This window comes from Abramis brama (assembly GCF_963993115.1).
Source record: "Abramis brama genome assembly, contig: SCAFFOLD_104, whole genome shotgun sequence".
NCBI classification, from domain to species: domain Eukaryota; kingdom Metazoa; phylum Chordata; class Actinopteri; order Cypriniformes; family Leuciscidae; genus Abramis; species Abramis brama.
This window is the reverse complement of record NW_028156072.1, coordinates 1-72,089: the sequence shown is the minus strand read 5'-3', so window position 1 is coordinate 72,089 and position 72,089 is coordinate 1. Positions and strand designations below refer to the sequence as shown.

Sequence of the window (72,089 nt, the reverse complement as noted above, 5' to 3'; positions counted from 1 at the left end):
GACAAACAAACTCAAGAATTAACATCATAAAACAAATCAAAGATCACAAACTTACATTTTCAGGAACACATCAACTCTACAAAAGCTCTCATGGTGAGAGAAAGAAAGGACAGTCTGCTTCCATTGAATGTTGCACACACCAAACTCTAGTAATCAATCATTAAGTGCACCTGAGGAGAATTAGCTCCTCCCATGACCGGCTACGTCATGTGATCCCTAGAATTCTCAACAGCCGCCCCCAAATGTGTAAACATTTGACCCTAGAGAATTCTGTACAATTATTAATTAAAGTCATCTGCAAACTTAGTAAGGACCACCAGACGGCTGACTGGACGTATATAGCGTTTCCCTTCAATGAGAACCTCCACAACCCTTATCCTGCCGTCAGGACTTGGTAAGATTTTCGTAACAGTTCCTATAGGCCAGAGTCCCCGTGGAAGCTGCGGGTCAACGACCATAACTACAGCACCACAGGAAATTGAATTTCCCTCCTGTCTCCACTTCTGACGACTTTGAAGAGAAGGAAGATAATCTCTGATAAAACTTGACCAAAATCTATCAGACAGAACTTGACTATGCCTCCACTTCCTACGTGAAAGTATTTCAGAATCAGCATACATTACTTGAGGCAGGGAAGCATCTTGCCGCCCCATCAGCAATATATTAGGAGTTATGGGATCAGGATCCGATAGATTAGATGTCACATATCCAAGGGGTTTGGAGTTCAACATCTCTTCCACTTCGACCAGCACTGTATACAAGACTTCTGCTGAAAGCACCTGTGTACCCAATGTCACCCGTAAAGCTTCCTTAATGGATCTGACCTCTCTCTCCCAACATCCTCCAAAATGTGGAGAATATGGTGGGTTAAAGTTGAATTTAATCTGTTGCCGAAAAGCAGCTCTTGAAGGGCAGGGCTGAGTTGATTGAATGCTTCTCTGAGCTCTCGTTCTCCTCCCCGGAAATTAGTTCCTTGGTCTGATATAAGTTCATAAGGCCGACCTCTGCGAGCTATGAAACGCCGGAGGGCCAATAGAAAGCAATCGGTATCCAAACCCGACAACAGCTCAAGATGAACACATCGTGTTGTCTGACATTTGAAAAGAAGACCCCATCGTTTCTCATGTCTACGGCCTACACTGACATTAAAGGGACCAAAGCAGTCCATTCCAGTCGACCAAAATGGGGGCTTGTAAAGGCGGAGTCTAGAGGGAGGAAGATCAGCCATCCTGGGAACTGACGGAGACCCCTTCCATCTTTTACATTCACGACATAATCGTTGGACTGATTTTACAGCTTGTCGTCCCCGTAGAACCCAAAACTTTCTTCGAAGTTGGGCAAAAACTCTTTGTGGTCCTGGGTGACACAAAGTTGAATCAAGATCTGCAATCAGAAGTTTAGTTATAGGATTCTTAGGGTCCAACACGATGGGATGAATAGCCTCTAACTCTAAGTCCTCGCTCTGCCGAAGGCGACCTCCCACTCTTATTAGACGGGTCACGGGGTCCCACTCCGGTGCCAATTCAACAAGTCTACTGTGTGCAGAAACACCTTGTTCTAATTGGAGTAACTTGCTTTCCTCAGGAAAATCCTCTTCCTGTGCCTGACGAAGAAGTAACAACTCTGCTTGATTCTGACTGAGCTTATTCTCTGGCAGCTGATCAGGAGAAAAGTTTTCAATGGTATCTGCAATCAGCTCTGACCACGTTTTAAATTGGAGAGGGTCCACTTTGGGAAGACTTGGTAAAACTTGTGTCTGGCCACAAAACAAAGGTTTTCTCAATTCTAGTGATACTTCATTAGCAGAAGTGATTGGAAACTTTGGCCATTGATGAGATGGTAAAGCAAGGAAAGACGGTCCTCGAAACCATTGACTATTAGGAGATAGCTCTGTCAACTTCTTTCCTCTAGTAATTTCATCTGCTGGATTGTTCCCAGTGTCTACATATCTCCATTGTTCTGGTGTAGTGTAATCTAAGATCTCAGTTATCCGATTAGCTACAAATATCTTATACCGACAGGATTCAGAGCAGATCCATGTCAAAACTGTGGTTGAATCAGTCCAGAGTGTCACTTTATGGAGGGGCACGGAAAGTTCCTTTACTAAGAGATTCGCTAGTTGAGATCCGGCTAGAGCCGCACATAGTTCCAGGCGGGGAATGGAAGTGGTCTTCTTTGGGGCTACTCTAGATCGAGCCATAACAAATGAGGTGACAACTTCATTCCCATTTGAAAGATGAAGATAGGCTACGGCTCCATAAGCCTGCTCAGATGCGTCACAAAATACATGCAATTCTCTCCTCTCATCACCTGATCCTACTGATCCATACCACCGAGGAACTTGGATCTTACTCAAGCCAGAAAGCTCCTCTTCCCAAGCCATCCAACTTCTCTTAATACCTTCAGGAAGGTCTGGATCATCCCATCCACGCCCAGGTTTGATCCACAACTGCTGGAGCATGATCTTAGCACGCGTAGTGAAGGGAATAATGAACCCCAACGGGTCATATTGCCGAGCAAGGATGCGATACAGAATTCGCAAAGTCAGGGTCTGATATTCCACGGGTCGATGCTTGAACCCCAAAGTATCCTGTAAACAGTGCCAGCTCATCCCGAGTGTGCACTCACATGGATCGTTACAATCATGGCTCAGCCATAAGTCAGTCTGCTGGGAACGTGCTTCTTCTGGTAAGTGGTCAATCACGGAGGCATAATTACTACTCCATTGTCTGATCTCAAAGCCTCCCTCACTTAGTGCAGAACGTAGTTGCATGATCATTTCCTTAGCATCGTCAACAGTAGGCAAACTTTGCAAGCAATTATCGACATAGAATGAATGAAGGACTGAATCTTGAACTTCTGGATAAGTAGATGATATTCTTTTTGCATGTCTTTGAAGAGCATAAATGGCACAACAGGGACTTGATGTAGTACCAAATGGCAAAACTTGCCATTCATACACTTCAACTGGGGCATCTCTGGTCATATTTCTCCAAAGAAAACGTAACAATGGCCTATCTGAAGATAGTAAGCGAACTTGATGGAACATGGCCCGGATGTCGCCACTGATTGCAACTTGATGTTCTCTGAAACGGAGAAGAACTCCGAGAAGGGAAGAACCCAGGGTAGGGCCAGATAACAAATAGGAATTCAGGCTTTCACCGTTAAATTGATAGGAACAATTAAATACTAAACGGTGTTTCCCATTATGTTCAACTAGATGATGGGGTACATACCAAGATTCATCAGTGAAAGTCATTGCCTTTGGGTTCAGTTTCTTTACATAGCCAGATTCCACTAGCTTTTGAATCTCCTCCTCATATATTGCTGCCCGCACTGGATTCTTTGCCATCTGGCGTTCTGTGCGACGCAATGCTGGCATGACTGATTGCTGCAGAGCATTCAATTTGGGTGCATTTTTAGCTCGAAGTAAAGGAGTAGCGTATCTTACAACACCATTCATTTCTAGGCATTCTGTTCTCTGCTCCAGACACTCAAGAGCATATTGGTCTTGCTTTGACCGACACTCTGCCTTTGATGTCTGAGAATAGGGAAGGACATCGACTTGCCACAATCTTTCTACATCCCTCTGTAACTGATCTTTGATGGAAGTAGCCAAGAAGTGGCACTGAGAGATAGGATCAGTTGTGGGTATCAAGGAAGTGGGACCCTGCAAAACCCATCCTAGACGAGTATGCAGTGCAACAGGACTTCCAGGGGGACCAAATATTACTCGTTCCATAGAACATAGCAAATGAGGATGATCTGCTCCCACTAACAACAAAGGCTTAACCTGATGGAACTCTTCAAGAGGAATATTTCTAAGATGCTGATAGCATCTTCGAAGAGTACGGACAGGGTAAGTCTGTTCAGGTAAGTCCAACATCTTAGATGTGAATGCTGCACTGATCTCATATTTCCTTTGGCTGAACGATGCTGGAGAGATGGAAAATGTAACATTAGTGCCATTAATCTCCTCAGAACCCTGTCGGATAGTTCTCAACCTTAGCGACTCAGCCGCCCCAGTTAGGCCCAGCATCTCTGCAGCTGAAGAAAGGAGCATAGTTCTTTCTGAACCATCATCAAGAATGGCATAGGTCTCCACAGTCCTTCCTTCATAACTCAGAATAACCTTTACCACTTTCAACAGCACAGAATTTAGGCCACTTGGTCTACTCAAGTAGAATGTACCAGAGTCAGGTTTACGAATATTGACTTCATGCAAAACTCCCAAATGGCGCTCTTTGCAATATGGACAAGGCTTCTTCAAGTCACAATTAGCTGAACGATGTGTTCGACCACATCTCCAACAACGACCATTTTCCAAGATCCATTTTCTTTTAGCCTCCACATCAAACTGTTGGAAATGTATACACTGGCTCAAATGATGGGCTTGATAACCACAAAAGGCACAGAAAGGTCCTGGATCTGATTGGTTGCTATTATCATGCTGAGACATTCTACCTTTTGGGTTACAATGTTCCTCTTGATTTGCACCCTGCAAAAAGGTGGCCGTAGAATGCAGAGATTTAGGAGGTCTCTCTTCTCTCACTTGATACTTTGTTGCCCCCTTTGATTGTTCGGATACTTGGACTACTAGACTTTGACATTCTGCTTCCTCCTCCAGCCACTTTGCAAAATCCACCAAATTATATGGAATATTTGGATTGACAGTTCGAATATGTCTAGCAAAACTGGAGACATGATGGGCTGAAAGCTTACTTAGAAGCTGGTGAACATGAGAAGAACAAGCCAACTCCTTTGCCCCTTGATCTTGACCCCACGATTGAAGCATGCCTACGAGAGCCTGGACTCGTAGTGCAAACTGACTAAACCCAAGGGAATCCCCAGAGCGTAAGGCTGGAAGGTTCTGAATGGAAGCCAACTCCCGCAACACTAAGTGATGAGGTTGGCCATATTTCCGTTGGAGGGCATGTAATGCTGTAGTATAAGGCTGGGGGTCATGAGCATATGCCAGGGCCAAATGCCGTGCATCATCAAGCTTCAGATGATCCAAAAGGATATGATATTTGTATTGTTCTGTTTCCTCTGAAGGTAATAGATTTTTTAGTGCCATATTCAGCATTGCAAATTCTTGAGGATCGTTTCTTTTGAAACATGGAAAGGAAGGCCTCTCAATTGCAGCTAGTCTTGAATTCCCAGTTACTGAGGAAGGCTGAACATAGGCTGCCATTACTGGTTGACTCACCATTGAATCTCCAGACTGGATCATACCCGGAGGTCCAAACGATGTCTGAGGTCTAAACACAGGAACACTACTAGTAGCAGTCACGCCTGGAGGGCCCCTGGATTGTCCTAATGGTCCAAACTGTGCTATAGGTATTGAAGGAACCCGACCACTTGACGATGGTATGGCCGTCGGAAAGACATGACCCGGATAAACAAAAGGACCATAAGGAGGACACAGTAGAGGAGGAGGAAATGGCACTGGATAACCTGGAAACATCCATGGGGAAAATCCATTCCCTTGACCAGGAACAGGCCCACCGCCTATCGCCACCTGTGGATCATTGGCTGGACAAACTGGATACAATGGCTGTTGAATTAAGGACCAAGGCGGAACATTACCAAACTGAGTTGGATTCATACTCATTCCTGGAGGATTCTCGGAGGACTGGGACTGAGAGTAAACGTGCTGTGTAGCAACAGGTTCAGTTAACAATTGGGCTTGAGACAACTGTAGAGAACAGGGCACTAATGATCCTCCCCCTTCTTGTGGCAAGGGCGTAGGGAGCATAGATCTTGGTGGAGGAGGAAGAGTACTTTGTCTACTGAGTTGAGGAGGTGATGTAGGTGGATCAATATCATGTCGGCTTGCTTCATGTTGTCTTAGGCATTCACCCAATTCATGAACAAGAGATGTTCCAGCATTGTCATCCTCTTGATCCCGTCTCACCTCAGGAGATGTTGTCTTAGAACTTTGTTTGGAACTGATTGTGAAGGAAGAGTTTCGACTCATCTGGATGGTTCTCATACTCTGGCTCAGTTCTGACACCATTTCTTTTATTTGCTGTACCTCGCTAGCGAGATTCCTCACTTCAGCCCGAGTTTCAGATATATCAGCTCCCTGTGATACTTCCTGAAACACATGATCAGAAACATTTTGTCCTTGTGTGCAGGCTGGTTTTCTTGACTGAGTCAGTAAGTAATCCTGATGCCATCTGGGGGGGTTTGATATCCGTTTAGGTCTTTTAGAATCATCTTGATCCATCCTAGCAGCCTCTCCGGCTCGAAGGACCATGTAAAGTTTTGAATGTTCGGTTCAGGAAATGTGCTACCAGGATGGTGTGTCCATTAAAACACAGGGATCCAGTACTCAGTCCATACTCATTTTATTGCAACAGATCATAGAGTTGTATGGTTTCTATAAACAAATAAACAACAAGCAGAATCTTAAATACAATAGAACTTCAACTAATAAATCAGACATCACAATCCAATCATAAACAATTCAAATTCAGAATAGTAAGAACACTGAAATATAAGAATCATAATCACATACAACATTTCAAAACTAGACAAACAAACTCAAGAATTAACATCATAAAACAAATCAAAGATCACAAACTTACATTTTCAGGAACACATCAACTCTACAAAAGCTCTCATGGTGAGAGAAAGAAAGGACAGTCTGCTTCCATTGAATGTTGCACACACCAAACTCTAGTAATCAATCATTAAGTGCACCTGAGGAGAATTAGCTCCTCCCATGACCGGCTACGTCATGTGATCCCTAGAATTCTCAACAGTCTTGTTACTAACAAGTTGTTAGAGATTATCCGCGTAGCACATTGCTAACGTTATTGACACCTAATGTTAGAATAAAGCGAAGAAACATGCTTGAATGAGAAAAGACAGGGACGTGCCCGATGTTTAAAATGTTAACCTCAGTAAGTCGTGAAAAAAGACTCAAATGTGGTGCTTGCCCTGATTAAAAAGCTGTTTCTCTCGGACAAAATGTGAGAATTCAGTTATCTTTCACGGCTTATTGCTAATTAATAGTGAAATACACACACAATTATATCAAAAACCCCACCGTGTGTAACGTTAACGTTAGTATTCATGTAAACGCAGTCGGTTAATGTTGTGAAATCCACGTTTCAGTATTAGATCTGTAACGTTACAATAGCTCTTAAAGTGACAGTAGTCTATTTATATTCAATTTCAAGTTTATTTGTCATATAAATGTCAGTGACAGTGTGTAGCCTACATGCATACGTTGAGGCTCAGGCATTCAACAGTAGTGCAAAATAATTAAATATAATATAATTTAGAGGAAATATATATAGGCCTATATGCAACACAAATGTTGTTAAAAATGTATGTTTGCTTTGTATATTAAATAATAGTGTGTGTGTGTGTGTATGAAATATGTTCACTGCTCTATAATAACTTAACTATACTTAACTATAATTAAAACAGTGAAAAATATGAATTGATTCTCTTTCACATTTGATTTTTCCATTTCTGTAGTGTTTTTACTAAATGTAAATTAATGTACTGTAGATTTTTTTTATATGTATCTTTGTTCTGTTGTATTTGTCCCGTTTAGACTAAAGAACATCAGTAAAGCGAAAACAACCTCTGATGTGCTAAACAGTGGCCTTTTTTTTGAAAGATCAGGTGAGTTTATAATTTTCTAGTTAGTAGAACTGAAGTAACGTGTAGCCTATGCCTATACTTAATTCTTACTGTTTTAACAATGTTTTTTTTTCCAGGGTGGGTGCTGAGTATTACAAGATCACACAAACTAATCCAAAAAGCACCTTTTTCTCTTTGTTAGATGAATACACATCTAATTGTACAAAGCAAGTGGTGGAGCGTATGAGATGAGATAAAGATCCTCCTTGACCAACTTAATCATCAGGTAATTATTTAGCATGTGATAGTATGCTAAATAATTAGCATACTAGTTAAAGGCTCAATTTTGCCATCTCTTTTTCAAGATAATTCCCAATGCTTCTCTTTGGATATAATATGCATATAACTTGATCCATATTTGTTTTCTGTCTTTCAGACACAGAAACTCCAATGGGCTTGCTCAAAAAAAGGCTAAAACACTCAGAGCTCTGAGGAAAAGTCTGGAAACAGCCTGAAGACTTGCCTGGTAAGAAGATTTGTGTCATCAGTATATACACTAGGGCTGCATCTAACGATTATTTTTGTTGTCGATTAATCTATCGATTATTTCTTCGATTGGTCGACTAATCTAACGATTATTTTTACGATTAATCTAATGGTTATTTTTGGGATTAGCCGATTTATCCATTGGCAAACTTTCCAATAAATAATAATAACAACAATATATCAGCTGTAGTGCATCTGTATATTATTTTAACATGAAATCTATGGATGACAAAAAAATTGTATTTCAGAAAGGGTAATTGTCATTTTATTATGAAATATGCGAACAGGAAGCATTTCGTCACCTTCCTAAAATAATTGCCTAAGTCATTTTTTCAGGTTTCTCAGAAAAAACAAAAACGGAACGAATAATTGAATATCATCACCTTCCTAAAATAATTGCCTAAGTCATTTTTCAGGTTTCTCAGAAAACACAAAAAAAAATGCAAAATAACTTCAGAGGTTCGTTCTTCTTGATGCAGCTCCCATCTTGAAAAGCTTGTAAAATTGCCTTTTAAAATTGCTTGTAAAATCTTTTGACTTAGGCCAAATAAAACGGCCTAAGTCACACTCTTGACATAGGCCATTATACTACAGGGGTAGAAATGCATGATCTGTTCAACTGAGGATGTGGGGATTTTACCAGAGGTGGCCAGCATCATGAGGAGATGACTTATGCCAAAAAATCATTTTTGTCAAATGACTTAGGCAATTATTTTAGGAAGGTGACGATTTTAAACTTTATTTTTAACTAATGGTACTATTTCATAAAATGTAAGATGTATATAGTCACAGGCCTACAGTATTTAGGAAATGTGTTTACTAGAGTCTGTTATTAATTACCATAGTGGGAATATGATTTACTCAATTAACTTGTCCATTAACTTGTCCGAAAATGCACTTGTTTATTTGCTAAAAGGGTCACATGCACTATATTGCAGCCTAGGCTACCGGTAATGTAAATATAAAGTTAGGGGCCGATCACACCTGACGCGTTTTTGAGTGAGAGGCGCCTATTTTCAATTGGTTTCCTATGGCAGCGAGCATTCTGCGCGCTGTTTATGCGCCTGCTGCGCCTCGCGTTTTTGAAGTTAAAAAAAAACCTCCGAGCGGAAAGAGCGCCTGACGTCATCGCGTTTTTTTCCACTGTCCAATCGAATGAATGGAGAATAAATTCTGTTTTAGTGATGAAAGCTAGTTAAGCTACAGTTGCTTGAACGCCCAGAGAGTGCGATGATGGAGGATAAACTTGTGGTGCTCTCGCGGGTTGCAGGAGCTTAACGACTTCACGAACCGTAACTACCACAATGTTAACAAAGTAAATATAGTTAATAAAAGGCTGATTTGATGTTTACTTGACTGACAGGACAGCTGTTTCAGTGGTGCCTAGCAACATAAAAAATGCAGCGCACTGCTCGTTCTGTGTGATGGTTCAGTGCTGTGCACCTCGCGTTTTCGAACCTGAAAAACGCGTTAGGTGTGCTTTAGTCGTTTGTTTTTAAAGTCTACATTAGAGACCTGCGCCGCGCGGGACGGATTTCTCCCTTAATAATTCCTAAAATGCTGACATCTCAGTTCATCGTGATCTCACAAATCTCTGTTATTATCAGTGAAACTGGCTGCACAATGAATCTTTCATAATATCTAGTGATGCACCGAAATGAAAATTCTGGGCCGAAACCGAAACCGAAAATTTAGGATGCTCTTGGCCGAAAACCGAAACTGAAGCCGAAAATGGCTTCTTTTAAAAACGTATATATACTGCTTGAATTTAATGGATCTGAAATGAAAAATCACAATATAATAATCAAATTTTATTAACAGTTACATAACAAAACATAAAATATTTTTAACAATAAATATAAATAATAATACCAAATAATATTATTCTTCAAGTTTTATGTTCCATCAAATAAAATAGTTTTTTAAAAGTTGTGCAAAAAAAATCCACAATTTTGGAGATTTTTGCAGAACAAATGTTACATATTGCAACTTTGGTGTCCTCTCGTATAGGGCTGTCACTTTTGTGAAAAATAAATCCTGTTCGATTTTTGAGACATAGGCTAAGTGTTCATTGAATCGTTAGTAAATTGCCTATATTTGGCGTTGATCCGTTTTCAACGCCAAATATAGGCAAATCCACGGACAACTAAACAGGCATTAGGACGACCGTAAAGAGGGCGCACAAGTCAGCAATGTGGACTGCCATAACATCAATGAAAAGCATTACTGAAGGCTACATATTATGCACTATATTATGCAGAAATAGGCTATGTGTGTGTGTGTGTGTGTGTGTGTGTGTGTGTGTGTGTGTGTGTGTCAGAACCTGCAGTTGCTGTGTGACGCGCGTTCGCTGCGAGCGTATACTGTAGTGACGAGCTGGACGCGCTCCGAGAGAAGGCCGTTAAAATCGATTCCCTATTTTCGTTTTCGAAACTTGTGTTGGTTGGTCCAATCGATTGTGCAATAAGTGACAGCCCTTTGACATGCTTAATCTTTGATAGGCAGACGCGTGATAACAGCTCGACCGTGAGTGAAACCTAAGCGCTTGCGCACAGATGGGAGGGGCGGGTGACATTCATTTTCGGTTAAACGTTTTCGGCTGTTTTTTTTAATTAAACCGATAATGCCATTTCAGTCGAAAATTTTCGGCGGCCGAAATTTCGGTGCACCCCTAATAATATCTACACTTTGTTTGTTATAATCAGATGATTTGCCAGTATGCAGAATTCAGCACTGAACAAAAAGATTCTATTTTAAATGCATCTGATTGGCCATTGTGTTCAAGAAATCAACACATATGTCTGTGATTGGCTACATTGTTCAACGCTGCAAACATGTTATAAATAGAGACTCTGGCCTGTAAATCGTTTCTATTTTGTTTTAGTTGTTCTTGTTGCTTTTGTGCAACAGATAAATGAAAATTTATTTGTTTTTAGATGTTCAATTTGTAGATATTTCTATTTTGTGGGAGTCCCGCGAATCGTTTTATTCTCCCTCAACCAGCACACACACGAGTGCATTACCGCCCGTGTCCGCACTTGGCCATCAGAACTAACTGTATATTCCCGCGCCGCACTCTGTTGCGTTGGGTCCCGCGGGAGTGCAGGTCTCTAGTCTACATGTGCATACACACCTTTTAAAAAAATAGCACATGCACTGAAAGCTTCGCGGGAGCGGGAGCAGAAGCCGCCATTACTCGACATTTAAACGTAAATAATTAATGTGACGCGTCGACGCATTTCATGCGTATCGACGTATTTTCATAGTCGACGTAATCAATGACGTCGACGCGTCGTTGCGGCCCTAATATACACTCATCAGCATATACACTCACATTTGATATTATTTCACCTGTTCACCAGATCCTGTAGGAGATCCAGGAAATCCATATGACTAGTGATTTAAAGGATTAGTTCACCTCAAAATGAAAATTTACTAATAATTTACTCACCCCAATGCCATCCAAGATATCCATGTCTTTCTTTCCTCAGTGGAAGAGAAATTAAGGTTTTTGATGAAAACATTTCATGATTTTTCTTCAAATAATGGACTTCAATTGTAACCAATGTTTTGAAGTCCAAATCAATGCCGTTTCAAAGGTCTTTGAAGTGCTTCAACGCGCTGAGTATGATCACAGCTGAGGATTAGGGTCTTATCTAGAGAAACGATCGGTCATAAAAAAAAATGTATATACTTTTTAACCACATTTGTTCGGATCGAGCTGTTCAGATTGAGCTGGGAACTACGTCATCACGTTGAAAGGAAACGCTCGACGGCGCCGGCGGAAATACGGGAAATACCCATAGATGGAAGTACCGTTTGTAAACAGTGGGGCGGTACTTCTGCCAGCGCCTGCGCCGTCGAGCGTTTCCTTTCAACGTGATGACGTAGTTCCCAGCTCAATCCGAACAGCTCGATCTGAACAAATGTGGTTAAAAAGTATATAAATTATTATTTATTTTTTTAAATAACAGATCGTTTCACTAAATAAGACCCTAATCCTCAGCTGTGATCGTGCTCAGCCCGTTGAAGAACTTCAAAGACCTTTGAAACGGCATTGATTTCCATTCATGATTTCCATGAAGTCCATTATTCGAAGAAACATCCAGAAATGTTTTCCTCAAAAACCTTAATTTATCTTCCACTGAGGAAAGAAAGACATGGATATCTTGGATGGCATTGGGGTGAGTAAATTATAAGGAAATTTTCATTTTGAGGTTTACTAATCCTTTAAAACAATCCTCACTGATGCAATAAGATCAGTTTGGGTGATGCACAGAATGTGAGCCTTTATACACTTTGCATGTGTGATTTTGGGTAACCTATGTCTCTTAAAATAAAATAAAAACATTAAATCAGAATGTCCGTGGACGGCGTTGTGCCACACATAACCACGTTAAAGTAATAGTTCACCCCAATATGAAAATTAGCCAATGATTTACTCACCCTGAAGTCATGCTATGTGTATATTAAATTCTTCTTTCAGACGAATACATTAGGAGTTAAATATATATATAAAAAAACTCTTCCAAACTTTATAATGGCAGTGATATAGTGGCAGACTTGAGGGTGAGTAAATCATCATGGGCTAATTTTCATCTTTGGGTAAACTTTCCCATAATACTGATATCATGGCATCTAACAGCACATGTGCAGGAAATTGGGAGATGTATTCCGTTAATCAGTTTTAGTTCTATGGCTGAATTTGAACAAGCTTAAAAACACTTTTCAAGTGAAGTACATGAGCACATGTTTATGGTCACTCTGTGGTCTAACTTAATAAAAAATAATAATAATTTGACCCTAATTTTATGCTGATTTATTTTCTACTGCAGGGCACAGAGTCAGAAGACATTCACAAGGGGAGAAGAGAGGATCTTAACTATTGTTGAAGATGGTGTTGTCACTGTCCACTCAAACCCAAATATAAGGTGCCTCTTTGTAGTACTATATGATCAGATTAGGCTGGATAATGTGCAAGAACTTTGCCACAGGTTACTCTCCTATTTGGCTTGATTTATGCCCTCAATGTGAACTATCCTAAATTATTAAAATACACTTTTGACTAAATTAATAATTGTTTATTGGTCTTGACCCTAAAGTGCTCAGCAATATTCCCGTCTATCAAAAAAATATTGTTCAAGTAGCTGCAATCCATAATTGTAAGATTGAGCATTTATTTATTCCAGTTTGTACTCTAATTTAGTGCATAGTCTTTTTGTGACTTCCATTCTTCTCTAGAACAAAGAATTTGTAGTTTATTGTTTACTGTTTCTCCCAAAACTGTTTTACTTCTTAAAATACAAATTAAAGCTGCATGTGTCTTGCACATTAGAAATTAAGTCCTATAAGTTTGAGACTGAAAAAAAGTAAATAAATGTGATTTTAGGGTAAAATATTCCTTTGAAAAAAATATTATTGCCATGATGACAGCTGATTTAAATGACATTTGTATTTGTCTTCAACATGCTTATGAATAAATGTTTTGTTAACATTGACTCAGTTTTCAGTTTCTGACTTCAGCAAAATTATTGTAGTTTCCAGTGGTAACATATTATTACTTGGTACCAATTTCCAATAGGATTTTTTTGTTTACTCAACTCCGGACATTGAGTTCTACAGACAAAATTTTTTGAATTGGCACAACTTAAAAAGGTTTGTTAAATAGTTCCACCTCTCCAGAAAACTAACAATCTTAAGTTAACCCAATTAAATATTTTTTGTATGACTTACAACTTAATTTCAGTTAGTACAACTGTTATTTACAAAAGTTGAGTAAACAAGATTTACCCAACAATATTTAACCACCACACGTTGCCAGTTGATGGAAAACACAGCAAATTGCACCTTGACGTCAATTTGACATCAACAAATAGTCAAGATTTTGACCTCCATGTATGACATGCATGAATATGCATATTTTCATTATATTTTGTAATTATTTCCTTGTGGTTGTAAAGAGGCCCAACAAAGGTATCAATCTGACATGTTTTTTCTGGTCCTTACATCTCAGGTCAATATCATTGACATTAAATCGATGTTGATTTGATGTCAGGAAATAAGACGTCAAATTGATGTGAAATTTATGTCAAAACAATGTCTGAAATGTCTGAGAAAGTATATTTATTACTCATTGTAAATCAATGCGTCTCATTTTCAACATCTAAAAGACCTAGCCTAAATGATCTTGAAAGTTGTAGGCCTAGGTCTATGTATTTTGCATGTGTGTTTTTATTTATTTAAATCCTAGCATGTTTACATTTAGTTCACGTTAAATGACAGCAGACACTATAATTGCATATACTATAAAAGGTCAATTTAATCTGATATTGAAGCTGATTTTTAAAATAATCATCATGGACTACAAATTGACTACAGAAAGATGTCACATCCTGGCCATATCGTGCGGAAAAGTAGCAGATCTGCATAACCGCTCTAACACTCACACTCAACTGCCAGAGATCTTCACTCAAAATCCTTCATTTCCAAATCCTGGTAAGTAACCAGCATGCTGTAGCCATGGAAGCTAGCGAACAAACTGGGTCAGAAATCGCAGATTCTACCCGACCTAAAAAGCTTCAGCACCCATCTAAAAATCTCTATGAATGGGAGCACATTAAAACCCGAAATCAACTCATCATAAATCAGCTCATCAACTTACAGTGTATATATCTCCTCGCCTTCCATTGTCAATTGCGCTCGTTCCTGTTGCATGTCCTCAATCTGGCAACCTGCGTGAGTGTGAGTCAAGTCAAGTCATCTTCGTTTATATAGCGCTTTTAACAATGTAGATTGTTCCAAACCAGCTTTACATTGATAATAGGAAATTAAAGTGTTTTGGCTTTATAGCAGCTCTAGAATAAAGTTTTTGTCCAGCTAAAGTTAGTTTGATTGATTCACTTCCGTCGCAACGATCATTAGTTATTAACTTAGGGGCCGCTAACACGACACCGTTTTAACAGAAAACTCTTAAGTTCTTTCTGCGCAAACTTCAAAAACGCGAACCAGTGAGAACGCCAATGGCGTGCACATGCGTATTACGAGTTCAGTCTATAGGTATGTGCGTTTGAATATATGTGCGCAGGCGTGTAGTCCTTCCCTACAAATCAACCCTCAACATACTACTTATCTGGCCATAAAATTAATAATACAGAATTGTATCGCTTCCACATAGCCACGCGAACCGGAATTATCAAGACAACGCTTTATCTGTAGAGAGGTAAAGGGAGGGGAGGGAGGCCCTCACAGGGAAGAGCCTAGTTGACATTTCAGGACTGCGCTGTGGTCGCGTCCAAGCGCAGGTCCTTCATCAGATCTGGATACAGCCTGGATCCGGCGGACTGCGGTAAACCTCGGGATAAACAGAGAGACTAATATTAGCGTAGACGCCATTCTTCTTATGATGTAACGAGTACATCAGGATTTATGGGAAGTGTTCCCGGTTCCGGCTGACCTAATCTATGCAGCCTAACATTTAATTATAAAAGTCTATAATGTATTATGTGAATGCTAGGTCAAAGAGATGTGTCTTTAATCTAGCTTTGAACTGACAGAGTGTGTCTGCTTCCCGGACAATGTTAGGAAGACTGTTCCAAAGTTTTGGTGCTAAATATGAAAAGGATCTACCGCCAGCATTTGACTTTGATATTCTAGGTATTATCTACTGGCCGGAATTTTGAGACCGCAATAGACGTGAAGGACTATAATGCGTTAAGAGCTCGCTCAAGTATTGCGGAGCTAAACCATTTAGTGCTTTGTAAGTAATCAGCAATATTTTAAAATTTATACAATGTTTAATAGGGAGCCAATGCAGTGTTGACAGAACAGGGCTAATATGGTCATACTTCCTGGTTCTGGTAAGAACTCTAGCTTCTGCGTTTTGGACCAGCTGTAATTTGTTTATTAAGCGTGCAGGGCAACCACCCATAATAGCATTACAATAAACTAGCCTTGATGTCATGAACGCAAGGACTAATTATTCTGCATTTGTCATTGAGAGCATATGACAATTTAGATCTATTTTTAAGATGGAAAAATGCGGTTTTACAGGTACTAGACACGTGACTTTCAAATGAAAGATTGGTATCGTCAAAGAGCACACCCAGGTTCCTAACTGAAGACGAAGACCTGACAGAGCAGCCATCAAGTGTTAGACAGTATTCTAGATTATTACGTGAGGAAGTTTTTTGTCCAATAATTAGAATCTTTGTTTTTTTTCAGAATTAAGTAGTAGGAAATTACTAGTCATCCAATTTTTTATATCACCTATGCATTCCGTTAAGTTTCGTCAGGGCATGAAGAAATATAAAGCTGAGTATCATCAGCATAACAGTGAAAACTAATTCCATGCTTCCTAATGATATCTCCCAATAGCATGTACAGAGTGAAAAGCAACGGTCCTAGTACTGAGCCTTGTGGTACGCCATACTGAACTTGTGATCGATGAGACATCTCTTCATTTACTGCTACAAACTGATAACGGTCAGATAAGTATGATTTAAACCATGCTAATGGAGTCTAAGCAGGAGGAGGCGGGGGAAACAACTCTCTCCAATATTTTGAATTTGGACTGCAGTACCCATTTCAGTGCTAGCTGTCAATCTCACACACTGCACCTTTAATGGTATTCAGAACAGAACAAGAATGAAAAATCGAGTAGCTATAAATTATATTTTAAATAATAAAAAGGTTATAGTGGCATTCATTAAATAATATACAAACATCAATTCAAAATAAATTTATTTAAAGCAAAACTGAAACGGCATTGGGCTTAACTCTCTAATTCGGCAAGAATCCAAATATGTTTCCATATTTTCCATGTAACATTTGGTTGCTAAACACTTATTATGCAAACAAGGCTTTGTACTTCACTCATGTTCCAATGTCTACATAAAACAGCATAATTCACATGCGCAAGTCAAGCCACCTTTATTTATATAGTGCTTTTTACAATACAGATTGTTTCAAAGCAGCTTTACAGTGTAAGAAAAAATTATGTGGACGTCCAAGATCTTAAAAATGAAGTTTATTACAGCATATAGCAGTGGCAAGGTACACAAAGCACCTTGGGTTCACCGGCGTCAGAATGAACCCAGAATATCCAAATTTCAAAACTTTTGTCCTGTTACAGTTTTACCACTCTTGATGTAAATGAAGTTGCTCTCGTTGCAACAGCTGTGGTCTTTATGTTAATGAAGTTGTGACACCCCATTGTCTGAGAAGGTTCTCTGTGTCCTACACCCATTCCCATTCTACAATTGATGATGACCATTTGCTCTCGTTGCAACAGCTGTGGTCTTTATGTTAATGAAGTTGTGACACCCCATTGTCTGAGAAGGTTCTCTGTGTCCTACACCCATTCCCATTCTACAATTGATGATGACCATTTGCTCAGGATGTGATCAGCCCAAATGGTGAAGAAACAATATAACTTGACTTCTTTCATCTCTATGATAATTAAGCCATTTTGGGGATGAGCTCATTCTAAAATATATTTTGGAGTGGAATCTGGGTCGAGGCAGACTACAATTTCTTACAACAGTGATAACAGGAAAATAACAAAGTCTATAATAACAATGTGAAAAAGTAACTAGCGTTACTTGTTTGAAAAAGTAACTTCGATATTTTGTTGTAAACTGAAAAAGTAATGTGTTACCTTACTAGTTACTTGAAAAAGTACTCTGATTACATAACTCACTCGTTACTTGTAATGAGTTACCCCCACTGCTGCTGACTGTGACTAATATTACCGTAGATGCCATTCTGATGTAACGGGTACAGTTGCAATAAAAATGATTTAACCATTTAATAAAACAATTCAACAAAGGCATCTGTAAACTATTATACTAGTGATTTTACTTTCGTCCAACCAAGGACGCTAAGTATTGTAGTGATTAATACTCATGTCATCACTGACGTTGTGAATTTTGGATCAATCGTCACTTAAGGTGTGGTTATGAGTACATCAGATGACCACCTTCTTCCTCTCTTAGTTCAGGGCACCAGCACCAGTCTTTTACCTTGGAAGTATGAGAACACTCCCAACAGGGGGCAGTTCTATCATTTAGAACTAGATAGTAAAGTTTGTAGACAAACTTTAAGTTGGCTTGAAAAAGCCTAGCCAGAAAGTTTTAAAAAGTTTTAAAAGCTCGGAAGTTTGAAGGTTTCCAGTTTGAAGTAGTTTGAAATTTAAAATAGTTTTAAAGATTAAAGTTTTAATGTTTTGAAGATAGTTTGGAATCTAGCATATTGCTAACATGATTTGTGCATGTTGACAGAATTATTCATCATGTTAACATGTTGCTAACATGATTAGCTTGTTGCTAGCATGATTTAGCATGTTAACATATAGAAGCTAACATGCTGTTAACATGATTAGCACATTAATAGCATGCTGTTAACATAATTAGCACATGGTTACCATGTTGCTAGCATGATTTACCAAGATTTAGTACCATTTTTACCACATTCTAGCATGATTTACCATATTTACCGCGTTCTAGCATGATTTACCATGTTTCTAGTAAGATTTACCATGATTTACCACAATTTACCACATTCTAGCATGTTGCTAGCATGATTTACCACATTTTCAAGCTAGTTAACAATAGCACAAGCAAACCTGCATGTAGGCCTACTGTATTTAGCAGACTCAGAGAGATTATCACTGTGCTGTGCACAGCCATTACTTCTAAAATATAGTATAGGGGAGAGCCGGGACAGTTGAAACACTTTTCAGATAAATGCCGTTTTCTAAGATAAGGTTACAGATAGAATTTTTTTTGTGTGTGTGATCAACAACTCACATATCTGTTCACTATCTCCAGTTCCGGGGGCGCGGTTACGCTGCTGACCCTGTGTCTCAACGCTACTATTTTTAACGTTATTAGGTTTAAACGTTTTTAGCGTTTTAGTGTGTTTTTAGTTGTTATTGTTGTGTTGTTTAAGCGTTTTTGCACTTTACCGCCATGAATCTCTCCGCTGTCTGTGCCGTTCTGGCAGTTTTGTCAGTAATACCTGGAAGTAACGCCGTCAACTCGGATAATACTGAAGTTTGGATTATACCCACTATCGTCTATTCTCTGGAGTTTTTGCTCTCTCTAAGGAATAATGCAAACAGCTTGGAGATCGGGACCATCTTCAATAGTTGCCCATTGAAGGAGGGAAGAGGAAAAAAAGGACAATTTTTAAAAAGCGAGGCTCCAGAGGAGGAATTAGAAACCGGTTAAGGAGACGGAGAAGTCGTCACCCTCTTCCAGTAATCACTCTATCAAACGTGAGATCACTTAACAACAAGCTGGATGAGGTAATACTTCGTGTTAAACATGAGGAGGACTTCAGACGCAGTAATCTCATCTGTTTCACCGAGACATGGTTACAGGGCCGGCCCGCGGAATAGGCAAAATGCTTTTTTACTTTTTTTTTTTTTTATAATACTATTTTAAAACCATTAATTCGAAATACTACCAAATAAAGCAAAAAAAGTCCGTCTCATCAATCTTCCCCTGCCCATGCTTGAAGTGCGTCAGAAGTGCTTCACTGTTGTGTAGCGTGCGCGACGCCGCATCCAATGCAGACAACACTGCTTTTGTTAACACGCAGCTAGTAGAAACGGGCCTGGCAGCTCGCGCCAGTTCTAGACACGGTTAAAGTTTCCTGATTGTGACGGATGGCCGAATTTACATGACACATTATAAATGAGCATAGTCTGCGATAGATACAGTGCCAAAAAGAAGAGAAGAGGATAAAAGGGGATAAAGACAGAGGTAAAGTGATGTAGTGAATGAACAATTTATTGCATAGGAGTAAGATGCTATAATTTCATGGCAGTTATTTTTACCTTAAACTTAATGTTAGCAGTTGTTCTGGGGTCTCCAGAGTCCGCAGACTGCAGGCCCGGGGTGGGTAATCGGGAGAATCGGGAGAATTCCCGGTGGGCCGCTTCACTTATGGGCCGGTCGAGGATTTTTTCTTTTTCTCCCCCACATTTGTCACGTTAGTTACATTTATGGAGCTCATAATATGACAAAACGATTTGAATTTGAATTGTGTTTCATGAAATAAGATTTTGGTCATCCCAACCTGTTCAGAACTGTTAAAGGTTAGCAAATGTTAACATGATTGATAATAATGTCAATGGCATGTAATTATTATTATTTTATTTTATAAAGGGGAAGGAATGGTCAAAAAGAAGAATTTTTTTAAATGAATTTATAAAACAATGAATATTAAGTTCTGTCATATTTTTCAATTACTTTTACTGTTTTAGTTTTTTTTTTCCCTATGGTATCGATTCAGTATCCGTATCGAGGTATTTTAGTCTGGTATCGTATCGAAGTCACAATTTTGGTACCGTGACAACACTACATCACCTTTCCATTAATAACATTGAAGTGCTGTGTGTGTGTGTGTGTGTGTGTGTGTGTGTGTGTGTGTGTGTAGATGGTCTAGCACTAGCACTATTTGTTTTTATGGCAAAGTTGCACATCAGCCTCTTCATTGGACCCTGGTGCATCATCCTATAAATTGCAACCAAGTGGCAAGCCTTTGTGTTTCGATTTTTCCCCCCTCCAAACCAAGATGGCCAAGGGTCAGTCAGACATGCCAAGTTGCTCCGGAATATCCACCCATTCCTTCAATCCTAGGAGACTCTAGTAGGTAAAAAAAATATTGCAGCATCAAGCAATATCTAATGAGTCATATCACAGTAAAATTTTCCAAGTTTTGATTTTAGATTGAGAGAAAACTGATTAATCACATGTCCACTGTAGTGGACGTCATGCATCAATTGCTATATTTCAGCTACAATTCATAATTATAATGTGAATATTGTTTTTGAAACTTAAAACTTAAACTTAATCTGCAGTGACTTTTTTACTGTAAATAAATGTATTTGTATTATTAGAATGTAATTTTCATTGACATCGAAAAAAGTCATGTGATTACATAATGTATGACACTTTTAATGCATTACTTTACTTGTTAGATCAAAAAGTAATCTGATTTTGTAATGCACGTTATTGTAATGCGTTTTTTTACTCATAACATCAAAAAGTAATCTGATTACGTAATGCATGTTACTTGTAATGCGTTTCCTTACTCATAACATCAAAAAGTAATCTGATTATGTAATGTGCGTTATTGTAATGCGTTTCTTTACTCGTTACATCAAAAAGTAATCTGATTACGTAATGCATGTTACTTGTAATGCATTTCCTTACTCATAACATCAAAAAGTAATCTGATTATGTAATGTGCGTTATTGTAATGCGTTTCTTTACTCGTTACATCAAAAAGTAATCTGATTAGGTAATGCACATTACTTGTAGTTAATTACTTGTTAGATCAAAAAAGTAATCTGATTAGATCAAAAAGTAATCTGATTAGGTAATGCATGTTACTTGTAACATCAAAAAAGTAATCTGAATGCGTTATGCATGTTACTTGCGTTACCCCCAACACTGATCATTTCAGATGAGATTGAAAAAACGTATCGCTAGGTTTTCTCAGAGGAGGGCTATGATAGAAATGTGCATGTCCTCATGTTCTGATATCAAAGATACGCGAAGTGCAACTTGTATGAAGCCTTTGCAATATTTCGCATTTATATTTTTTGTATATATTTTATAGTTTTCACATGATTTGATATAATTGTATTGATTAGTTTGTTAAATTCACACACTTTATATATTTGATTATTGTCTTATACAGTATATTTTCAGTTTAAACCATAACCGCATGCTGTCCATGCTTTGAAAAATTTGTAAAAAAATTAAATAAAAATCAATTCTTGTTTTTCATGCCCTAAGAGCAATAAAAACACATAGGAAAAAAATCCTGACTGAGGTTATCATAATTCACGCATGAAAATTGAAACGGTTAACTCAACTTTTCAGTTGAGTACGTTGGCTGTATGAGGGACACGAACTAGCTAACGATAGCTGTAGCAAAGCCCGTCTATGGAAAGCCTGTTCACTCCAACGCCCTATTAAGTCCTATTGGTTGTAGTTCCACCAGAGTTCCACTGGGGGCGCTCACCATGAGTGCAAAATGAATGGGAGTCAATGGGGCTAGACGGCTAAATTTGTCTCTTACACCCGATTACCGTTGAGAAATCTCAGATTTGATTGTAGGTTTTGCAAGTTCAACATGGGTTATAGGTCTAAAGTTGAATGAACGAGTACTTATGTCCTTTTGGTTTCGTACAGGTTGAGTTGTTGTTGCCCATAACACGCTAGCATTCTGCTAATGAACGCTGTTTGGTCAGTGAAGGTCTGATTACGACCAGAGATACCGCTTGATGGCATCGTGGCATCCGAAGCGGGACCAGAAACAAACAAAACAAAAACTCATCTAGCATGTGTATTTACCTGTGTCAGCTGTGTTATCGATGCCTTGAGAGAAAAGAAAGTGCAGAGCGCGAAAGGACCAAAGTGACTGAAGGATTGCCGTGAAGCAGTATCTCTGGTCGTACGATGTGTATGACGTCATTGACATTTTGAAAGACTTTTTAATAAGTGACTCTAAAATATCTAACACCAAGCAATGTGTAATTTCTTTGCATCCCCTTTCAAAAACAACATTCAAATTACTAGACAAAAAATTATATCCTGAGAAAAGTGGATTTTGAGGAGTATAGCTCCATAGACCTAGCCTGACTACGTCAGACTTCGTACTTCCGCATAATTTCATTGCGCTTCTGTACTCAGTCTGAGACAGCGTAATAGCTTTCCGTTTTCCTCCGGCCTGAAAACAGCCGGCCAATCAATGGACAGAGGGCGGGCTGAGAGCCGTGACGTAGACGCTGATTGTACCGTGGATGCGTAGATTTACTTCACATAATCTGCAAAAATACCACATGTTCACTCCGGTATTTCGCTCGATGGTTTTGTTTTCGCATCATACATGTGTTTACAGTGGAAGTTAGATGCGGCTGAACATGCGCATAACACACGCCATAACCAAACGTTATGTGATTGGCTTACGGGTAACCAATGATTTTAAACTTCAGACAAGCGCCCCCCGCGAGAAAGAAAACGCTTTTCAATTATGCCATGCCAGACTCTGTCTACGAAGCAAAGCGAAGTAGCAGAGTTTGGTATTACCAGGCTACCATATAGACCTCCATTCATATTACACTCGTCATGTGAGCCCCCTCATATGGAACAAGAGTGGAACTGCAACTGGAAGTTTATTGAGTGGCACTTCTCCCCTCATTAGACTTTCTCTGGCTGTAGCCAACTCTAAGCTAGCTAGATAGCCAGCTGAATTGACTGGCAAACGTTAGCTAAGGTCAGCTAACGTTATGCTTTCTTCTTTACAACTAGCTACATGTAACGAACGTTAGTGGTAATTTACAAATAAGTCCCGATATAATATTAGCTTGATCTAACTGTAGCTAACGTTACGTTAGCAAATGCTGATTAGCCAACTTTAATCAGCGGGGCCGCAAGTGTCACTTTCAAATGTACGTTAGCTAACGACAGTATTACTCACCTCTGAATTTCTGCGCTTCTCCTTCTGTCATAGTTAAGCCACCTTCTATCAATGTTTGGATCAGCTCATCTGAGGATAAAGTTGGCAGGGCCATTGTTGAGCTGTCAAGCGTCCTGCAGGCTCCAGCGTCATATTAGACAGACCAACAACAGGACAATTTTAACAATTTTCGCCATCTTATTCATCACTAAATTCACTTATGACAACATTTTAGGCGAGAAATGAACTGTTTAGATTTCGAATATATAGGTAGTCTTGTGAAAACTGATGCCGAATTGACAATTTGCTTCAAAGTTTTCGGAGTTGAGAAGCTCCATGAAGTGAGGCGCTGTAAGGGTAAAATCTTTCCGTGGCAGGGGCAGCTGCCACTGGCGGCTGTCACTCGACCTGCCGCTCGTCGCTCGGCCAGTCCTGCTCAGAGACCCCGCTGTGAGCTGGAGGTCTCTCAGACTGGTTTCGTAAATAAGAGGCTTTTATTTCGCCGTTGACGGTTCGTTTGTTTACATGCTGTTCATGTAAACACTCAAATTCCATTCATGCCATTGATGTACATCCAAGTTCAACTACATACTCATGACGTCACATACATACATACTCACTATCAGTGAAACAGCACGAAATAAACTCATAACACAGAATTAATGAATAAAGGAAAACATAAAACATGCAGAATAACACTATGCATAGATGCCACCTACGTCACTACAAATAGAACGCCGCCATATTTGCGACCGACTCGCCCGGTATGGCCGCCCAAACTGCCCATTTGAATGAGAGAGAGAGACAGAGATACCTGGAGAAAATTTCTATTTTAGGCTCCGATCCTTATGTTACCCCCAGTTTTCTTTAGTCCATTATTATCTGCCCCAGGCTTGCCCCAATTGGCCTTTCATGATATAGAAATACTTAAGTCATAGAGCTTCATGGCGCGCGTTCATGAGAGTCGAGGCGATGTCATGAATGAATCTATGAATCTGCAGCTGTTCGGCTGGCATGAATGAATCTATCTAAACCGTCCATCAGCACAGCCAGAGACATCAGCCGAATATCATAAAAGACTGCTATATCTGTCCGAAAGAACAGATGTTCAATTACAGAGAAGAAGGTTTAATACACACAAATATCGAAATTAAAGAATCTTTCGAGTCGAATCTTTTTGAATGATTCGGCTGCGATTAAAAGCTATCAAGAGTAGCTCAGTGATTATAATATAACGACTTAAATTGCAGTTTGTTCGTCACATAAAGCTATCATATGAATAAATAACAATATTAATATAACGGACGAGTCGTATTAGATATCACTTTTATGATACTTTTGTGATGTTTTTTTGTCTTTTATTATTATCATTTTTTGCGTGACAGCCCCCAGTAGGCTAACGTTACTCATTCACTTTCATTACATTGACAAGAAGAGTCTCCATTAGGCTACATATTCAAAAATGTCCCTTTGTCTTCCACGGAAAGTAAACTTAAGGATTTGCACATGAAGTTGAGTAAATGACGACAGAATGATCATTTTTGGAAGAACTAGTCCTTTAATATGCATTTCAAGGCTGAAATTATGCATCGTCTGCAGAGCTAACGTTACTTACACAACATAACATCTAACGTTAAAGCGCATGTGACGAAGACAATATCTTTATGAACTTCAGAAAAATATTTATTAGATTTAGGTAGGTATTAACTAACAGACAGACAGACAGACAGTTATATTCAAAACAACCCCAAATCTTACTAACTTACCATGATAAAGTGCATTTAAACAGATCCAACATTAAAATGAAGACAAAACATTATCTGTCGATATCTGTCTGTATAATGTTGGCCACTGAGAGTATAATGGAAACATAATTAACCACAAACCAACATGAGACTTCAAGTTTTTTAAATAAATGATTCTCTCTTCTTTTGGTATAGAATAAAATACAGTTCGGGGTTCCTCTTTCAGCTGTTGTTGCAGCCAACTGCACAACATATTGCAGGCATTACTGAGACCGTCGGTCGCAAAGATGGCGGCGCAAAGCTACAGTGACGTCATGTGAATCGAATGAATACTCGGTACTTTAACTCGCGGCGCGCGCACGCTAATCACACCACGTTTGCTAACAATGTAACACTATAAACAGTTTATAAACAGTCTATATACATAGGAAACAATACAGTTAACAGTCCTTCTTATGAAGATCTAAAACAATGATGGTGTGCATTTTATACATTCGTTACCTGTAAAGGATGATATTAATGAACAAGTTCAAGCGATGCGATCATCAGCGTTGCTTTATCTTGAATGAAACATATCGCGAGAACTCCTTCTCTAAATGCACGCAATGACGCGCCCACGCCCGCACAACCAAGCACACACATCCATCTTAAATAATAATATATTGAATTAATTCGAACCAATAGTGCTTATTATAGAACCCAAAATATATGCAACAAGTATTTAAATGAAAACAATAATGATAATAATTATAAAATTCGAGTATAAATCTGTAAATAATCCCTTAGCAGAAACAAATGAAAATACATACGAAAACTGATAGTGATAATAATTATGCACTTATCACAGAGGATTATTCAGCATACCACATTTACAAATTATGACAAAGGCTCTATCAGTCTTAGAAAAGGCACGCATAAGTAGCTGCTACCCCAGAGGATTGTGTACCCTGTAACTTGAAAAGTAGGCTACTTCTTAGTACCCCATGGGAACACGATAGGACCTTTAATGGTACATTTGTGAATGTTGTACCTTAACTATTAATTTATATGACAATGTACCTTTTCAAAGGGTACCTATATGTACCTTTCACCATGCATATTCATTGTGTACCCCTTTTCTTTGGAAAGGTACTTTTTGGTACTCAGCTGGATACATGTTTGTACCTTTGCTGGCACATTTGTGAAATTTGTACCTTATTTGTACCTAATTGTACCCTCACTGTAGCCTACCTTTATTTATGAGAGTGTACGGCCCCTTATTTGGACTTGTCTCTCATTCGTCTGGTTAGAGACAAATTAATATTATAAAGCTCGTTTTGATGAGAATTGGGTTGTAGCTCGTTGTCTAGGTTACTGTGACTGTAAATAGGTGTAGTTTGTGTTTTAACAACGTTTAGCTCAAGAATAGGGAAGTTCGAATTGCCTGTGAATATTGCCAACTTCACTGAACTCCTTGAGTTAAGCACTGACCGCATTTCTTTATATTTGAGTCCAAGTTCAAACACTATGAAACGCTCCATTAACGTACGGAGCTCTGAAACACTGCCAGCGGGACATTACAACAGGAAGTGTCTGTCCGAGCTCAAAACAGGTTTTGCGTGGGAACGCAAATATATTTTGCGAGGGAATGCAAAAGTTTTGCGTGGGAACGCAAATAACTTTGCGTGGGAACGCAAATAACTTTGCGAGGGAACGCAACCGTTTTGCGTGGGAAAGCAAATGTTTTGCGAGGGAATGCAAAGATTCTTGGAGGAACGCAAAAGTTTTGCGAGGGAACGCAAAAGATTTGAAAAGAAAAAATTCTCCCAACCTAATTTTTTTCCACCACCAGTCCCTTTAGGGGCTCCGTACTGATGTCATGCTGAAGTATGTCAAAAATCTCTCGCGAGCGCAAGGCGGACGTGTCGGATTCTGCAGTCGGGCGCAGCTGCTCTCCTGACTGCGCTGATCAAAAGCACGATGGGAAACGACTTGCTTGACGACACAGCTTAATGCTCATTAGTTTAAACAACCGTGATTTATTGTTCTTTTTTAAAATGTTTGATTTTAAAACTCTGATATCATGTTTTATGTGTATACGTTATGTGTGAATATTCCCAAACTATCTGACAGTCCGATCTCTATGGGTTATGCAATGTAATTTTTATAAAAAACAAAACAAAAAAAAACACGTCTGTATTAAAGAAACAATTATTGATAAACGTATTTGGAATGTAATTAAATAAGTACTTTGGGTGTCTTGTTCATTATAGGCTATTTATTTTCATATAAAAGCAACAGAACTTAAATTACATCCAGTTTATTAGCAACACTGTGCACGAGCGTGAATCCCGCGATATCCATCTTTGATCTTGCAGGTAAGAGAGAACTGTCCGGCTTGTCTGCACTTTTTTCACTCCTATCACTGCAGCCGCCTACTCTCGCATACATTTCAGGCGAGGCGAGGCAAGGCGCATCTCAAACAAGCCTAAAGATGTGTTCTGGTGACTGGCGTGTTTATTGAACCAATCAGATAAGAGTAAATTGAGAGTCAGCTCATTCGATTGGCTACATGAAGAAGGTGAACCCGCCCTCCTCTTCGCGCTTGAAACTCATGAAGGCTTATCAGAAATTGACCAAACAGAACTTGCTGAGCTCCAATCTAAATTAGACAGTATTTATAAATACAAAGCTGAAGGCTCCTATGTTCGTTAGAGAAGGAAATGGCTAGAACAAGGAGAACAGAGCTCTGCTTATTTCTTTAGAATGGAAAAACACAACTCTAGAAATCTTACTATTAGTTTGCTGCAAATTAACAGTATTTTGACAAATAATTCCAAGCAAATTTTTTATTCAAAACTTTATAAATATAATTACTGTTAGGATTCATCCTTCCTTTTCTTTCAGTCATTAAAGGAGGTTAAATCAATATCTAAAGATGAGCAGCTCGCCTGTGACAAAACGATGACTATCACTGAAGTAATTGAGAGGATTGAGGGCCTTAAAAATAACAATTCTCCAGGAACCGATGACGGTTGACGGTACAAAAGCTTTGCTGAAGAATAGAGATGCTATAGGAATAGAGTTCCTGCTAGAGATGTTTTTGGAGAGTATTCAGTCAGAAACTTTGCCTTCTAGTTTAACACAAGGACTCCTAACTCTTATACCCAAGCCTAAAAAAGATACTACTTTGATAGATAGTTGGCTGCCTATATGTCTTCTCAATAATGATTATAAAATATTAGGGTTTTGGCCAAGACTTAAGTGTGTTCTGAGTTTGGTTATTGATGAGACTCAATTTTGGGTTTATGCCAAAAAGACATATAGCAAACAATATCAGACTTGTTCTAGATTTATTAGATTAAAGTGAATTGTTGATGAAAGTCTTATTCTTTTTGTAGATTTTTACAAAGCTTTTGACTCTCTCGAACACAAGTTTATTTTTCTGACACTCCAAAAGCTTGGGTTTGGTGATCCATTATGCAAATTTATAAGAACTCTTTATAATAATGCCAATTGTTCTATTAATCTTAAATCAGGTACCTCGTCTAGACTTCAAGTGTCAAGAGGAGTTGGTCATGGTTGCCCTGTATCCCCTTATTTATTTCTTGTGGCTGCACAACTTCTTTCCTCCTTTCTTTCTTTTCTTTCTTTCCGGTTTAAATCTAAATCTCAATAAATGTGAGCTGTTAGCTGTCAAAACCTGTCCTTCTCTCTCTTTATGGTATTCCACTTCAGTGACTGACAGGTGACCTATCTGGGTGTATCCATATGTAAGGATGATAAAGTCAGATGCAGACTGAACTTTGACCCAGTTGTTGGGAAAGCTAAAATGAAATTCAATTCATGGTTACAGAGAGATTTATCTCTGAGAGGACCAACCCTTATTGCTAAAGCTGAGGGTAGCTCAAGATTGACTTACCCCACTCTCTCCTTATGTGGATAAATCTGCATGTGCAGATATTGACAGAATGCTATTTGACTTTCTGTGGAAGCATGAGAGGCATTACATTAACAGATATGACTCTGGTGGGCTAAACTTTCTAGATTTTACTTCCTTAAATAATACTTTCAAAATAAATTGGTTAAAACAGTTCTTAACAAACCCCGCTTCATTTTGGAATATTCTTCCTAATCTTGTTTTCTCTAACATGGGAGCTCTCCCTTTCCTATTGTTATGTAATTATAACATCACTAAGTTACCCCTTAAATTATCAAATTTTCATAAACAAGTGCTTTTGGCCTGGCACCTAATTTATAAACATAATTTTAGTCCTCACCGGTACTTTATTTCGAACAATTGTGATATTGTTTATAAAAAAAAGTCTTTCTTTTTTCCAAATTGGGTTAATAATATTAGTATTTTGGTCTCTCATTTAATCAATGCTGATGGACACTTGTATTCCTATTCAGAGTTCTTAAGTGTAATATACCTGCCACTCCACAAGAGTTGCAATTCCTAATGGAGCAATAACTCTTCCCAGAGACTTAGCTAGATCTCTGATTTCCTTGTCAGTAGCTCATCCTTTTGATACCATGATTGGGAATATTTGTTTTTTATAACTCTTCTGGTGAGAACTGGAGAATTGTGTCCTATTGGAATGGCCAGCTTGTCCATATTCCATGGAAGAAAATGTGGACTTTGTCATCTAAATATTTAATAACCAATAAGGTCAAAGAGGTGTCTTACAAATTACTTCATTGTTTCTATCCTGTTAAGTTTTTTAAAAAGATGTTTCCTGATATTGACTCTTTATGTTCCTTTTGTGGTACTGAAGACGAATCTATCTTTCATCTCTTCTGGGAATGTACATATACAAGTCTGTTTTGAAAGGATTTCTGTATCTTTGCACGCACATTTTCATCACAGAGTTTTTCTTTGTTATACAAGATGTTTTATTTGGTCAATACAACTTTGATAAAGTAAATGCTAATTTTGCATATTTTTCAACTCTAAAGCTCTAAAAACTGTCTCACTGTGTCATTTGTATGATATTTTCCTGATTTCGTAACCTGTAATTGTACTCTAAATTGTATTTACCCCTAGCATTGATTTATGTATGTTCTTAGCAATAAAATAACATAAAATAACTTACTGAGCCCTTTCAACACAGGTTTGGAAAAACTTAAAACTTTTAAAACTTAAACTTATAAAAAAAATATATATATATTTTAATGCAGTATAAAAACATTTTAACAACTAATCTCTGTTTTAGTTACTTAGTGAGTTGAAGTTTCTTTTCATAGAATGAATATGCTGCAACACCTGTTGAGCATTCTAACGTTTTTGGAATTGTACTCCACTTGTAATGCAACCATTATTGAGGAGTTGGACTCTTGCCATTCCACTAGGGACAACTGGTTTCAGGGGAGGTCAAAAGACATACTTCTCTAAAGAAAGGACCACCTGTGTTTTTTTGGCACCTGAAGGAAATAAGAAAATGCAATTATGCACTTGCTTTCATTAGGCTATCTAATTCAGAAATAACAACATATCTTACTTCAGGCAGCTAAATATTAAAATATAATATATTCTGTGAATTAATGCAAATACATTGTAGTAATTATTTTACCTTCTTTGCATGTTCACATGTGAGGCCTCACCGCTGAAGTTCAGTGAGAATTTAAATGCTGGAATTGCTGGTCTGGTTTGTGTCAAAATTTGACGGTTAAAAAGTCGTCTACTCTCATTTTGTGCACTTGAATTAATTTCAATGTCCCCTAGAGCCTCGTCGATTCTATTCAAAATGTCAGGACTACTTAATAGTTTCTAGATGCGCTTAGCCATTTGACCTCACTGATTTCTGTTAAAAATAGCAGAGGTTTATGGGTAAAATTTAAACGAATGGTACCAAATGCGCTGTTTTAATTGGTTCATTGAGCCGCACAGATTATATGTTGTAACGAATACGACTCTGGGTAAATATGAATTAGCTCAAGAATATGGGGAATCTTGGGAATATTAATATTTATGACTCATGGTCATAATTCATAAGTCGCATGTACATTTATTTTATCAATTATCGAGAATACCTTGTCCTGTAACTGGTTTGACCAACCTTTAACTCGGCCAGCGAGTAGATGCAAGGTCAGTACAGTTAAGAAGGGGTATTCACAAACTCCACTAAAGTTTAGGTTCTGGCCACGAACATTAAACTTTATTGAGTTTATTAATTAAAACTACTGAATGTAGTCTAATATCGAGCTTGTAGCTTAAGATCTTTTGTTTCATTGACTTTAGAATGGTGGGCTTTCAAATACAGAGACAGTGAAAAGTATTTATGAATTTTAATAAATGCAAAACTAGAGATTATATGAGCTACGAATATAAACGTACGTAAAAATGCAAACAATAAACCAACAAACATATAACCAAACAATAACATAAGTGATCAGAATGAAATTAAATGAAAGAAAGAAATAAAAGAGAATAAAGAGAAGAGAAAAGCTAGTAATTATTACATACAGAAACCTAAGTTCGCGAGACAACCTGGAAAGCAGTTTTATCAGATAAGGTTACCGTCACTTGCACGTTTGTTCTCTGTTCGGCGCGATGCTGAAACTGGCAGGACAGCGCGGATGGTGTCCTGTTTCTGTTGCGTCTTCAGGTGCCGCGAAGTTTAAAGGCTCACTGGATGTAACATTACCGAGAAAGTTCGTCTTCCGTGCGGAAGAGGCCAGAAATCTTGTTTCTAAGGCAGCAGGCTTTTACATGGCGCGGGGGTTTGTGTCCCAGAGGCCACGGCGAGGCCTGTTCAGCTGGTTGCCATGGAGCTGCGCTACACGTGGATGAGGAGGAGGAGGAGGTCAAGCGGGATCGATGAGAGAAGAGATCCGGGAAGAACGAGAGAGAGGAGTGGGGGTCTCTTCCTTTTAACAGACAATCTGTTTACGCCTTGTTTTGTGACAGAGCGAATCAAAACTTCTGATCTGTAGCGGGAAGACGTCTTCTTTGTGTGAAGAACAACACGCCCCCTTTTACCATATGTCTTATGAGGGAAAGGATTCATACTTAGAAATATGATATTTCCTGGAACAAGTGCATATTATTGTACTTTGCAGTCAAGATTCGTCTCCGTGAGATAGAGAGGATTACAGAGACATCAATTATGACAGGTAAAGATTGGGGAAACATAACGTTACATTTATATGCATAATTACACACAAATAAAGTTTGATTAAACACACAATGAAATGGTCAGTATTTCCGTTATGGCATGTGAAGACACTTGAGAAACATAGGAATACATATCAACATTTTGGTAATGTCCTATGTGGGTAAGTCAATGGAAAATCTGTGTGTGTGTGTGTGGTGCGTTTGGGACGTGACTCGCTGGAATGTTAGTTTTCTTGGGTTGTAAAGTTTTATGGTCTGAGGTAGGGTTACCACAAGACACTATTGAGGAACTTCTTTCATGAACCTTCAGAATTAAAGATTTTACTCTAGCAAGTCACACCTCTATTATAAATTTGTAATGAATGGTAAAATGAAATTTTACTATGTGGAAGTCCATATATGGAAATGTGCTTCAGTTGCATCTCGTGGTGGGTTTCTGGTTGAAAGTCCACGAGTGTGTGTGTGTGTGTGGAATGTCACGAGGCTGTAAGGTCACAGGAAGTCCATGCTGAACTAGGGGGGTTTTACAAAAGGGGTTCTTAAAAACAGGGTCCTCTTTATGGCTCAAATGTCCCTCTGGGGAAATGATTAACCAGATTGCAATTTTGACATGTCCAAGTAGACTTAGCGACGCCGTGGACAGACCCGTTGTCTAAAAAGACAACGAAGGACGTGTTTGGAGACAAGGAATTACTAATTGGAACAGCATGTGACCGCATGTCAGGCATTGTCGCTACAATGTCATTGCAGCGCAAGCTCTGTAACACCGTGCCGTTTGGCTTCTCATACAGACTGGAGGCTCAGAACGTGGTCGTATCTGTTGCTGCCTCACAAGCTGGTGGGAGACTCAGAACTTGTATCTGTTGCTGTCTTTAATGGGCCGGTTACAGTCTTATCCTTGCAGGATAGACTCAGAATCTGTTAATGTCTCTTCCCTTACAGGACTGAGACCCAGAACGGTATATCTGTTATGCCTCAGCTTCACAGGCCAGGATTTAGAACAAGGAGTGTCTGTTGAAAGGATCCCTTTATCCCTCTCCAATGAGGAGGAGAATGCAATTTGGCGCTTCTCCATTTCATTGTTGTGACTGGCTGCTGGCATCAGAGGGGGCACACACACAGTGTGGCCCACCCTTCTTTAATCTGTGGAACTCATTTGCAAAAAGCACACAGTTAGAAGTCTTTAAAGCTTTACCGATGCATTTCTCACTTTCCAAACCACCACCAGAATACCTTTGGCAATATTCAAAACAAATTTAATCCAAACAAGATGGGAAAATATTGAACTGTCATGCATTAATTAATTTGTACATTAACAGTTGGAATTTTGTAAGATTAGGGTTGCTTTGGCAAGTAGAATAGAATTGCGTAGAAGCCTACCAACAAAATATCACTTTAAGATTACCTAGCTACACATTAGCTTGTTAAGCAACACATTATGTTGTTTCTTTTAGAACAATGTAGTCTTTTTCAAGTAGGAAGGGATCAAAGCCTTTTGCCAACTGATCAAATGCAGGGAAATGCATTCTGTATGCCCGGTCTTCCATGGATGCCTCCAAGTTGGCCAACCTTCTTTCCAAATGGAGGATTGTTAAGGCCTCCGTACCTACCTGATTTTCCTTATCCAGTATTATATACATCTCATAGCCAAAATGCTCCGCTTAATTGTGTTCCTTCAAGAGTTATCAGCCTCCTAGAGATTTATCAGCTGGATTTCCTTATGCTTTTAAACTTCTAGAAGTTCTAAACTTCCTTAGAACAGCAGACAACTAGAACAGCTGTGCAGCAGCAAGATTATCCTTCCATTATGTCTCATCAGAATCCTTTGACACCCAGAGTTATTACCACTGCATCAGCACCTCAGGGGCAGCAAAGAGATGTGAATCAAATAACTGCACTTTCCCCAATTGAAATGCAAAGGATGGTACCTGATCAGCATATGTCTAATCATTCAGCAGTGAATGTGCCCCACAAAAGTATGCCAGCTCTACATCCTTCCAGGTCAGCCGTATTGAAAGACTTTCATTTCCATATTTGAAGAGTGATGACCCCCAAGAGTTTGCCTGAATATGGCTTTAAAGAATTTGTTACCCTCAGAGGAAACTGAGCAATACAAGTACCATATTCTTCTGGATCATTTGAAGTTGGACGCAGCTCGACTTCTGGCCTCGGCTTATGCCCATCATTCCCAGCCTTATACTACTGCCTTAAAAGCTCTTCAGAAGAGATATGCTCAAGATTGCTACAATTAAGAACTTACCCGCTGTACGTTCAGGAGATTCTGTTGGATTCGGCGAATTTGCTGTACGAGTTCAAAATCCTACAGCGACGCTACCAACATCTAAGAGGCCTCCCTCTGGAGGAGTTTCAGAAAGTTAAACCTTTGTTATTAGTGGGAGCTGATCATCCTCACCTTCTTAGCTCCAAAGAGCGAGTACGTTTTGGTCCTCCTGGAAGTCATATTCGACTGGGGTGGGCATTACAGGGACCCACTTCTTTGGATGAGGGGACTAATTTCACACATAAAGATGTGGAGAAGTTATGGCAAGTTGACATACTTCCTTTCTCTCAGACTCCAAAGCATGCTCTGCGCTCTAAGCAAGATAAGGATGCTTTCAAGTGTCTTGTGGAACATAATGGCAAGCATCGTGTGGTATTTAATTGTTCCTATAAGTATCAAGGTGAGAGTTTGAATGCCTATTTGTTACCTGGACCAGTCCTAGGCCCTTCCTTGATTGGAGTTTTACTTTGGTTGAGAGAACATCAAGTTGCTAAAAGTGGAGACATTAGATCCATGTTCCATTAAATCCGCCTCTTGTCTTCTGATTCTCCTTTGCTACGCTTCTTGTGGCGAAATATGAGAAGAAATAATTCAGCCGATGTCTATGAATGGCAGGTTTTGCCTTTTGGTGCTACATGTAGTCCTTGTTGTGCTACATATGCTCTCCATAAATGTGTTCAGAGCCTTCCTGTTGAGTTTCAAGATGTGCAATCTTCTGTCTTGCATTCCTTTTATGTGGATAATTGCCTACAAAGTTTTCCATCTACTAAAGAGGCCAAAGAGATGCTTATGAAATTGCGTTCTTCCTTGGCTGAAGGAGGCCCATTCGACAGTGGGCCAGTAACCATGTCTCTGTGATTGACCACTTACCAGCAGAAGCTCGTTCAGTAGACACTGACCTGCACAGATCCATGCGAGGGAACTCTTGGACTCAGTTGGCATTGCTTGCAGGATACTTTGAGCTACAAGCATCGTCTAGTGGAGTATACTATCCTAACATTGCGGGTTGTATATCGGGTACTTGCTCCAAGTACCTCGATGGTATGGTCCAAGAAAGAACTGGGAAGATACAGTCATCAGAGAGCTTCACATATTCTGCGACGCATCCGAAAAGGCCCATGATTCAGTTGCCTACTTGCGTCTGATAAATGGAAATGGTGAGATTTCTATATCTCTGGTCATGGCTCGTTCAAGGGTAGCACTGAAGAAGATAATTCTATTCCTCGTTTGGAACTGTGTGCTGCTCTGACTGGGGCTCAGCTAGCGAACCTGTTGCAAAAGGAACTCACCTTGGCTGTTAAAAAAGTGATACTTTGGTCTGATTCTACAACTGTGTTGACCTGGATCCAGTCCGAAATCCAGACGGTACAAGATTTTCGTGGCAAACCGCATTACGGAGATTCTTGAGTATACTAGACCGGATCAGTGGAGATATGTTGACACTGTAAGTAATCCAGCAGATGACATCACTCGAAGCAAGAGACTTGCTGAATTGTCTGCAACTAGTTCTTGGTTTCAGGGACCTACCTTTCTATATTTGCCTCATCAGCAATGGCCAAAATCTCCAGCCTTAAGGACCGAGGAGATTGGGACAGAGCTGAGAAAACCTTTGTTTTGTGGGCTTAATCAAGCACCAGTAAACTCTCCAAAGTCTGGTGTGTCTCAATTCAATACCTGGTCAGATTTGATTGCAGCATGTTGAAAACCTCTCTTTGGACTTAGGAGCTGAGACCAAACCTTCTCAAACGCAAGCAGAATTATATCTTCTGCGTTAAGTCCAGATGGAAGATTTCCCTGAGGAATATAAACTGCTTAAAGATGGTCATGGAGATCCCTCACACAGCCGTTTAGTTGGTTTGGTGCCAGAGTATGATCCCGTTACAGAGCTGATAAGAGTGGGTGGACAACTCCGTCAAAGCGAGGATTTGGATCTTGAAGCTATTTACCCAATTGTCTTAGACCCTAAGAATCATGTTACCAAACCTTTGGTTGCTGACAATGATTCAATTCTGTGCCATCCAGGACCACAAAGAGTGTTCGCTCAGCTTCGTCGGAAATAATGGGTTCTGAGAGGGCGACAGTTAATAAAGAAAATCCAGAGATCATGTCTTGAGTGTAGGAAGTGGAAAGGTGTGCCTTCAGTTCCCAGAATGGCTGTTCTACCAGTTTCCAGACTTCACCTGTATAAGCCTCCCTTTTGGTCGACGGGTATGGATTGTTTTGGGCCTTTAACCATTAAAGTAGGTCGCCGACATAAGAAGAGGTGGGGCATTATATTTAAATGCCAGACGGCATGGTATCTTCATTTAGAACTACTTTCTGGTATGGATACTGACAGTTTCCTCTTGGCCCTTCGAAGAGTTGTAGCCCGTAGAGGTAGGCCCCATGAAATATTATCTGATCAAGGGACTAATTTCAAGGGAGGAGAAAGAGAACTCTGGGAGTCATTTTTGCAGCTTAGTCCCTCCTTTCAGGAGATGTTTGCCCAACAGCAAATTAAATTCTCATTCAATCCGCCATATTCCCCCCATTTTGGAAGTACTTGGGAGAGAGAGGTACGGTCTGTTAAGACAGCATTACGAGTAGTTCTGGGAATACAAGTAGTCTCAGAGGAAGTTCTGCATACAGTACTCGTTGAAATTGTTAAACTCAAAACCTCTCGGCTATATGTCTTCAAATCTTTCAGACCCTGATCCAATCACGCCAAATATCCTACTGATGGGGCGGTGAGATGCATCTCTTCCACAAGTGATGTATGCAGATTCAGAACTACTTACCCGTAGAAAGTGGAGATACAGTAAAGTTCTTGCGGATCGATTCTGGGTCAGTTTTGTTAGAGATTACCTTCCAAGTCTTCAGACTCGTCAAAAGTGGGAACTTGATGGTAATCCCATTGCTCCTTCTGCCATCGTCATGATTGTGGAACCTCAGCTTCCTCGTGGACACTGGCCTATAGGGACTGTCAGCAAGATTTTGCCAAGTCCTGATGGAAGAGTGAGTTGCTGAGATTTTCAGCAAAGGGAAATATTTAATTCGTCCAGTCAGCCGTCTAATTGTTCTTCCTGAATTGATGCTGATAATTAAATCGGATGATTTTTCTGTAAATGCAAATATGTTAACATATTTGGGGGCGGCTGTAGAAAATCCTGCTGTGATCTGATTGGCTGACTGAGTCCTGATAAGATCACCTGTGGCCTCTTACTAATTATGCTTCAGTCTCAACTTGTTTGTATGCAAGAAGCCCATTCAGATATCACTCCATTCAGATATGGGCTGTGTGGAATTGTTGCGTTGTTAACTATGTAAGTTCCTTTTTGTTTGTTTGTGTTTGATATGATATATTGAATTCTAGATATGTTTATTTTCTCTTTGATGTTACATTCATTTGATTGTTAAAGCTGATTTCAGATGTATGATTTAAGATTTGCAAATGTGTTTGTATTCTGTTAATTATTTCTATTTTGTTTATGGGTTTTAGAAACCAACAGTTACCATCTGACAAATGTCTACTCCTATATGTCTAGTCAAATAAACTGGGAAAAGTAACTGATGACTGAATGAGTTTTAATGGACCTACCATTCCAGTAGCAATAGCCAAATCAGCCTAAAATTCCTGCTAATTTTCTAAAGATAGAGTGTCATGATATCAGCATCTGCAGTTCTTTGTCATAAATGCTGTTTACATGAGTATGTAAGTAACAGTGAGCTATCACTGTTATGCGGATGACACCCAGATTTATATTAGCTCTCAGCCTGATCTCAATTCTTCCTCTTCAACTCACTCTGTCTGTTTATTGGAAATCAAGGCGTGGATGAAACACAACTTTCTTAAACTAAATTGTTACAAAACTGAAATTTTATTAATTGGCACTCCATCTGATGTCAGTATGTAATGATTTTAAACTTTCAGTGGACAATACCCTAATATCCCCTTCTGGCCAGGTGCATAGTTTGGGTGTGATCATTGATGCTCAGCTGACTTTTAATTCTTATTTTAAAAACAGGCTACCGGGGGTTGCTTTTTTTCCCCTCTGCGGAACATTGCACGCATTAGACCGTTTCTCTCTAGGCCTGATGCAGAGAGGCTTATCAATGCCTTCATCACATCGAGGCTTGTTTATTGTAATTCTCTCTTTGCGGCTTTACCAGCAAGGTCTATTAAGAGGTTGCAAATTGCAATAGGCCTATTACTCAGCCGCTCGTTTTTTGACTTATATGTCTTCACGCCATCACATTATCCCCGCGTGCTCCAGCATCAGCATTGGCTTCCAGTTCAATCACGTATTGATTTTTAAAATTCTGATTTTAACCTATAAAGCAGTTCATGGGTTGGCTCCATTATGCATATGTGATTTGGTTATTCCATCCATACCCGCTCGCTCTGCTGGCTCTCTCTCTCTCAGCCTAGTTGTAAATTAAAAACCATGGGGGAAGGGTCTTTTACTATAATGCACCTAAGTTATGGAACTCATTATCTGCATCTATTAGGAATGCTGCTTCTGTGGATTGTTTTAAGAAACTTCTTAAGACACACCTTTTTAGTCAAGCTTTTAATTTATAATTTATTACAGTGTATTTTTGATATTTGTATTTTTTTTCTCCTTGTTTGATTTATTTTGTTCTCTACATGCTGTAGTGCTTTGAGTTTGAGAAAGGTGCATTACAAATAAAATTTATTATTATTATTATAATGTGATGCAGGAGCGATACGAGACAGTTTCCCATCCACTGTAAAGTTTTTGCAGCATTCACCCCTCATCACACTATTGTTTTCCTCAGTGAAAACAGAACATGAAGACACTTTCCTCTCACTGACACTGCTTTACTTTGGTTTGGAACAAAAGAGTGAAGAAAATGAGGTTCCACTTTATTTCGATAGTCCACTTTAGACATTCTATGACTTTGCAACTACATGTCAACTAACTCTCATTAGAGTATTAGTAGTAAGTATTAGTAACTAGTAGACTGTTAGGTTATGGTTAGGTGTTAGGTTCGGGTTAGGAGAATAAGTTGACTTGTAGTTGCCAAGTTACTTATAGTCAGTGGAATATCTGTTGGGGGACCATCAAAATAAAATGTTATCAGATATTAAGCAGACAGTCAATTACTCTAATGACAGTTAGTTGACATGTAGTTGCAAGTTACTTAGTAGAATGTCTAAAATGGACTCGAAATAAAGTGTTACCAATAATTGCAGAATTTTTTTAATGTGAACTTTGATCTCTTTAATGGATCACAGTGACATTCCTTCCACATACATCAGAGACCGAACACATATGACCATTCTGACATAATAGTGTAAGGGGATTTACAGTCAAAGGCCGAGTACCAGATATGATGAATGAAGACCCAGGGTCAAAATTTTAATAAATTGAAGATAGTTTGCAGTTTCATCAGGCAGAAGTCAACTTCAAGACTCACACAGAGTTCGTAGGCCGGCCGGCCTAAGGCCGCCCCGCTTACAGTTACAAAGATCACAGCAATACCCTTCACCAAGGTCTAAACTATGTCCTTGCTTCAGGTTGAATGATTCTCATTGGCTAAGAAATGGATAAACATAGTAATTTTTGCAGTAAATTATGCAGCTGACACTCGGACCCTGAAGTTAGGTATGTTGTGACCTTCCAGGTCGCAGATTTGGGTTGCTGGGCACCAGCCTGTCCAGAACAACAACTCGGTCAATCTTCAATAATGCCAGTGGTTCCTTAACCTGTAACCAAAAAGACTAACACACACACAGCTTTTTCAAAGTTCTATTTGACCAGGCTCTAACTATAAACAGGAGAGTATTCTCAAAACATCAAGATAAAACATTCTTTCTCTCAAGGAGAGGACACTTTAGTCTAACTGGAAAATAAGGCTTTAACAAAGTAAAATCTCACAAGCCTAGAGAAGTCATTCAACTCATGTGCTATTTAGAAGGAAAAATATTGATTAATACCTTCATTATAATCACTCATTAGATATAGATTGAATCAGCAGTGGATTCCAAAATCCACCCCCTTCAGTAGTCTATGACAAAACCCAAACCCAGAGTGGTAAAAATAAATATGAAGTAATCTTATGACAAAACCCAAACCCAGAGTGGTAAAAATAAATATGAAGTAATCTCCTGCAAAGTACAAATATGTGTAATTTGTTATTCACAATAAAAAATGCCATTACTCCCAATGTTAGATAAGGTTTTAGCTTTTTTATATATATATAAATAGAAAACCATGCTAATCATCTGTTTTTTTTAGAAGCAAAGTGCCTTTCTTTGCCTCCCCCTTCACCTATGCAAGTGCTGATAACTGAGTTTTAACCAGCATTTGAGATTAGTAAAATGCTTTTTATGGCACTTAAGTGAAAGACAAAAATAAGTTTGATAATATATATTTCAATCTCAAATGTTGTGTAGCTAATGGGAAAATATTTGTCAGGTTTTGTTTTTTTGCATGTTTCAGTTAACAGCTGCTATGGGTTTGGTCGAACAGCTGCGTAGTTCTTAATAACTTGAGAAAAGCGAATGATTTTGACCTCGTTTGTATGAGCTTTAAAGTCCTGCCACAGATATTCGGGTGAGAGCACCTTGCTGGGTTTGTTATAAAGGAAGTACTTGTTCAAATGAGACTCCTCCTGCCATGCTGCCTCGATGGATTTAGATGCATCAATGTCCAGCTGCTCCCGGCAGGTTTTAGCAATCTCATGTACGTCTTTCACTAAGCCACCGATCACAGCCCCACCATAATAATAATCACCCTCAGCAGAAGGAATAAAAGCTTGAGACTCTGGTCTGCGCTCATATGGGTATTGTTCACGAGGTGTTTGATAATAACCAGGATGTATCACACCTACCAGACGACCCAAAGTCTCCACCCCCCAGCGACCATAGAACTTTGTATCCACATCAAGGCTGAAAACATAGTCGGCTTCATTGACCAATCGACTCTCAATCAGTTTCTCCAGTCTTGCCATCCTGCTCAAAGTGATCTCCTGCCATCTATTAGAACTAGGGACTGTCAACACCGTCAGATGATGTTCTTCACTCAGTTTCACTACAGGAACCTGTTCTGGTTGATCAGTGAACACATAATAATGCACACGAAGTCCAACAAAGTAATTCTGCTCTGCAGACTCGAGAAAATCTTTAAGAAACTGTGTATACCTGAAAAACAGAGAGGGAGAGTGACAAAAATGTAAAGTAATAAACTGGCAAAAAATGCATCTGTCACACCACGGTCTGTCCAGCAGAGGGAGACTGAGAGCACAAGACCTTCCACATCTTCCTCCTTATTCACTGTTCATTATTGGTTCAATGAAATCACTGGTGCATAGCTTGTTAGAGTGTTGACATGTATATTTAAAGACTTGCATTTGCTTGTACCCTAGCTCAATCTTGAAGGTCTCTTGCCTAGCCTATGCTTTTGTGTTTACCCGTTTGGTCTACCCCGAAAGACTTTTTGACTAGCTTCTCTGGTAAATGTTGTTTTATGTTATTGGACTCTTTTGCCTGCATCATCCAGTGTGGATTTGTACCTTGCTCAACCCAGCACTGATGCTGGATCCTTTGTGTTTGCTCAAGAAGAATACTAAGTAAAGACTATCTGTTTTTTCCTTCTAAACCTGCCTCTTGTGATTATCTGCCAATTGGGTCCACACTGCCCCATAGCAGTGGTTAGAACCTTGGGACAATATTGTTACTATAGTTGTGGTATAGACTTACCTATTCTCATATAATAAGAATAATTATTAAAACTTAATTATCATTGTTGTTATATAAATATTTTTTTTTTAAATTGTTTTTTTCACAATTTAGCACATATTACACACACAACCCAAAAACAACACACCAAACAGTAAAGACAATACCGCTAAATATATCGACAAGACATTAAAGAGAGAAAGAAAAAACTAAAAAAACTAATTAATTAATTAATTAATACATAAATAAAATCTACACTACCACAGTCTGTGGGTTAACCCTTATTCAATGTGGGTTTATCAATTTTATAGTCTCTGTATAATTCAATACTAAGGACCATGTGGATTGGAAATCTTGCAGTCTTAAATGCCGTTTACTTGTTAATTCTTCAATGGGTAACAAGTCTATTATCTGCTCCAGCTATTGGAGCAGATAATCAAAGTGGGTCCTGACTGGGAAATCCATGTAATGAGTATACATTTTTTAGCGAAATAAGAAAACATTGTAAGCACACATCTTTTTGTACAGGGAAACTTATTTTCCACATCATAATTCAACAGATATAACATAGGGCATAGCTCAAAAGTACAGTTACAAATATCTTGAATTACTTTATGAATCTTCTCCCAAAAAGAGTAAATATACCAAAATAAATGCATAAATGTTCCTAATTCAGTTCCACATTTTCTACACATAGGAGAATATGTATCATCAAATTTATTAAGCTTCACTGGAGTTATATAATATTTATACAGAAATTTATAATTAGTTTCTTTAACGTTAATATTTGTAGTCAAAGGTGAGGTCAATTCAGTGCACAAAATTAACCATTCTTTTTCACTGAACTTCCTTTTAAGCTCTAATTCCCAGTTTGTTTTCAAAGAAGAAAAAGAATTCTGGGAGCTTTCAGACAAAATTTTATACAAGTGAGATATCTTCCCCTTAACTGAAGTAGCAGAGATAATAAATTGTTCCAACTCAGTGGGATAGAATCTAAATGGTCCCTTTTTATATAAAGATACAATGATGTGATGAACCTGCAAGTATTTAAAAAAATCTGTTCTAGGAATTTGATATTCTGCACAAATAACAGTAAAGGATTTAACAGACTCAGAAACTTCATCAAACATGTCCGGAAAAGTTTTCAGACCATGAAGTGACCAGTTTCAAAAGTTAGTTTGAGAAAGTGCTAGAAAGTCAGGGTTAAATGCAATAGGAGAGTTTCTGTACTCATGTATCTATTACAGTCCTGCTAAGCTTTCAGTGTCGCTAGTAAGGGGGGCAACCCCTCTACACTCATCAGGGACTGCAATTTATTAACATAAAGTGTTGTTGTGATCTCCAAGGGATAGCATGATAGTGATTCCAATGCTAAGCAAAGAGAACTCTTTTCCAACTTCCAACTTATGATATTTCTAACTTGACAGGCCCAGTAGTACCATAGAAAATTTGGAAGTCCTAACCCCCCTTTTAGACATGACTGTTAAACATTGTCTATGATAGACATTGCTTATGTTGCACGAGTGCCCACTACTGTCAGAGCCCGTGCAATGAGTATAATTGTGCTGATTTATTATTTTAAAAAAATTTCTTTATGAATTGTTTTATGCACCATTCTATACGTCTATAGGTACTGCATGCTAAGGCTGCTGTGGAAAACGTATCGGTTACTAACGTAACCTCGGTTCCCTGAGATGAGGGAACGAGTATTGCGTAAGTAGCTTACGCTATGGGAAAACTCCTTTTCTCGAGAATATTGAAGCCATTTTTTTAAAATGCAGTGTAGCTGCACAGCACACACAGATGAGCGGCGAGCACTGTCATTGGCTGTGCTGTGGCAACTGCACGAACCTATGACGGGGCGGCTCAGACGCGTAGTCAAATCAGGGCAATTCGCGCCCTGACACGCCAAGATGGGCTTGGCCAGAGGCTATAAATTGAGCCCATCGTCCGTCAAAATTCTTTAGGTTAAATCGACTGAAGCGATCCTTGACCAAAGCACAAGCACGGCAAGTTACGCAATACTCGATCCCTCATCTCAGGGAACCGAGGTTACATTAGTAACCGAGACGTTCCCTTTCGAGAGGTCTCTCCTATTGCGTAAGTAGCTTACGCTATGGGAACCCCCTTCAAAACGCCGTGTGTGCTTAACTTCGCTCTAATAATAGCCTGAGGCAAGATGCCTGAAGCCTAAGAGTAAAGTATGAACTAGGGATGTCCCGATCAGGTTTTTTTGCCCTCGAGTCCGAGTCCGAGTCATTTGATTTTAAGTATCTGCCGATACCGAGTCCCGATCCGATACTTCTATAATGCAAAAAAAAAAAAAGAATAAAGAAGAGCGAAAAAAACAGATCCAGGATGTTCCTTATTTTTTATTTTATTTACCTTATTTTAACATTCAACAACTCTGTTAACAAACAGAGCACTTCTGTGAGGTAGCTTGAACAATCAAGTAATAAATAAATTCTTCACTTTTGGACTGTAGTGCAACAGTAAATATTAAAAAAAGTCTAATATATAAACAAATAGCACCTCAACTTAAAATATCCGGTAGGCATGTAAACAAATAAAAAATAAAAGTGCCACAGTGTTTGCAAAGCCAGTAATGTGCTTTTAGGAACTGCACTCCTAACTTTTACGCCGGTTTCACACTGCACTGTTAAAACAGAGCGTGCAGCGCGTATTTTTTTCGCCGCCCATGTTAACAGATTAAACCAGGCTTTAGAGCATTCACACCGCACGCAGAGGTGGCGCGGCAGGGCGTAGCAGAGCAGAGCAGGAGTGCCGTGATCGTTTCGGCGCCGAGTCTATTTTTGCTGCGCCGCTTTTGCTGAATTAAAGTGACAATACATTGATCATGGCCAAAATACACCGCAGTTTTATCCAAAAAGTGCATTGATGATATCTATTGTGTTTTAAACAGTCAATCAAATGACCAACAGCAATTTAAAAAGAAAACAAATGTCCAAAAACAAACTTGTTGCCATAACAATAAAAACAAAGATGAACCAAAAGTTATATAAATGAAATTATTAATAAAATAAGCTTCTTGACAAGTCTTTTCTCTTAAATGTATTTGAAAACGAAAAAAAGCAATGCCAACTTATCCATTATAGACTCTGTCTGTACACAACCCACGGTTCAGCCGCGCGTGACAAACGCTGCCAGTATGAAAGCAAAACGCGCGTGTCCTGCTCCTGCTCACCATACGCACTGCTCCTGCGCTGCTTATGCTCTGCTAACGCGTGCAGTGTGAAACCGGCGTAACTCTGTGTCACCGCATAATAGAGGTGTTAAAAAATAATGAGAATATAAATACATATATATCCGAGTCCTGATCGGGAGGTAACGTCCGATTCCGATCGAGTCTGAAAACACGCGATCGGGCCCGATTTCCGATCACGTGATCGGATCGGGACATCCCTAGTATGAACCCAATAAGCCGGTCATTGACGGGCTCCATAAGGGAAAAAGGAGGAGTGGGCCTAATGAGGGCCAAACCTTAATAAATGATATATAATATATAGTATATATATATACACTTACCTAAAGGATTATTAGGAACACCTGTTCAATTTCTCATTAATGCAATTATCTAATCAACCAATCACATGGCAGTTGCTTCAATGCATTTAGGGGTGTGGTCCTGGTCAAGACAATCTCCTGAACTCCAAACTGAATGTCAGAATGGGAAAGAAAGGTGATTTAAGCAATTTTGAGCGTGGCATGGTTGTTGGTGCCAGACGGGCCGGTCTGAGTATTTCACAATCTGCTCAGTTACTGGGATTTTCACGCACAACCATTTCTAGGGTTTACAAAGAATGGTGTGAAAATGGAAAAACATCCAGTATGCGGCAGTCCTGTGGGCAAAAATGCTTTGTTGATGCTAGAGATCAGAGGAGAATGGGCCGACTGATTCAAGCTGATAGAAGAGCAACTTTGACTGAAATAACCACTCGTTACAACCGAGGTATGCAGCAAAGCATTTGTGAAGCCACAACACGCACAACCTTGAGGCGGATGGGCTACAACAGCAGAAGACCCCCCCGGGTACCACTCATCTCCACTACAAATAGGAAAAAGAGGCTACAATTTGCACGAGCTCACCAAAATTGGACAGTTGAAGACTGGAAAAATGTTGCCTGGTCTGATGAGACTCGATTTCTGTTGAGACATTCAGATGGTAGAGTCAGAATTTGGCGTAAACAGAATGAGAACATGGATCCATCATGCCTTGTTACCACTGTGCAGGCTGGTGGTGGTGGTGTAATGGTGTGGGGGATGTTTTCTTGGCACACTTTAGGCCCCTTAGTGCCAATTGGGCATCGTTTAAATGCCACAGCCTACCTGAGCATTGTTTCTGACCATGTCCATCCCTTTATGACCATCATGTACCCATCCTCTGATGGCTACTTCCAGCAGGATAATGCACCATGTCACAAAGCTCGAATCATTTCAAATTGGTTTCTTGAACATGACAATGAGTTCACTGTACTAAAATGGCCCCCACAGTCACCAGATCTCAACCCAATAGAGCATCTTTGGGATGTGGTGGAACGGGAGCTTCGTGCCCTGGATGTGCATCCCATAAATCTCCATCAACTGCAAGATGCTATCCTATCAATATGGGCCAACATTTCTAAAGAATGCTTTCAGCACCTTGTTGAATCAATGCCACGTAGAATTAAGGCATTTCTGAAGGCGAAAGGGGGTCAAACAGTATTAGTATGGTGTTCCTAATAATCCTTTAGGTGAGTGTATATACAGTATATATATATAAACATATATGAACTATAGTTTGTGTAAAACAGGACTGGATAATATCGGGCCCACGTTTTATGGGGGTTTTGTGCTTACACATTTCATACTGACAGTACCCTGGAATGCAGAGCAGGGACTTGTAGGTTATAAAACCTGATAAATGTGGACGGCGAGGCCCAGCCGGCCGCCGCAAAGATATCCTCGATGGGTATTCCACTCGACCAAGCCCAAGACGAGGCCATGCCTCTTGTGGAATGAGCTCGGATGCCTAAGGGGCAGTGAAGGCCCTTAGAGTCATAAGCCAGCGCTATAGCGTCAACTATCCAGTGCGATAATCTCTGCTTTGAGACAGCGAGACCTTTGGTGCAGCCGCCAAAGCACACGAAAAGCTGTTCTGACTGTCTGAACGAGGCAGAATGCTCTAGATACACTCTGAGAGCCCTGACAGGACAGAGTAAATTTGCGTCTCTTTCGTCCTCTGGTGAGGAAAGAGCTGCTAGGGAAATAACCTGTGCTCTGAAGGGAGTGGAAAGCACTTTAGGAATATACCCATGTCTTGGCTTAAGGACGGCTCTGCAGTCGTTAGGTCCAAATTCAAGACAGGACGCGCTCGAAGACAGCGCGTGTAAATCACCCACTCTCTTAACGGACGCGAACGCCAGTAAAAGAGCAGTTTTGAGCGAGAGATGCTTCAGATCGGCAGACGGAAGTGGCTCAAACAGGGCGCCCTTTAGTGCTTCCAGGACCGTGGAGAGGTCCCAGATAGGCACAGAGGGGGGTAGCGGAGGGTTTAGCCTCCTAGCCCCTTTAAGGAAGCAATGAGGTCGTTCCTTCCTAACGATTGTCCGGCCACAGGAGCGTGTGATGCTGTTATGGCCGCTACGTATACTTTGAGCGTGGAGGGGGTGCAACCCACGTCCAAGAACTCTTGTAAAAAGGCGAGTACACTCGATATCTCGCAAGAGTGGGGGTTCAGGCTCTTGGTGGCACACCAGCCAGAGAACACCCTCCATTTCTGAGCATAGAGGCGCCTAGTCGAGGGCGCTCTTGCTTCAGTGATGGTTTTCTGCACCCTATCCGGGAGGCGCCCGGGTACCCATTGAGGGGCCATACGTGAAGGGCCCATAAGTCGGGACGGGGATGTCAGATCCTCCCGTTCGCCTGCCTGAGGAGATCTCTCCTCAGCGGGATTGGCCATGGGGCTGATTTCAGCAGTTGTGTCAGCTCGGAGAACCAGAGCTGGGTCCTCCAGAGAGGGGCTATAAGAAGCACTGCACATTTTCTCTCCCTGATCCGTTTGATGACCTGAGGTAGCATCGTGACCGGGGGAAAAGCATACAGCAGACGGTTCGGCCATTCCTGGGCGAGTGTGTCCATGTTCTTCGAGAAAAATAATCGGCAACGAGCGTTGTCTTCGGAGGCGAAGAGGTCGACCTCTGCCTCGCCGAAGATGCTCCATATTTGTTGAACCATCAGAGGGTGGAGAGACCATTCCCCTGGGGGAACATTGTTTCTGGATAACATATCCACACCCTGGTTCAGTATGCCTGGCACATGCGCCGCCCTCAGCGAGCGCAGGTTGTGCTGAGCCCATAGAATGAGACTCTTGGCCATGGCGTGCAAGGTGTTCGATCAGAGGTCGCCCTGGCGATTTATGTATGACACCACCGCCATGTTGACCGTTCGGACCAGGACGTGTTCGTCTTTTAGATATGGGAGCAGGGCTCTGAGCGCTAAAGCGACCGCTCTCATCTCCAGACAGTTTATGTGTAGGCGCTTCTCTGGGCTTGACCAAAGGCCAGAGACGGGCCTGCCCTCGTAGAGGGCTCTCCAACCTAGGTTGGAGGCATCTGTCGTGATCACTTTTCTCCTCGAAATCACACCCAAACTCACGCCAGACTGGTACCAGTCGATAGCTTTCCAGGGAGTCAGGGCTTTGATGCAGCCGCGATTCACTCTGATCAGTAAGTGGCCGGAGTGCCACGCGTGGGCTGGGACACGGCTCTTTAGCCAGTGTTGGAGAGGGCGCATGTGCAGTAATCCGAGCTGGAGCACCGCTGATGCTGAGGCCATAAGACCCAGCATCCTCTGGAATCGTTTGAGGGGGGCGCGGGTGCCCGCTCTGAAAGATGCCGCTAGGCGCCGAATAGAGAGCACGCGCTCTGAAGAGAGGCGTGCTTTCCTTCGCATAGAGTCTATTACTATACCCAGAAAGGAGATATTCTGGCTGGGAGATAGTGTGCTCTTGGAAAAGTTGATCTTCTAGATGGCTGATAATCCAAGATCTGTGAGTTATTAACTGTGCCTCCGATTGTGCTATAACCAGCCAATCGTCGAGGTAGTTCAGTATTCGCACTCCCCGCTGTCTCAGGGGGAAAGTGCTGCATCCATACACTTTGTGAATGTACGGGGGGCCAACGATAGGCCGAATGGTAGTACTGTGTACTGGTAAGCCTGTCCCTCGAAAGCGAATCTCAGAAATGGCCTGTGATGAGGCGATATTGGGATATGAAGCTTTGAGAGGGGGGAACTGTTTCGACCGCCCCCTTCTCCAGCAGTTTGAGCACCTCGGTGCGGAGAACGTGTGAAACGTCTTTTCTCACTTTCGTCTCGACCACGGCTGAAAAGCGCGGCGGTCTGCGAGCAAACTGTATCGAGTAGCCATGTTTTATTGTGTTCAACACCCATTTTGATATGTTGGGGATAGCTTCCCAGGTTTTGGCCCGTACCGCTAGGCTGAAAGGCTGGGCCGCTGTGAGATAGGGACCCGGCCGTCAGGCCGTCTTGAGCTGTTGATGCCGTGTGTACAGTGCTCATAAGCGGGGGCGCGCGCTGTGCAGCGGGCGCACCCATAGTCACATTTCCAGCATGAGTTAGGGGAAAAACTGATGTGGGAACAGTATTTATGTGTAGACGTGCGCACTGAGGAGTGGGCACACGGTCTATTTTTATTGTCTCTCCCGCACTGGTTGGGGGGAGAGTGAGCGTTGAGTTGACAATATTTGTGTGTAGAGGTGCGTGCTGTAAAGCAGGCACGCACGCTACATTTATGAAACTTCCAGCATGAGCTGGAGGAGTGTTTGGGACTGTGGGAACAGTGCTTGTGTGCAGGGGTGCGTACATGACAGTAGACATGCGCTCTACATTTATGAAACTTCCAGCATGAGCTGGGGAAATGTTTGAGACTGTGGGAACAGTGCTTGTGTGTAGGGGTGCGTACGTTATCGTGGGTACGTGACCTACATGTGACACAGACAGAAAAGGGTTCTTTTCGTGCTTTATGTGTGTCGCCGTTAAAACGGCGTTTGTTTGCAGGTGAGCGTGTTTCGTAACAGGCCCATTGACTGCAGTATATACATTTCCAGCCGCCTGTGAGGAGGGGACTGGGGAATGTTTGAGAAGCTTTGGGGAGATCGGTCCAGCCTCGGCGGGACTCAAACTCTCCCTTTTTCTTCCTGTGGCTAGGAAGTCTAGGGTCCAACGCAATCTTGGGTCGGGGTCCCCGCCTCTCAGGGAACCGGCGGCGCGTAGCAGAGCGAGAGCGGTGACTGACTTCAGTCGCTGGCCGGGGCTGAGTGACCGCCGGTGCTGCCTTTACATGTGGAGGTGGTGGCGCCTTCTTCTGGCGGCTCGACGTGGAGCTAGAGCGTTTCGGTAGAAAGTGGCACATAGCCTGCGACGCCTTCTGAGCTTCAGAGAAGTGCTCGGCGAACCCTTTGACTGCTGGACCAAACAGCCCACCTGTGGAGATAGGCGAGTCAAGAAACACCGCCTTATCTGCGTCCTTCATGTCTGTCAGCGTGAGCCACAGGTGCTGCTCGAGAACAGTCAGGTTTGCCATGCTGCGGCCGATGGACTGGGCTGTCGACTTCGTGGCTCGCAGGGCCAGGTCAGTGGCGTAGATCCTTAAAAGCCTCTGGGTCAGGTCCAGACTCGTCCATATAGAACGGAGAAGCTTGGCCTGAAACACTTGGAGGACAGCCATTGTGTGAAGTGCCGATGCAGCTTGACCGGCGGCGGCGTATGCGCGACCGGCGAGAGCTGAAGTAGTGCGGCAGGGCTTCGACAGATGAGAGGCTTTGGCCTTCCATCCAGCAGCAGTGGGCGGGCAGAGGTGGGCGGCCACGGCCTCTTCGAGGGGAGGAATCGTCGAGGAAAAAGAATGTTTGAGGCGAGCTGAATGTGGCGCCTTCCACGATTTAGTGAGCTCGTCGTGAACTTACGGGAAGAACGGGGTGGGTCTCTGCTGAGGGGCCTGCCGGCGCCCCTGCAGGAACCATTCATCTAACCTGCTGCGTGCAGGCTCTTCCAGGGAAGACCAATCGATCCCGAGGTCTTCGGCCCTGGAGAGAACACGGACATTCTCAGTGTCCATGTTCGCCCTTACGCTGGCCTGGGTAGACGGTATCGGGCCGGAAGTGGAGCCCGTCCAATCGTCCGATGCAGCGAGAGAAAAGCTGTCATCTCTGTCCTCCTCGTCGTCCGACGCACCGAAGGAGATGAGACCTGCCGCTCGCGTAGAGGGGCGCTGGTCCGCCTGCGTGAACTGGACTGGCGAAGGGGAATCATCCAGAGAGAGCGAGACACGCGGGGACTGTACCGGCGTGACATCGCGTGGCATCCTTTGCGAACGGCGCTTTTTCTTGCGCAGCTCGAGCAAAGGTAGAGAGAGAGCGGAAGTGGCGGGGTCGTCCTCGGTGAAGACGGCAAGGCGAGCCCGCAGTGTGGGGAGATCCATCACGTCGCACTCAGGGCAGCTGTCCTTGGCGATTGCAGCTTCTGCATGGTCCCGGCCCAGGTAGGAAGCGCAGAGGATGTGGCGATCTCCCCCGACGAGAGGGCGCAGTTGGTGCAAGGCATTTGTAACAACGCTCGCTGGAAATTCTCTTTTAGTAAATGTGTCGCAGCGGCGAACACAAGCAAAAAGGATACGGTGCGCCGGATTGGCTCAGCAGAAACAGCGGTAGAAGGCGGCGAAGGAAGCCGGCGTCCTCAGGCCTGCGAAGCAGGGGCTGGTGTCGCTGGATGCTCTTCAACAGCGGCGAAGGCTTAATAATCCAGAAGTTCAGCGAAGTGGTGGTTCGCTGAAGGAGATTAGATCTAAAGAATTTTGACGGACTATGGGCTCAATTTATAGCCTCTGGCCACGCCCATCTTGGCGGGCTCTGACGTGTCAGGGCCAGAGCATGTGAGCGGAGTGTAGCGGGAGCGAGCGGGGAGCGGGAGCGGGCGGATCTTGGACAGAGCGCAGAGCGGCATTTTTAAAAGGACGGAGCGTCGCCTTATTTCCCGCTCCAATTTCGCTCAGCTCACACCACGAGTCTGAAGCATGCTCAGTCAAACCTAAACCAGGATCCATCTGTCTTGCATAGTCATCAACAGTAGACTATTTTCAGTCAAAACTCGGCTCAATAATGGAGTTCAAAAAGTAGGCTACTTCAAAAAGGAAAATGAGAAGTCACACAGGTGTAGGCTACTATTAATATAATAAAACTAACTAACAATGATAATGTGGTACAAGAAAACGAATGTGGAGACATCGTTTCAGTCAGCAAAGATTCATTTTGGAATCTCAAAAGACACATCTCTCGAAAACATGAACGTGAGCTACGCGAACACGCTGGGAAGAAAACAAAAGGTTAGCAAATTGAATACGGTAACTTGTAACAAAGTGTAAATTAAATATAGCGTAATATTCAAACAAATTTGTTTTTTCATTCAAGTAGACCTAATGGTTCGTTTTATTTAGCCGAATTTGTGTCGTCCGTAATAATATTTATATTATTAGGACCATTTATTCGTTTAATTTTACAGCAGTTTGTGTGTATGGAAGCCAATTTAAATTTTAATCTGCGCGTTGCGCAAAAGTTCACTTATCAAAATTCTGGCCTTATAGTTAATTTACTTTTTAAAAATGTATGCATATTTTTGTTTATATAATTTTTATTTATATTATTAGGCCCATTTATTCGTTTAATTTTACAGGACTTTTTGTGTAGGCTATATTCCTTCTTACATAGGCCTGTAATTTGAAATAAAACATTTCAATTTGAAAAATGTTGTTACTCATTAGTTCTTTAGGAGGTAGGGCTGTGGTCTAAGCTAAAAGTGATATAGCCTACATGTAGATTTTTTTCCTTTTTTGGAGCGAGCGGGGGGCGATTTGAGTGGAGCGCGAATTGAGCGCTGAGCGATAATGAGCGGAGCAGCCTGATGTAGCTTTGAGCGGGGGAGCGGAGGGGTGAACAGTTCCGTGAGCGATGAGAGGAGATTCTCACCGCTCCACTCCGCTCACATACTCTGGTCAGGGCGCGAATTGCCCTGATTGGACTACGTGCTTGAGCCGCCCCGTCATAGGTTCGTGCAGTTGCCGCAGCACAGCCAATGACCGTGCCGCCGCTCATCTGTGTGTGCTGTGCAGCTACACTGCGTTTTTTAAAAATGGCTTCAATATTCTCGAGAAAAGGAGTTTTCCCATAGCGTAAGCTACTTACGCAATAGGAGAGACCTCTCGAAAGGGAACTTAATTACACAAATGAAAATTATAATTTAATTAACTGTGACTGTTCTCTTAAGGTAGGTACAAGTATGTGGTTAAATCTCAAAATAATGAATATACCATATACTAAAATTGTGTGGGGTGGGGGTAGCTTAAGTACGATCTGCTGTGATGTCATCGTGTTGCATTGTGGTATATGGAGCATCCTGAAGAGTAAATATGAGTAGAAACTGTCTAAATCGAGGGGTTGAGGGTCAAGGGGTGAATGTTACTGCACTAGATAAACAGGTTTATATATCGTCACTGTTGGGTAGAAACCTCATATCTAGGCCTACATTTTTCATCTATTATTTCTCACTTTTTACATCTGTCTGTGGATTTTGCATCCAACTCCATTGGATCCTCAAACTGTCGTCAAAACCTCATAACTCCACCCTGCCTCTATCGTGAATGAAGTGCCACATGCAGTTTGGAGTTTGGACCGTCTCTGCTTGTTTGCAATATATATAAAGGCTAATGTTTTATGAATTTGAGGAGCTGAGAAGAGTGTTTTAGTCTAGCATTAGTCAAAGCCAGTATACTGTCTTAATTAGCCCGTGTGTAGCACTTTGCCTTTAAATTTTTTTGATTTTGGCCATATTACAGAAAAAAATTCTGATTACATAACAGCATTGCTGAAAGGTCATTCTTTATTATTTAATATAGTTTAATATTGTTTAAATTTAAAGTCAATTAAGATAGAAATAGAAATAAGATCAGAAATAGGAGAGATATGAACTCACTTTCCAAGAGCAAAGACTGTAGTTGCTATGGTGATGTTTTGTTGTTTGTAGATTGAATCAATCAACGTGGGATCAAAAGTTCCTTCCCATACAACTGGGGCCAACCATGGGGTCAAGGGAACAACTTTGCCATCTGGGCTGTTTTAAAGAAAGAAATTCACACACATATGCATGAAATCCAAATCCAAATGCATAGTAGTATAAAAGAAAAATATATGTAGGCTATAAAAAAAGAGCTGTTTATGTTCTTACCCCACTACACTGGGCTGATTGTATGAAAGCCTGCACAAAAACAAAAAATCAGTTGTGAACAGTTCTGATGTCTTGTAATTATCTACTACACACAAAGCTTGTTATTCCTCATTATTTTAGACTGTGTTTTGACTTTTCAAATGTCTGTTGTAGATGATGTGTCTTACAGTGGGCTGAACATTGATCTTAACATCTAAAGCTCTTAATTGAATGTATTATTGTTAAAGGTGCTGTCTGTAAGAATGACAGCTAGTGGTGAAAATAGGTACTGCAGTCAAAATTCAAAATATCAGAGATCGATGTTTCCCCGCCCCCTCCTCCTCAGACTCAACGCGGGTTGCCAGATAACAATAAAAAGTATGTGAACTTAAATATCTGCAAACATATTATGGTATGTTTATGTAAGCAATAAGGTACGAGAGGCTGTGCTGTATCGTGAATAAGTAACGGCTGAAGGGCGTTGTTAGGCACGACGCGAAGCGGAGCCTTATTGCTTTTATAAAACGGTTACCACACAATACAACTATTAAAGCCGAAAAACATGTATCTATGCAACTTTTATGAAGTAAAATCACTAAAAGCCTTCCTTCCGCTGGAAAAAATAGTCCCTGACCGTAAACAGCAACAAAAGTTACATACATTATTTCGCCAATAGATGGCGGCAAAGACCGTCTTTATGAGTGAGTCAGTCAGTAGAGAAGACTTTTACATTGAAAGGAATCAAACTTGTGAACACGGAGAAGGAAGACGCAACTGACAGTTGACTATGGGCACGGAAAAAACCCTTAACTGTTAAAAGGACAAGATATCGCAGTGGACATTCAAACAGATTTTTTTTTTATTATGAATATGACTGACCTGAAGGAAAATGCTATATCTACTGTAAATGCAGGTACACTCACTTACTCGATCTCTTACAATACTCTACTATAGCTTCAATGAACAATATCAATGAGATCAAACATGTGTTTAAGTTACTAAGAGTGGTTGCTAGGGGTGTTGTGTAGTGATACATAGAACAGTTGGGTGAAGCGGTCATAGCCGTGTTTTATCGTGAATAAAGCACAGCTATTGACCAATCAGAATCAAGGATTGGAACTAACCGTTTTATAAGCTTACATACAGCACCTTTAAACCTCAGCAGGGGATTTCACCAAAACCAGTCCCCCCTGGTTACCTGTCAACTTCTGCTAACGATAACTTTCAAAGCTCTTTACAGTTTTGCCCATCAATACCTCCCCTTCTCACACACTGAATAGCATATATACAATACCATTTACATATGGGTAAGTGTACCTATTAAGCCCACCAAAATCTACGTCTAAGTTTTTTTCATAGATATTGACATAGTTTATAAGAAAAATCATTTGTTAAAAGATGGAGATGGATGGAGATGGATGCTGGCATATGACGTAGGACGTAGAACGAGCGTGACAGCGCAGCCAGAGAGCAGAGCAAAACAAAACTCTACGTTCGTTCTACGTCACGACGTCATCCATCTCCATGAACGCGCGCCGACCGCCACCGGAAGCCAGTTATTTTCGTTTATAAAGTTTTAAATATGTATATTTTTACGACAAAACTGCACGGATTACCCTCAGAAGGCCTTCGTTTATCCCCCTGGAGCCGGATGGATTATTTTTGTGAAGGATGTATGCACATTTTGCGACTTGAAGCAGCTGGACCCCATTGCTTCACATTATAACCACTGAAAGATCTAAGACATTTTCTAAAATAACTGAAAATGTGTTCGTCTGAAAAAAGATTGACATATGCATCTCGAACGGCATGAGGGTGAGTAAATCATGGCTTAAATATCATTTTTGGGCGAACTATCCCTTTAATTCGGCTTGGCTCCCGAGTTATGCCTGGTCAAAGGTGGAAGTTTAACTGGGTGTATCTCGGGAAGGAAGCCGAGTTGGAGCTCCAGACTCTGGGGTTTCAGCAGGGTCTCCTAGTGGGAGACCCCCACAAAGCCTTAGGTTGGCTTGACTCTGGAGTTATGCCTGATTGGGTCCCGAGTTTTGCCTGGTCAAAGCTGGACAGAAAGTGGCAGTATCTCGGAGCCGGACGGTCCCAGGGGCTCAGGACTGTGGGGAATGTCTGGTCCCTCTGGGACCTCTCCATGCCCGGAATCTCAAGCCTTAACTCGGCTTGGCTCCCAAATTATGCCCGGCTATACATAAAGGACTTTTGGACAAAACAAGCTCTATCTCATTTGAATGAATTTGTAGGCCTATCTAAATATAGTTGTAAATTAAGGTAAGGTTAAAAGGTTAGTAAGGTAAAAGCACACAAAGAAATGTTATCATTAAACACTTTCAGAAAATGTATCAAAGTTTGCAATTAGAGGGATTCCTCATTGAAACACATAAGGTGGGCTTAAATGGTTACAGTGAGTGATGGTGAAAAAAGACAATGTTTTCCTTTAAAAATGTCAGATATGTTTACAAATACATGCAGGGAGCTTAAATATACTGTGGACTAGTATCATAATAATTTTCATTGTGCCCACATTGAGAAATGTTAAGTTTTTTTTCATTCAAGGTTAGCTTGTGTTGCCAATAGTTTGCATGCGTTTTGTGGCACTGCACCATTTAAGCCCATCTTAAAAAAAAGTTAATTTATGAAAATAATCTTCTCTACAAAACAATTTATATATATGTATTTATTTGTAAATTAATGTAAAATTAATCGCAAAACATTTATTGTTTGCAGTTCACATGCTTAATTCTTTGGCAGTCTAGCCTTTCTGTAAGGCTAATGGTTTGACCCATAGACAGGTTTGACCTAGAGATTAGCTTTGAACGCAAGCTAATAAAACTCATCTTTCCATTTAAAGGAAAATTATATAAAATGATAAAGTACTATTTGTTCAAACACAAAAAAACAATACATTTATCTCTTATTTGACATAATATCAATGTAGTTACCAAAGAAATGGCTTTAGGAAATATAATATGAAATATTAAAACTTTTTAATATTTAATATTAAAATATAATTTTCTTTGTTGTCCTGTTTCAATTTGCAAAGTGTTAAGACAATCTAGATCATTGACTTCCTCAAATCCTAATATTTCCTCTACAACTCCCATACCCCTGATTTTGTAGGCCTACTTTTGATTGTAATCTTGTTTTGATGTTACAGTTTTAAAGTGGTAGTGTTACAGTTTTAAAGTGGTCACAATCACAGACTCTGCAACCTCCCTCTCAGGCCATCAGAGGGCGCCATCGCCAGAATATTGACTCATTCACGCACTACATTTCCCATAACAGCATTCTGTGCGAAGTTTTGTATTACTACTGTGAACAATTCCGAGCATTTCTTCCTGTGTTTGCCTACCTGGTTTGACCCTACTTTGTTCCTTGATCGCGCCATCCTGCTGCCTGCCTGCTTTACCTCTGCCTGGATACTGTATTTCGACTGTTCGCCGCCTGCATCGACCATTTGCCTGCGTGCTTACTGACCACGAATTCTCCTGCTCTCTCCTGCTACTGTTTGCCGGTGATTTTACCATTGCCTGTCGACTTCTCTTTTCTAAATAAAGTAGCTGCAAATGGATCTCTCAGACTCTGATGATTCACAACAGGTAGTTAAAGGAAACCACCACATAAACAAAACTTATGCAAAATAAAGTTCAGTGACTGCCATTACATAAAATACAGAAATGTATGAGTTTAGTGGATTGCATTCCTGGGCTCTGAATAAAATCCTGTTTCCAACACACAAGTCACAATAAATTAGAGCAAAACTGTTGAATTAACTCTTGTACTCACCCATGTGGTGATTGCAACAGAGAATGTTCCTGGTGCTCTTTTGCTACTCTAAGAAATAAGAGATACAGCAGTGAATTATTGTGTTCTGTAATATAACATCTGTTGTGTCTGTGTTTCTTTATTAACATGTGGATGCATGTGTGTGCAGGCTTACTGCACAGTATGCATCATTAGCAACTGCAATAATGCATGCATCTACCAGATAGAAGAACGTGTGATTTAGCTACAAACACATTACAACTAACATGTAACCTACCTCGTTAAACCTCTATGGTCCGAATTCAGTGGTGGAAAGAGTACTGAAAATGTATACTTAAGTACAAGTAATGTTACATTGCTAAAATAATACTCAATTACAAGTAAACGTACTGGTGTCAAAAAAAAGTACTTAAGTAAAAGTACAAAATACTCTTCTCAAAAACTACTGAGATGAAATGTCTTAATATGTATTCCACTTGGTCCACATAAAATGTAAATTAGGATTTTTTCCACCTTTTCTCTCATCCTCTTTGCTAAGCCTGCATCACACTGTTACTCGATCACATATTGATCTCAAGTTTGATATGGAGTACTGCAAGGCTTATTTCTAAAACCATTGCTTATACATTTATACCTGCTTATACCTTTTGGAGATATCATTAGGAAACATGGAGTTAGATTTCACTGTTATGCTGATGATACTGAGCTCCATATTTTTTTTAGGCCTGACAAAACACAGCGCTAGAATTTGTAAAACCGCATTTTTCCATCATAAAAATATCTCTACTCTCAGTGTCAAATGCAGGAAAGTTAATTAATGCATTCATGACCCCCAAGGCTAGATTACTGTAATACCTTACTGGTCATTAGAGTAATCAAGCAAAAGTGTCCAAAAACAGGAGAGAAGCAGAGATAAAATACATAGTATAAAATAAGGAAAAAAATCTACAGTCACTTGGCCATGCTGACAGTAAGTTTGAACTCGCACTATAGTGTAGGCCATGTGCATATAAATGTATATGTATGTATGTATGCTTCTGAATGCGCTTTTGTATGTGTAAGTGTATGATTTGAGCATGTGTTTCAGTGAGTGTATTAAGAGTGGCAGTACTTACTCAAGGCAGAATCCTCGCTCTTTATATCTGAAACAGATACAAGGTTATAATGCTGAAATACTACATGGTCACAATTACGCGTTTTCTTATAACAGTTTTCTATGGGAGGAAAATGCTCAACGTGTAATTAAATGCGTTGCGTTCATATTCTGGGCTCATCTGATTTTTTATACATAGTATGGTTTATTAATATGATGTGTACTAAAAACTATTTCATGTTTTTAGCATTCTACCAAAATAGTGACATGTTTAACTATAAGCAATACATATTGGTCAAGCTCAGGGACTCAAAAAATAATAATTATGGGTAGATTGTTCAGACACTGTCCATGAAAATATTCCACCCTGTTAGGGACATATACATAGTTATCACAACATGTTAATAATGTAAATGTTAAACAATAATGAACTTTTCTTGGGTAGTATATGTCCCTTATGCCATCTTAGAATTTTTTTTTCTTCTTGAAACAAGCAAAACAATTTTTGATGAATAGTATATGTCTTGATTATTAAAAACAGGTACTTTTTGTGCCCATTTTTGCAAATAGTGGTAAATAATGGTAAATTAAAATAAAAAAAATTCTCAAAAACATATATATGCTGTTCGTGCTCCTCACCTCACAAAATAAGACAAAAGTATACCAAACATTTAACGTTGCTGTCAAATTATTATTTAAAATGACTTGTCTAACAGGTTGGAAAGGAGCATAACAGGGTGGAACACCAGTGTTAAAAGGTTCAGTGGATGAGCTTTTTGTCATTGTCCTGCATGGTTTGCCATCAGTAATGGGTGGAACTGCACCTATATAATACCGTTTCAAAACAATAAAACAAAAAAAAATCCTAATTTCCTTTGGAGGAGGGACACAAAAAATAGCTATGTGGTTCCTTATCACAATCAATCATGGTGGCAAAACAATTCTCTCTTCAGATGGCTAGAGAAATATTTACAAATTAGAGAAGACAGACATAATAAATTAATTTTGATTTATTTATATTTGATTAAAAATAAAGATACTATAATTCATTTGAATTAACTAGATTAACAAACATATACAAAATTCGATTAGAATTTCCACCCTGTTAGTTTCACATTCTGAGCTAAGTTAGTCAAAGCTCTTTGAATGATCAACATTTAGCTAGCTAACCTTCTACAGATGAACAGAACTTTTATATGTCAGATTTGTTTTTACATTTTTTTGATAGAACTACACGTGTGGATCGTAGTCACACACTCTGCGGAAAGATAGTGTCAAAAAGATCTGTAGAGTGTGCAGAGGGATCTGTGAATGCCCTGTGATCTGCAAACACAGATTCAACACTTGCATGCTGAGCTTTGCACAGAATGTGTAAGAATGTCTTTTTACAGTGGTTTGAAAATACAAGTTAGACTGTGTTTGTTTGCAAATTGTGAGGAGGGCATTTGTAGATTTTTTAATGGGAAAAAACAGCGAAACAGTTCTGAAAACAAAATTCTGCCAAAATTCTGAAAACAAATGCAACACAATCTACAAACAAATAATGACCCTCATGCGCAGACAAATCACTTTGCATTCATTCAAATTCTGGTTGTCAAGTACAAGTCACTGATTTCTATTTGTGAATCATAAAGAGTTTGTTTGTGGATTTTTTATCTATTTGTAGATCTTGTTATACATTTGCGGATCATGAGGAGTTTGTTTGCAGATTTGTAATCTATTTACAGATTGTGTTTTACATTTGCAGATTATGAGGAGTTTGTTTGCAGATTTTAAATTTATTTGTAAATCTTGTTTTGTGTTTACAAATTGTAATATGCATTTTTGACTCATAGTCTCATTTTCAATGATTATGGCATTATTTTGTCACAACAGCGAAACAATAGTGTCAGAATTCTGAAAACAAATGTGACACAATCTACAAACAGAACATGATCTTCACCTGCAGACAAGTCACTTTACATTCATTCAAATTCTGGTTTTCAAGTATAAGTCACTGATTTCTATTTGTGAATCAGGATGTGTTTATTTGTGGATTTTTAATCTTTTTGTAGATCATGCTTTATATTTATGGATCACAAAGAGTTTGTTTGAGGACTTTGTATCTATTTGTAGATCTTGTTTTACATTTGCGGATCATGAGGACTTTGTTTGCAGATTTTTAATCTATTTGTAGATTGTGTTTTGTGTTTACAAGTTTTAATATCTATTTGTGACTTTTAGTCTGTCCATTTTCAATGGTTTTGGCATCAATTTACCCTCACAAGTAACGTCCAAAAGTACATTTATTTTGATTAAAATGATTGACTGCCATTATAAAGTACTTGTAAAAACATATGTTTAAAGTTTAAGTTGGCTATACATTGACACTCAATAAATACAGCACAAACAAATCTGACATGCTAACTAGGCCACTGATCCGTGTCAGTGATCGTTTTATTATGTTATGTATGAACTGCTTGGTGTAGGCTGATTTATAGAAATTAATTCAATATAGGATTAATAAGTAATGTAACCAATATGAAGCAGAGTAGGCTATCCCGTTCATTTCTAGAAGTAGGCTAATAACTGGTTATGTTTTAGAGGTATTTGCTCACAATGTTTTGATGGGTGTAGTTATCACACACAGTTGAAAAACACTTACCTGTGTGAGTTGGAGGTGTAGGCCAAATAAATAAGTCTGTGAGGAAACACAATAACAGATCATGAATGATAAAGTGAAGCAGATAATTTTCTCAACTGAATTATCCGATTTAATACACAAATACACATAATACTGTCACAGTAGTTTGATTAGGTTTTGCCATGATATATACTGTAGTAAACATACATTATTGTATAGAAAAGTTTATAAGGGTTGAATCTGTCCCTATAAATGCCCAGCGGACCAACAGAAAGACTGGGGGGTGAATTTTCAGGAGCTACTGTTGTGTCATCATTACTTATTTCAATGTAACTCTAATCAACTAATCGACAAACCCAAATCGATATAACTGACCATCTAGAAATGTAATAAGTGACTTTTACAATAATTACTTCACATTCTCTCTTTCACTTCCAAATAATTTCAAGATTGCTGTGATTAGTAGAAACTGTTTTTGCACCTGTTGCAATGGGATCCAGGCCATACTGAAATTATACTAATATTAGTAATTATTTATTTTTTACACAATAAAACTGCAAAACTCCCAAGTATTAAATTACACTGGGAGTTTTGCAGTCTGTCTAATGTTTCAGCATGCTGGAAAACATCTGTGGTGTTTCACAATTGGTGAAGTGCTCATCGCTCTACATGAGCTCCCTAACAACATGATCTGTGTTTAGAGAGAATTCTTGGAGTAGTAATGCAAAAAATAAAAAATAAATAAAAAATTCCATTGATATTGATAATTGATAAACACAAATGATAAAGTAAACTTTCTCACACACTTCCAATCTATTACATGAAAATTGCCTCTCAAACGGGCCATTAATTTCAGACCCAAACATCATATTTCAAAAAGTAATTAAAGTAATTAGGAGATGAACTTAAAGGATACTCAATGAACATAAAATGTAATTTAAGTGCCTCAAAGCTCTTTCTCCTATAGTAAGGTTACTGGTGGAGCATTGACAATCTTTGCGGTTCTTGCTGGAACTTATGGGATCCTTTAAGCACTTTGTATTCAGTTCAGAGGTTCTGGAGTCACCTTTTCATTACAATGAGACCTCGAAGTGCTTTGGGGGAAATTAGAGGAACTTGAATTCTATAAAAGGGTTATTGTAAGATCTTTTAACATTTAAGTGGTTCCTGGAAGATCTCTTATGTAAAAGCCAGCATCTGGAGGCCACGATAAGATTTTAATTATCCTATTATTATTACATTTACATTTAATCTTTTAGCAGATCCAATTTATCCAAAATTTATCCAATTTTATCCAGTTAAACTAACAATATGTAAGTGCTGTGACCCTTCCCAGTTTAGTCTGACACAGTATAGGTTTTTTTTTTTAAAGATATAAAGTAGAAGAGAAGAGAAAAGAAAGCATTAGTATTAATGGATCCAGTGAATATATTTAAGATTCAGTATACATAGGCTTACATTTATTTAGTATATTTTACTGATTAATTTAAACCTTAAACGACAACAACAATAAATAATAATAATTATAATAATAATAATATGAAGAAGAAGAAGCAGGTAACATCATACAAAGCTACGCGTTTCCAAGGCACTTCAGAGGGCCTTTAATGTTGTTTATATAATTATATTCTGCTGCTGTGATATTACTGCCATTCCATATTTATTTATGTCATTCGCTGTCAGTATTGGTCATATTTATTCTTTATAATCACCAATGCACGGTTGCATCTCAGGTAGCGTGCATGCGCTCAAAGTTGTTTACATCTTGGTTTGACCGCAAGTGCAGCAGCAGTCATGCTCACGTGCACACGCATCCATTCCCATTTATTCAAGTATATCATCATAGAGATTGTATTTACCGTTATTCATCAGTGTTTTACCAAATGAGCTTGATTAATATTGTGTTGTGTTTTTATATATGTTTATATCCATATCCATATCTATATTTGTCTTTTTTATTCCCAGAACCACACATCTATGCACATTTAATAAAGACAACGGTTTGGATTATAACCTGAGTGAGACATCATTGTTCTGACCGGACAAACTGTAGCCTTCAGCCAAAACCTGAACTAGCAATTAGAGAGAACTCACAAGATTTTTCAGAACAGTCTTGCACACTTACTTCTTGTCGCGTACACGCGTTCTCAAGTGGCCAAGACCGTGGCTATTTGGAAAGGCCCAAAGATCTACATGATACATACTGGCCATTAATACATTTATTTATTAAGCAAATATGAGCACAATTAGGCTTCAGTTTACACTGTTAGCCCGGGCAAGTTGAATCTACTTAAAAAATTGGAGCAAACTGGTTGCCCTAAAATTTAATAGAACTTTATTTTTTTTACACAGATCGATACCAAATAAGTAGCTTGTGAGTATCGACCCTATTTGTGTGTCATTTGGAATAGATAGAGTCTTTATTGTCCCATAGGGATAATCATTTCCACACATCCTTTTTTTCTTATTCCATAGCACAGAAATATCACATATAAGGAACACATAAAACATGTAACACATATCCAAATACATATACAAGCACACAAGCTCATTAAGACACCCAGATAAACACGTCAGATGTGAAAACTACAAGGCAACTGAGGTGGGGGTGGCAGTATTACAGTTTGTTCAGCACTGTGATGGCGGTGGGGACAAAACTTTTTTTGAAATAGGCTTTAGTCCAGGTTAGTGCTCTGTATCTGCGACCAGATGGGAGTAGTGTGAAGAATTTATTCAGGGGATGGTCTATGTCAGCTATTGCGCGTGCTAGTCGTGTGATGGCTGTGTCATTCATGTCTGATAGGCTGGGTGTGGGAAGATTGATAATCTTGGAGGTAATATGTGTGATTTTAGTGAGTTTGTTTTTGCAGGTGGCGGTTAGCATTGTGTAGAAACAGGTTGAGCAGTACAGCAGGGTGGGTTGAATGATGCTTTTGTAAAGTAGGAGCAGGAGGTGAAGGGCAACAGAGAGGGCTTTCAATTTGCGTATTACATGTAGTCTTTGTTGTGCACGTTTCTGGATGGCAGTGACATGCTCCTTGAAGTTGATCTTATTATTTATAATGAGTCCCAGGTATTTAAAGCTGCTGACCTGTTCGATTGGTTGACCGTAGATGTGGGTATGGTTCAGTCCAGGTGGTGATTTGGATGTGTACATGACCAACTCTTTTGTTTTGTCTGTGTTTAGTTGGAGGTAATTGTTCTGACACCACTGTGAAAACTGTGAGATTGAGTCCTGATAAGCTGTGATGAGTTGTTGTTGTTGAGTAATCCAACTATGGCAATCTCATCAGCGTATTTGTAGTAAGTAGTGATGGGTGATGGGCTATTCCAGTTGTTGGTGTACAGGGTGTAGAGGAAGGGGCTGAGAACATAGCCCTGTGGGGCACCAGTGTTGGTGATGATGGTTGATGATGTTGTTGAGCCAATTCTAACGGTCTGCGGTCTGTTGCTGAGGAAGTTATGGATCCAGTGAATGAGAGGTGGGGGGATGTTGAGGTGATGTAATTTCTCGATGAGCTGGTGGCGTTGGATTGCGTTGAAAGCGGAACTGAAATCAATGAAGAGGACTGAGGCAAAGTTTCCAGATGTCTGTAGGTGTTGAAGAATAGGATGGAGAGGGCATGCCACTGCGTCCTCCGTACCTCGTCTGGGTCTGTATGCAAATTGATGTGGGTCCAGGTGTTGTCTGACGGTTGGCAAGATGAGGTGGAGGATTCATTTTTCCAAACATTTCATGATTATGGGTGTGAGTGCAATTGGTCGGTAGTGGTTAGGCTCTGAGGGGCGGGGTTTCTTTGGGATAGGTGCAATGGTTGAGGTTTTCCAGAGGTTGGGTATTGAGGCTGTCCTATATGATTCCCAGAAGATGGTGTGGAAAATGGGAGAGAGCTCCATGGCACAGAACTCAAGCACCCTTGCTGGGATGCCATCTGGCCCTGTTGCATGGGCGTCGGAAGCAAAAAAAAAGTGGGTGGGTCCACCCTCAGAAAAATGTTACTAATGCCATTTCATATATTCTGATGCCTTTTAATTAAACAAGTAAACTAAACTCGCCTCCACGTCGTGCATTAAATGCACAGCTATCCGTGGATTAACCTGCTGATACCACGGTCATTTGCCAGCATTGACAACTTAAAGCGATGTTTGCAATATTTGACTGGAAGGGTACAACGGGCGTTTTTTTCGTCAGTTGTAGCTCGTTGAGAAATATAATGTAGCTATTTCAGCGTAAATGGAGTTTAATTCATTAGGGCATTCCTCAAGTGGAATGGATTTGACTGACGCAGCACTGAAAAGCGAACAGACATATGCGCTGAATGTAAAAGTGAGTGGGTCCAATATCATTGGTCTTAAAAAGTGGGTGGGTCTTTTCCCACCCATATACAATGGTTCCGACGCCCATGCCCTGTTGCCTTGCCAGGTTTGCACCTGGCCAGCTGCTGTCGGACATCCTCGTCTGTGAAGGGGGGGTGTGTGGGGTCTTGGCGGGGGAGGGCGCTGAGCAAATCCTCACATGTGGTAGAATAATCATGGGTGTCAAACCGAGCAAAAAAGTTATTTAGGGTGTTGGCAGAGGTTAATGGGTCTGGTGCTGTGATGTGGTTCTGTTTTTGTTCCTGTCCAGTTAGTATTTTGACTCTTTGAATAAAACTGACAAAGAAATGAAAGCTTTAGCATAAGTTCTGCCAAGAAGACTCAAGTGTTACGTCACTTTACCTTCTCATCTATCCAATCACATTCTAATACTCGTGGTATAAAAGATTGGTACTTACACACGTTTGAGTTCGCAGATGCTGACGCTTCCATTCACCTCCATCCCTCCCACCACCTCCAAGATGGATCCCTCCCTCCATCCTCCCCACCACCACCACCAGGATGGTCCCTTCCTATACCTCACAGGGGGTCGGCTGCGCCCCTGCCTTTGTCTTCAGGCAGGATATGCCGAGATGCGGACCCTCAGATTGCGAGCTACGGACGGGGCTTTAGAACTTTGAAGAACTTTATTGCTTGCTGGGCTGTTAATACATTTAGAATTGTCACAGTATTTATTCTCCCGAGTCTTTCTGGTAGAACTGTCTGTACAGGTTGAACTAGCTAAGCAAGTTAAGAGGGTCACACGCTTCAGCAAGAATACACATTTCCATTTGTGTATATCAAACATGTTTGTTTTCTAACCTATTCCATTCACCTTTGTTGTTTTTGTAAAGCTAAATGACAAATTACTTCCCTGTTGTTTGCTGTCTTTTGGACTGGCAGCCTCTGTCAGGCTCTGAGGGGCGGGGTTTCTTTGGGATAGGTGCAATGGTTGAGGTTTTCCAGAGGGTGGGTATTGAGGCTGTCCTATATGATTCCTAGAAGATGGTGTGGAAAATGGGAGAGAGCTCCATGGCACAGAGCTTAAGCACCCTTGCTGGGATGCCATCTGGCCCTGTTGCCTTGCCAGGTTTGCACCTGACTAGCTGCTGTCGGACATCCTCCTCTGTGAAGGGGGGGTGTGTGGGGTCTTGGCGGGGGAGGGCGCTGAGGGCGGCTGCGACCCTGCCTTTGTCTTCAGGCAGGATATGCCGAGATGCGGACCCTCAGATTGCGAGCTACGGACGGGGCCTACGCCAAAGAACTTTATTGCTTGCTGGGCTGTTAATAAATTTATAATTCTCACAGTATTTATTCTCCCGAGTCTTTCTGGTAGAACTGTCTGTACAGGTTGAAATAGCTAAGCAAGTTAAGAGGGTCACACCCTTCAGCAAGAATACACATTCCCATTTGTGTATATCAAACATGTTTGTTTTCTAACCTATTCCATTCACCTTTGTTGTTTTTGTAAAGCTAAATGACAAATTACTTCCCTGTTGTTTGCTGTCTTTTGGACTGGCAGCCTGTGTCACGACAGCTATACACTAATAAAACAATATTGTTAGACCAAAAAAAAAAAAAATATCCCTGACAGGTAAAAGAAAACCCACTCATTATAACTTAAAGCGATGTTTGCAATATTTGACTGGAAGGGTACAACGGGCGTTTTTTTCGTCAGTTGTAGCTCGTTGAGAAATATAATGTAGCTATTTCAGCGTAAATGGAGTTTAATTCATTAGGGCATTCCTCAAGTGGAATGGATTTGACTGACGCAGCACTGAAAAGCGAACAGACATATGCGCTGAATGTAAAAGTGAGTGGGTCCAATATCATTGGTCTTAAAAAGTGGGTGGGTCTTTTCCCACCCATATACAATGGTTCCGACGCCCATGCCCTGTTGCCTTGCCAGGTTTGCACCTGGCCAGCTGCTGTCGGACATCCTCGTCTGTGAAGGGGGGGTGTGTGGGGTCTTGGCGGGGGAGGGCGCTGAGCAAATCCTCACATGTGGTAGAATAATCATGGGTGTCAAACCGAGCAAAAAAGTTATTTAGGGTGTTGGCAGAGGTTAATGGGTCTGGTGCTGTGATGTGGTTCTGTTTTTGTTCCTGTCCAGTTAGTATTTTGACTCTTTGAATAAAACTGACAAAGAAATGAAAGCTTTAGCATAAGTTCTGCCAGGAAGACTCAAGTGTTACGTCACTTTACCTTCTCATCTATCCAATCACATTCTAATACTCGTGGTATAAAAGATTGGTACTTACACACGTTTGAGTTCGCAGATGCTGACGCTTCCATTCACCTCCATCCCTCCCACCACCTCCAAGATGGATCCCTCCCTCCATCCTCCCCACCACCACCACCAGGATGGTCCCTTCCTATACCTCACAGGGGGTCGGCTGCGCCCCTGCCTTTGTCTTCAGGCAGGATATGCCGAGATGCGGACCCTCAGATTGCGAGCTACGGACGGGGCTTTAGAACTTTGAAGAACTTTATTGCTTGCTGGGCTGTTAATACATTTAGAATTGTCACAGTATTTATTCTCCCGAGTCTTTCTGGTAGAACTGTCTGTACAGGTTGAACTAGCTAAGCAAGTTAAGAGGGTCACACGCTTCAGCAAGAATACACATTTCCATTTGTGTATATCAAACATGTTTGTTTTCTAACCTATTCCATTCACCTTTGTTGTTTTTGTAAAGCTAAATGACAAATTACTTCCCTGTTGTTTGCTGTCTTTTGGACTGGCAGCCTGTGTCAGGCTCTGAGGGGCGGGGTTTCTTTGGGATAGGTGCAATGGTTGAGGTTTTCCAGAGGGTGGGTATTGAGGCTGTCCTATATGATTCCTAGAAGATGGTGTGGAAAATGGGAGAGAGCTCCATGGCACAGAGCTTAAGCACCCTTGCTGGGATGCCATCTGGCCCTGTTGCCTTGCCAGGTTTGCACCTGACCAGCTGCTGTCGGACATCCTCCTCTGTGAAGGGGGGGTGTGTGGGGTCTTGGCGGGGGAGGGCGCTGAGGGCGGCTGCGCCCCTGCCTTTGTCTTCAGGCAGGATATGCCGAGATGCGGACCCTCAGATTGCGAGCTACGGACGGGGCCTACGCCAAAGAACTTTATTGCTTGCTGGGCTGTTAATAAATTTATAATTCTCACAGTATTTATTCTCCCGAGTCTTTCTGGTAGAACTGTCTGTACAGGTTGAAATAGCTAAGCAAGTTAAGAGGGTCACACCCTTCAGCAAGAATACACATTCCCATTTGTGTATATCAAACATGTTTGTTTTCTAACCTATTCCATTCACCTTTGTTGTTTTTGTAAAGCTAAATGACAAATTACTTCCCTGTTGTTTGCTGTCTTTTGGACTGGCAGCCTGTGTCACGACAGCTATACACTAATAAAACAATATTGTTAGACCAAAAAAAAAAAAATATCCCTGACAGGTAAAAGAAAACCCACTCATTATAACTTAAAGCGATGTTTGCAATATTTGACTGGAAGGGTACAACGGGCGTTTTTTTCGTCAGTTGTAGCTCGTTGAGAAATATAATGTAGCTATTTCAGCGTAAATGGAGTTTAATTCATTAGGGCATTCCTCAAGTGGAATGGATTTGACTGACGCAGCACTGAAAAGCGAACAGACATATGCGCTGAATGTAAAAGTGAGTGGGTCCAATATCATTGGTCTTAAAAAGTGGGTGGGTCTTTTCCCACCCATATACAATGGTTCCGACGCCCATGCCCTGTTGCCTTGCCAGGTTTGCACCTGGCCAGCTGCTGTCGGACATCCTCGTCTGTGAAGGGGGGGTGTGTGGGGTCTTGGCGGGGGAGGGCGCTGAGCAAATCCTCACATGTGGTAGAATAATCATGGGTGTCAAACCGAGCAAAAAAGTTATTTAGGGTGTTGGCAGAGGTTAATGGGTCTGGTGCTGTGATGTGGTTCTGTTTTTGTTCCTGTCCAGTTAGTATTTTGACTCTTTGAATAAAACTGACAAAGAAATGAAAGCTTTAGCATAAGTTCTGCCAGGAAGACTCAAGTGTTACGTCACTTTACCTTCTCATCTATCCAATCACATTCTAATACTCGTGGTATAAAAGATTGGTACTTACACACGTTTGAGTTCGCAGATGCTGACGCTTCCATTCACCTCCATCCCTCCCACCACCTCCAAGATGGATCCCTCCCTCCATCCTCCCCACCACCACCACCAGGATGGTCCCTTCCTATACCTCACAGGGGGTCGGCTGCGCCCCTGCCTTTGTCTTCAGGCAGGATATGCCGAGATGCGGACCCTCAGATTGCGAGCTACGGACGGGGCTTTAGAACTTTGAAGAACTTTATTGCTTGCTGGGCTGTTAATACATTTAGAATTGTCACAGTATTTATTCTCCCGAGTCTTTCTGGTAGAACTGTCTGTACAGGTTGAACTAGCTAAGCAAGTTAAGAGGGTCACACGCTTCAGCAAGAATACACATTTCCATTTGTGTATATCAAACATGTTTGTTTTCTAACCTATTCCATTCACCTTTGTTGTTTTTGTAAAGCTAAATGACAAATTACTTCCCTGTTGTTTGCTGTCTTTTGGACTGGCAGCCTGTGTCAGGCTCTGAGGGGCGGGGTTTCTTTGGGATAGGTGCAATGGTTGAGGTTTTCCAGAGGGTGGGTATTGAGGCAGTCCTATATGATTCCTAGAAGATGGTGTGGAAAATGGGAGAGAGCTCCATGGCACAGAGCTTAAGCACCCTTGCTGGGATGCCATCTGGCCCTGTTGCCTTGCCAGGTTTGCACCTGACCAGCTGCTGTCGGACATCCTCCTCTGTGAAGGGGGGGTGTGTGGGGTCTTGGCGGGGGAGGGCGCTGAGGGCGGCTGCGCCCCTGCCTTTGTCTTCAGGCAGGATATGCCGAGATGCGGACCCTCAGATTGCGAGCTACGGACGGGGCCTACGCCAAAGAACTTTATTGCTTGCTGGGCTGTTAATAAATTTATAATTCTCACAGTATTTATTCTCCCGAGTCTTTCTGGTAGAACTGTCTGTACAGGTTGAAATAGCTAAGCAAGTTAAGAGGGTCACACCCTTCAGCAAGAATACACATTCCCATTTGTGTATATCAAACATGTTTGTTTTCTAACCTATTCCATTCACCTTTGTTGTTTTTGTAAAGCTAAATGACAAATTACTTCCCTGTTGTTTGCTGTCTTTTGGACTGGCAGCCTGTGTCACGACAGCTATACACTAATAAAACAACAAAATATATATATATCCCTGACAGGTAAAAGAAAACCCACTCATTATTACAGTTGTCAAAACTTGGTCACAGATCAGAACATTCAGAAGGTCTCTCAAGTACAATCAGAGCTTGCCTACCCTATCCACAATGCGTTTACATGCACGTTCTGGCTGACTTTTCCATTAGTTGGCATGACATGGTTAGACTCAGATGGTAATAACATATATTAAGTTGGGTGTCCACCTTAGAGATAATACCCATAGCCTATTTATAATGAAATAATCATATTTAAAAATCTGATATTAAAATAATAAAAT

At 40.4% G+C, this 72,089-nt stretch overlaps 1 protein-coding gene and 1 long non-coding RNA gene across 2 annotated transcripts in view; one reads left to right on the top strand and one right to left on the bottom strand.

Annotated features, from left to right (window-relative positions):
* The window catches only part of LOC311077075, a 14,042-nt gene extending 475 nt beyond the window's left edge, over positions 1-13,567 (top strand). Inside the window, exons 2-5 of the long non-coding RNA XR_014604742.1 lie at positions 7,574-7,644; positions 7,805-7,888; positions 8,039-8,128; positions 12,984-13,567. This is a non-coding gene — a long non-coding RNA (uncharacterized lncRNA). The remainder of the gene's footprint in view (positions 1-7,573; positions 7,645-7,804; positions 7,889-8,038; positions 8,129-12,983) is intronic.
* A 26,366-nt stretch (positions 13,568-39,933) lies between these two features.
* Positions 39,934-65,915, bottom strand: LOC311077074 (globoside alpha-1,3-N-acetylgalactosaminyltransferase 1-like; the record flags this gene model as incomplete). Its single annotated transcript, XM_084138880.1, has 8 exons — positions 39,934-41,891; positions 54,471-54,608; positions 54,723-54,752; positions 58,500-58,547; positions 59,594-59,620; positions 62,216-62,251; positions 65,541-65,744; positions 65,839-65,915. 8 exons carry the CDS (start codon positions 65,913-65,915, stop codon positions 41,201-41,203), a joined length of 1,251 nt encoding a protein of 416 aa, XP_083995006.1. The 3' UTR covers positions 39,934-41,200.
* Positions 65,916-72,089: the final 6,174 nt, after the last annotated feature.